Source organism: Chiroxiphia lanceolata, chromosome 1 (assembly GCF_009829145.1).
Source record: "Chiroxiphia lanceolata isolate bChiLan1 chromosome 1, bChiLan1.pri, whole genome shotgun sequence".
Lineage (NCBI taxonomy): Eukaryota > Metazoa > Chordata > Aves > Passeriformes > Pipridae > Chiroxiphia > Chiroxiphia lanceolata.
Window position 1 is genome coordinate 32,389,493 of NC_045637.1, and position 72,089 is coordinate 32,461,581.

A 72,089-nucleotide genomic window follows, 5' to 3' on the forward strand; every position below is an offset into this window, starting at 1 on the left:
TACAATGTACCTTCTGTATTCTTCAATGCTTTATATTTAGCACCATTCACAATAACTGGAGTTTTCCAAATCCTAAAGCCTTTATACCTGACATTGACTTTTCTGGATTCTGTTTTACCTTGCAAAGATGCAGAAATGGGAAACTGAGACCCAGTCCTCTTTTACCAGGTTAGAAAGAATTTCCCACTGAAATACAAATAATTTGAGCATACTGTCCTTTGATCTTGAGCTTTATTTCTGTCTTGCTTGTTGGTTGATAATCTAATGTAGAAATTGACTTCATCTTTGCAAGTGCTCATTTGGTTGTAGTATAGCAATCCAATATGATGGAGCATTTTACCATGATCAATTCAACCTTAGACATATAACTTATTGAAAGTTATTGAAAGTCTTCAAGCAAGAAAATGGATGCAAATATGAATGATGAATGACAGAAGAGAAATTCCCCATTGGTACTCTTTGGATGTCTCCCCTTCCAACTGGTGCAAGACAACAGGTTTGATTTCCTGTGATCTGCTATGGTTTCAGGACCAAATGTTTACATCACATTTTTTCCAGCAAGGAAGCTTATGTCAGTTGCTAGTTCTATTTCACACCATGTATCGATAATGAGAAAACTGCTGAAAAACTTTATGTACACATTGCAAGTAGAGCATTCTAGATAGCACCTAGGTAGATGGCTTCAACTTTGGTTCCATAGGAGGGTGAGTATTCAGAGAACCAGTACTACAATTCAGTGTATACAGTAAGACTCCAAGGAAGATATAAGGTAAATGCATACCACAAATAACCCTTCTCTGCACTCTGTCACCAATATAGGTATGCCCTTTGCGCACATTCCTTTTATAAAAACTCAAATTATCATAATACATTGTCTAAACAATTCATTCTGGTTCTGGAGAGCCATAATTCTTCTACAATCAACTCTATAATTAAGTGTGAAAAAGCAGTCTTAGAGATTAAGAATAAATACTTGTCCTTTTTGCATGGATAGAGATATCTATTGTCAAGTATTACTGTCTCCTGGGCAGGAATTTTGATTTTGTGAAATTTTAGTGCCTACTAGTTGGGTGGTCAGAATAGAGTAGGCACCAATGGAGAATGTGCCTCACAAAAAACAGTGGAAGAGTAGCAGTGACCTGACCTGAGCTGGCTTGTTGCCCAATAACTTCAGTGCAGCACACTACCTCTCCTGTCCTGAGTGATCCCCACACCTGATGGAGCCCAAAGTCATGGAGTAAAAAAAAAACTATCAATGGACATTTTATGGACACTTTACAGACATTTCACAATGATCCATCGACTAGGGGATGATATCTGTATATATATCAAAGGATGAGAAGGGGGAAGGTGATTAAATAAGGATGTATTGGATAGCTTGGGACCTAAACATCACGTAAATAGTATGGAATAAGGGATGGAGAATGTACTGGTTTTGGCTGGGATAGAGCTACACTTCTTCATAGTAGCTTCTACCAACTTACATTTTGGATTTGTGATGAAAACAGTATTGATAACACAGTGATGTTTTAGTTAGTGCTGAGCAGTTCTCACACAGTATCCAGGTTTTTCTGCCTCTCAGTCTGCTCCTCTGCAAGTAGGCTGGGGTTGCAGAGAAAGCTGGGGAGAAATGCAGCCAGGACAGCTGACCCCAAGTGACCAAAGGTATATTCCATATCATATGACATCACACTCAGCAATAAAAACTGGAGGAAGAAAGAGGAAAGGGGAGACATTCAGACTTTTGGCATTTGCCTTCCCAAGTCACTGTTACATATGATGTAGCCCTGCTTTCCTGGAGACGACTGAACACCTGCCTGCCCCTGGGAAGTGACACTCTGCTTGCATGTGCAGCTTTTGCTTTCCCTGTTAAACTGTCTTTACCTCAACCCTTGAGTTGTCTCACTTTTGCCCCTCCGAGTCTCTATTCCACTGGACAGGAGTGAGTGAGTGGCTGTGTTAGCTGCCTATTGGGGTTAAGCATGGCAAACACAAAACAAAAAATAAATTACAAAATTCAAAGAAAAATAAATGTTTATTTAGATTTACTTAATCTTTATTCAGGTTCTCATCGAAATTTAAATACACAAAGAACTCCCAGTGCTCAACAGCTGTGAATGTTGAGTTAATCATTCAGTTGCCAAAGTACGGATTCAAATACCTAATTTTCAACATTTCCTTTAGAAAATGTAAGATTCTGTATCTTGCTTTTAAGAGTTAAAACTGGTGTCAATGTCTTGCTCAAAAGCAAGGATCAGCTTCTCAGCTGATGCATTTCCATTAACTAGTGTGAACTCACCACTAAAACCTCTCAGGAGAATCAACTCCCCACAACTGCTCCCATCTCAAGTATTCACATCACTGTTTAAAGGCCCAATTTAGCCACCCCGGACCACTCAAAAATATTTGAACTAAATGCAGTAACTGCTATACTGTTAACTAATTCTAAAAATCTTGTCCATTAAATAAGAAACCTGATTATCATGACTACTAATTACATCACAAAGAGCTCTTACTTGGCGTTTGTCTCTAAAAGTTATCTGAAACAGGCACTAAACACAGTAATCAGTAAGTATGGTTCCTATTTCCCAGGCTGCAAGGAAACTTACCACTGAAAAATGGTTCTTAATTACGTGTTTCACAAGTGATACCCAACCCTACTATAACTAAATGAATGTATGTGACAATGTTATTGACTTTTCTTTCCAAAAGATCATGTTAAATGCTTATTGTACAGGCCCATGTCTGTGAAGGGCTATGGATCTGACAGCATTTTCAATGATTTTTTAGTAGCTGGCTTGTTAGAAACTGCAGAGCAATAGAACTGAACACAACTGGATGCCTATGCAATGTGTGCTTTCCAACCTTGGATCTGTATAGAGATAAAGCAACAAAGGGGGGAAAAGAAAAACTACTAGTATAGTGTTTAATCTGTCTCCAGGTTACTTCAGTGTCATTTCATAGTTCGTTTTATTTATTTACTGAAGTTTCATCAGTATTAGAGGGAATTGTTTTGTTTTATTTTGTTTTAAGGGCCAGAACATAAAGGACAAATAATTTTTTGAGCAACTTCACTAAAAAGAAAAACTTTACATTGAGGGAGGACTCAACAAGTATTGAAAAATAAAATCTCTCCTGCTAGCTGAACATGACATTGACAGTAACTTCTTCTCCTGAAGAACAGCCCAGTTGAATACTTAACATTTTTGCATTCCCATAAGTAATTGCATGTCCTGGTGTGGGTGTGGTCTCAGTCCATCACCATCCCTGGGGAGGTGCCTAATGCCTGGGGGTAGGGCTGTCCCTCTGTTTTCCAGTTGTCCTGCTCCTGACTGAGTTTCCAGGCCCTGCTTTGCTGCCTCAGGGAGGCCCTGCTGTCCCCAGTCCCCTGGGTCTAGGGCCATTCTGGGTCACAGGGCGGCAAAAAGCCTAAGTCCAGATGCTGATAAACTCCACCTGATCTGATAGAAGGGGCTGGTGAATACCAGTGACAGATGTGTGATCCACCACCAGTGCAGGACATCTTTTCTAATTGGAAGAGTTATGCTCGTATAAGAGAAGATATGTCTTCAAGTGGCACACCTGATGAACAATTCCTGTCCAAATTTCTTTAAAGGTATTGTTTTTAAAATTATTGAAGGTAATTTGAATTATGCCAAAACCAGGAATCTTATATCAGATAAGGGTGGGAGAATTATATTAGGATATTAGTAATTCAAATATACTAAGATAAATGTATTGTTGTAGCCCATAAAACTTTGTCCAGACAAGCTCCAATCAACTGGCTATTTTGATTTCAATAACTTTTTTTTTCAGTAGCAACTAGTAGTTTATACAGCAACTGTAGATTTATTTTTCCTCTATATAAAATTTAAGGTTTTTATAGAGTTTATTATAAAGGAAAGCATACTTCTCACTCCCCAAACATTATTAGTGACTCATCTTACTGTTTTGACAAATGATTTTGCCTACATTTAAATATGCCTATTTGCTTTTACCTCCCACATTAATAAGGCTGCTTCCGCTATGTATACAAATTTTATAGTTTAGATTTTATTTTCTCTGAGTCTGGCAACAACAAAATCAAAATTAAATTGGATTGCTTATACATTCAAATAAAAAGGAAACTCTGCCTGTGGGGATAGAAATAATCATATGCAATTTAAACTCTCCCTTCAGGAGCCTCCAAATATTGAGGGTGTTAAACAATAAGACACAGACAAAAGACTGTGTGAGTGATGATACTTTAGAAAAACCAAATGTTGGTATGCCAATAAAATCAGCAACGGAAGAGAAAATAAGCAAATTCTATTTCAAAAGTGATTTGTTTCTCAAGTGGAACAATTTTTGTCTCTAGGAGATGAACAATTATTGAAATATATACTTGCATGACAATGTTCACATAGCTACACACCAAAAGCAAACTCAAAGGGACTCCTGAAAGGGATACTTATATCTATTAGAAAGCTCCACAGCTATTTGTTGTTGCCTTTTTTTTTTTAAAAAAAAAAGCTAGTTTATTTTAAAATCCTAGATTGCAAACTTTCTGTCAGTTGTCTTATTGCTCAAAATGTGCACTATGGCTCTGCTCCATCTAGGATCCCACAAGACTTCTCTCATACCAATGTGAAATATAGGGGTGTTTCTTATACTTATTTCCATCATCAATAAGAAAAAGAATGTCAACCCCAAAAAAATCACAATTGTCTAGGAACCTAATTTACCCTATTCACTCCTGTGAAAATCAGCATTCTGTTGAAACACATCAGTGTAAGAAAAGAAACATTAGACCCTCAATGGGCAGATTGATCTTTAACTTCTGCTAGATTTTTATTCTTTATATATATACAAAAGAGCAGATCTTAGTTGTAATTTCTTGTCAGGACTTTTTAAATTAAATGATCTCTGAATTTTTAAAGTTCATATGACCCTAGGAAGTAAAATTTTAAGGTAACTGCCAGGTAACAGCAATCAAAGGATGGAATTTGTGAGAACTGCTAAATGAAAACAATCAGTTTTGAGTATTGCTTGTATGAATAGGATCAGCCTCATGAATGAAACTTAACTCCCAATCTGACACGTCACGAATATCTACGTCATTATGATTCATGACATACATCAGTAGGCTGCATCTACACACTACCCACCCACCTGTTCAGAACTGCATTGTCTTTTGGTAGTCTAAAAATCTAAGCTCAGGCTCCCTATAAACCCCACTTGTCTTTGCAGGGCATTTTGTAGAAATAGGCATCATGACAGAGGGCAGAAATATGAGAACAACTCCCTTCCTTTTCTCACACTATTTTGCATGGCTGATATTAGTCCTATGATAATAGCACAAAAATGGCTGGGATACATAGGGGAGGACTGACCAGCCAGAGTAAGTGAAGGTATCTTGAATTCTGCTTCCAGATTCCTGCTGAGTATTGCCCCAGGAAATACAAACCAGAGCTGTTTCAAAAGGGTTCCTTGCAGGCAAATAGTGTAGACAACTGGCAAATTTCATCACAAGCCTTGGCTGACCCAGCCACAAGCAATTCAGTGTAAATGTAGTGTTAGATTTTCTGTTTTATATTCCTACTATGTTGGAGACTTCAATCTCAGAGTCCATCATTCGACTCAAAACCCCTTTAAGAAAACTACTTTAACTAATTCATTCTCCCAAGTTCCTCCAGTCAAAAAGAGGGGGGAAAAAAGGCATAAAAAGAGATATATTTGATATTTTGCAGTCTTGATACTAATTTCCATTTCTCTTCCCAGTAGTCAGCAAAAAGGTAATTTTTTAACCACTCTTCAAATGCAGTAAGGGAAAGGTAATCAGAAAAAGAAAACATATTATCCTATTCCATATGTCCACTGAGGGACTTTATCATCAGCAAATCAATCCACAGGAAATTGAAATTATATAGTTTACTAAATTCTGGAAGGAAGAATCCCAGGAATTATTTAAAAGGATGTGATGGAATGCATTCGAGAGAAAACCAAGATCAAAGCAAACAAACAAACCCAAAACAACTCCAGCAAAATAAACAACAAAAGAAATCCAAATCAGTTTAATTAGCCTCTTTTTTAAAGGGCAAGGAGGCCATAGGAAGGAACATGAGACAATTTCCTGGAGAGGCAACCATCAGTGGAATCAGAAGAGTTCAGCGGGTTAATGTGGATGTATATTTTTGGTATTAAAGGCAATCTTTAATTTCATTATGGCAGTATTGTGAAAGTTTGAAGAATAAACGAAAAAAGAAATAAAACATTAGACAATGGGGAGGGAGGATTATGTTAATAGCAAAGTACAGGGATTTTTTCAAGATAAAAAAATACATGAGTCAAATTTTTGACCATGCCCCAAATACAGAGAAACTGGGTCATAAATTAGGTAAAAGTATCATAAACTTCATGTTTGCCTCTCAGACTTGAAAGGCTTGCTTTCACTTTGCTTTATGTCATGTATGGTATCCATACCTGCTTGGTGCAGCCTGTTTCGGTTCAGTTAGGGGTAGAAAAGGAAAGTTTCTAACTTTCAGAAGTCCAGAAATCAGATTTTTTCAGAAAATTTATCCCTAAATATACAGGTTATATACCAACAAACAGATATGAGTACCTACATGTATAGCTATTTCATAAAAACCCAATATTGTTACATCATTGAGGTTCACTTTGGACCCTTTGCATCATTGGATTTTTGTCCTGATTAATAAAAAACAAGAGGTGTCTATATTTTGACCCTTGAGTGTTCCTGAAGCAATGCTAACAGGGAGAGGTTTGAGTTCTGCTATGCCATACATAATCATAGGATGAAATCTATATTCCACCAAATAATAGCAGAGAATAAATCCATACAACTTACTAAAAGAAGTTCTTGTTCAGTCCCCATAAATATTCGCTAGATGCAGAGGAAAAAATCATAGCAGTCCCATGGGATTTCGGACATTTCTGGGGCTAGGCAAAACACAATCTAGAACTGACTCACCATGAATCACCTATGTCTATAAAAAAAGGTATCTATTAGTTTGCATGACACTGCTCTAAACAGCTGTCTTTTTACATTACCCATTACTTTTCCTGCGCTTAGGTTTAATTCTGGCTCTGTGTTCAGCTTGTATAAAGAGCTTGTGTGCTGGGGGCTCTGCAGGGATTGCCAAAAGAGCTTCTCCTTCTCAGTCAAAGGAAATTATTGACAGTAAAATTACTCTGTGTTGCAAGCTAGAATTTCTGTCCCATCCATGCAGCAAATACAATTCTCTCCTGATTTATTTCCTGAAATCTTCATGATGGAAGAGATATGCTCCATTGTATAACCAGGTATTTATGAAACGTTTATTTCAATAGCAGTAGATTTTTCTAAAATGCCATCAACTTCAAGAGAGTCTTGTTTGCTTCCTGCATTACCATTTTGTGTTCTTGACCAGGAAATGAGCTGGGGAACGGGAAATCATGCATGCTCTGTTGTATAAGTTTATGGAGGTGACAGACTATGAAACCAATTTAGATGTCCTTTTAAGAAGCTTTGCCAATGTTTATTATCTGTTTGGTTTTGAAGAATGTAGATTATATCATCAGCCTGTGTAAATTAGCAAATTTTCCTGAAGTCGAGATAGCTGGCCTGATCGACACCAGCTGAAAATCTGGCTTGAGCTTTTAAAAATCTCTGTGAAAAAATGTTGGTGTTATTTTTCTTGAGTAATATTGTTTGCCAAAGTGGAAAATGAAGCAAAAGCTTCAGGGTTAGAAAAGTTTCAGCTATGCATCTCAAAGGCAGCTGGGACAATGGGCCATTACAGGGAGTTGCTTCTTCCACATGACAGTAAATTAAACAGATCTTTTTTACAAAGCTGTGTCCTTTAAACCAATAAACCCTGTTAATTATGCCAAGACATTTATGCCCTGGCAGAAAGAGATCAAGGGAGCTGTCAGCTGTGTGAAGTACAAAGATTGTCTGAAAGCCAAAAAAATTGTAACTTATTTCCAAACTTGGCATGCCAAGTTTGAGACCAGTCCACACAAGAGAAGGAAGGGAATGCCAAGCTCAAGGCTTATCTTGGGTAGAAAGGGTTCTTGCAATGAGACCATTCCCCTGTCTGTTCCATTCCTTTGGCCATACACTGCTTGGAAGAAGATCTTCCTGTGTCTTAGTTACTATTGTTATTCAGAGAAGGGTATCAAGATTAATTGGCTTGCTGTGTAAAAAAGCTGGCATCCAGAGGGATATACCCAATTGGATCATAGCACAGCACCTCAAAAAGACATATGGGGATAAGATTGTTGAGAAAATGTGTGAAGTGGAGGGAAAGGAGCAAAGTCTGATATTATAAACACTTCTACTCAGGCTATGTGAAGTAAAATGAAAGCCACTAATTCTTATGTGATAGAGATGCAAATTATCTACTGCCAAGAGAAGTATTTTGAATAATAAGTACACCTCTTGGTTTGTGTTTTTTTCCTCTGAAATAATCTTGCATTGTTTTGAATGTTCTATAGTTCATGCCACTTCCTCAAATGTTTCTAATCCAGAGTGCTTCACTTCCTCTGTTCCATATAGAGTTGTTCCATAGAAATGAGATAAAGAACATTTTTCTTACATCAATTCATTCATCACACTCAAATCTCTCTCTTTAGTTTATGGATCTAATGTAGAAAAAGCACTTGCTTTTTGCAGAGTTTTATCTCATGGTATTTTTATGCTTCCCACTTTCTGAGTTGAGCCTTTAGCTGATGCAAATAGGCATGAACATCCTGAGACAATGTTTGAACATGTCTGCCAGTAACTACAAGACTGAGTAACAGCCATCTGAAACAGCAAAACTGGCCATCACTTTCAGCAGACTGTCCTATTCTGTAAAGGACATGTTCTGAGGTTATCTTGGGCTCCTGACAGTGGAAATTTGGGACACTGTTTCGAGCTAGTTGAAGGCCACAGACATACATTCAGCTTGAAGAGTCATATGACAAATGAAAGGAGTTTTCTTATGGAGAGTATGAAAATATGTATATATTAATATATATATTACAGAATTACAGAATATGCATATATATAAATATACATATATATATATATGTGTAACATCAAGAGTAGTGCTTGTCAGTGGTTGTAGACTGCCCCCACCTAAAGAATGAAAAGCATCAACTAATCCCTACTAATACTGGCATTAAATTTCCTGATCCTGCAGCCACTACTTGAGCAGATTAATTGCAGACTAGTAAAAAGCACTAGAGGCAAGGCATAAAGAGGATATTTTCTGTCAATAGATCAACACTGTCTCCCTTAAGATCCTCACAGATAAGCTCAGTGAATTATGGCCTTGATGAGCAGACAGTGAGGTAGATTAAAAACTGGAAGAATAGTGGCATCCAGAGAGTTATGATCAGTGGCACGAAGTCTACTTGGAGCCCAGTTACTAGCAGTGTTCTCCAGGCATCTGTATTGGGCCCAAGCCCGCTTAACATCCTCATTAATGACCTGGATGAAGGGAGAGAGCACACTCTCAGCAAGTTTGCTAATGACACACAACTGGGAAGAGTGGCTAAGGTGCCAGAAGGTCATGCTTTCATCCAGCCTCAACACACTGGAGAAATGGGCTGACAGGAAACCCATCAAGTTCAACAAGGTTGAGTGCAAAGTCCTGCAATTGAAGTGGAACAACTCTGTGCACCAATATATGCTGAAGGACACCCAGTTGGAAGAAAAGAACCTGGGGACCCTGGTGAATACCAAGTTGGACATGAACGAGTAACGTGGCCTTGTGGCAAAGATCATCAATGGTGTCCTGGGCTGCATCAGGAGGAGTGTTACCAGCAAGTGGAGGAAGGTGATCCTGCCTCTCTGCTCAGCCCTGGTGAGACCACTTGGAATGCTAAGTTCAGTTCTGGGCTCCTTAGTATAGAGAGACATAGACACACTAAAGAGAGTCCAACAAGAGGCCATAAAGGTGATTAAGGCACTGAAGCATCTCTCCTATAAGGAAAGGCTAAGAAAGCTGTGACTGTTCAGCCTGGAGAAGAGGAGGTTCAGAAGGATCTTTTCGATGTCTATAAATACCTGAAGGGAGGGAGCAAATAGGACAGGCTCTTTTCAGTGGTGCACAGTGCCAGGATCAGAGTCAATGGGCACACACTGAAACACAGGAGGTTCCCTCTGAATATCAGGAAACACATTTTTACTGTGAGGATGACTGAGCACTGGCACAGGTTGCCCAGAGAGGTTGTGGTGTCTCCATTCCTGGAGATTGTCAAAAACTGTCTAGACATGGTTCTGGGCCATCAGCTCTAGGTGTCCCTGCTTGTGCAGGGGGGGTTGAACCATACGAATCCAGGACTACCTTCCCACCTCACCTATTCTGTGATTCGGTGATCACACTACACTTGAATGTCCCAGTGAAATGGATTAGCTACCTTTTTCTAAAGGTCTTTTCATATTAAAGCACCTAGTATCAACATACAACATTATTCAGAACAGGCAAGGCTGGCTCTTTCACTAAGAATATTTGAAACACTGACATAGCTAAAATTTTATAATCATTTCATAAATTTTTAACAACTGTATTAATATAATTAGGAAAAGAAAAGTTACCCTTACTCCAGTTTTTTAGGAGCATCACAGATATTGGTGTGATTATTCTGTTAAATGACTTACACCAGTTTAACTGAAAAGATAACCCAAGATCTTATTTATCAAATTTGCAGCATTATATTTAGCAACAAACAACTAGATTGGTTCATAATACTGTTTGCTACATTTCCTAGTGCACAAAAACTGTCTATTGGTAGCATTATTACAGCACTGAAGATGCCCTTTTTATCATGCTTCCTTGTACATGCTCATGGTACAGTAGGACTCCCTCCCTTTCTCCTTCCTCTTTCTGTGATTTCCCATGAGCATTTCCAGTGACAGAGCCCTGCAAGGAGTCTGCCATCCCTCCAGCCCTGCTGTGCAGAACAGTATCACCACAGATATCCTCTCAAGATTTTCTTTTCCTTTGTAACTCCCACCTTTGACTAGGAAGGAAAAGAAGCATTTATGCTCTTGCTGAGACACAAAGCAGCTGGGTTAGGTGGGAGGAGAGACACTGCCTCTATTTCACAGTCACTTCTGTCACTAACCATGAATTATGAGAGTTAGATAGCAACTTCAACTGTGCAGATACTTTTTGTAACTCCAGGGTCAACCCCAGAAGTTTTACTGAATAACAAGTCTTTCAACCTACATACCAGTAGGTTGAAAGAAGCTATTTCCTTTACATTGGCTTTTGGGAGACACAGACTGCATTCCTCATGAGTAGATTACTTTCCTTGCACTGCGAGGATAACCCATGAATTATTACACCTTTTATAACTTTTTACCAATGCATATTTTCTGGCTTTTCACTCCTAACACACTGCTGTATTGCTGACCAATGAACTGATAGAGATACACAGTGAACTACAGATTGGAAGAACAAGTAAAGGGAAGAGCTTAGAGCTGAACAGACTACAGGAATATAAGTTCAGCTTTACGTTATTGTAAATAATTCAAAATAAAATTTTGACTTGGTACCTTTATATGTACAAATTTAAATATCTAGCTTTAGAAATTAAGAAAAATTTGATGATTGTTCAGTTTAGAAGACATTGAGATGTTCTTACTAACTCATCTAAGCAATTTGGGAAACTTACTATAGCAAAATTATAAAACGAAGCACCCTTCATCCTGTCTTCTGCTTAGTGAATTCTTTTCTGATTAATTTGACCTTCTGAATAGATTGGCCAGATTCTCAGAGCAGTTCTTAAAGGTACAAGTTCCACCATACTTCATTACAGAATGCTGAGAGCTGTAGTGCTGTATTATAAGCAGTTTCAAGGCATAAGGATGTATTTCTGAAATACAATGAGGAATGTTTCTTATTTCACCTTACAGCTGTCACTAAATAACTTCAGACACACATTTTCTAAAACTAATTGCATGTTTCTTCTCCAAGTCCTACAAAACAGGTAAATGTAACTCCAGTGGATATCCATTTAAGTGATTTGTTAGCAGAAAGACTAAAGCCTACTGGAAAACTGTTTACAGAGAGTTTGGATGCTTGTGAATGAACGTTAAAATTTGCATCAGATTTTTGTGTATCAGTATACCTTATCCCCCTGCCAGTCAAACTACAGAAAAATTCTCATTCTCAGCCCGACTGACCTCAGCATTTGCTTAGTTTTACAAACCAAGGAAAAACAATGAGCTTTGAAATGTTACTTAAAGGTTACATGTTTGGGATAGTAAACAGCTTAAAAGTATTGAGATCAATCTTTATTAAGATTTATTCTTTGTTTTGTAGCAGCATTTACCAGTTCTACTCATTAATCATGTGATACAGGCACGTAGGTTTATGTCCTAACACATCAAAGTGGCCTGCTTTCCTTAAGAGGCATTTCTCATATTCTCTGAGAACTCAGCTATTCTAGCTTTTACCTGCAAATTTGTCTCACCTTTCTTGTTAAATTCCTTTGTCTATGCTTTTGACTAATGTTAAATAAGAAGCTGGGCTGGAATCTCAGCCTTATGGGTAGTCATTAGTAGACTGCAGTTATTATAGGAGTGGTACTGAGTTACTGTTTAGGTGCTGTATTGATGCGAGATAAATAAGAGCTGAATGTCTTCTGAGAGATCATGGTAGAGATGGTTGTTTTCCTCAAGTACCTTTAGGTGTTTTGATTGGACTGTACTTCTCCAGGAATTATAATGAAAACTACAAATTGAATTGAAGCATTATCAGAAAAGAAGTCCTAAATCAAAGAACAGTATTTTTATTGTATAGTAGATGCAACTGTGCATCTCAGTCAAGGTGTGACTTTCTTATTTCTAGGACAGATCTTTACATATTACAAAACAATTGTCTTGTAATTTAATCTGCTTTAAAAGATGCTGGAGCAGAAGCATCCAATCTTTTTAACATCACTGCCAACCTCCAAAAAAATCACTGTTTCTGCACGATCTGCACATCATTGAACATGTTTGGTATAACATGCATAAACCCTCAATCAGTGGCAGAAGGGCACATTTGTATCAATAAGCCACCACATACATCTGTCTAGCTATTCTTTTTATTTAAAAATGTAAACTGATCTAATTTATCCCATAATTTTTACTGGTTAAAAGAGAGGAGCTCTGAGCGTTTCACAGAACTATTCCCTGGCTCAGTTTTATAGCTGTGCTGGAGTAGGACTATCACCTCCAGTATAGTAAGCACTAAATCAACTCATACAATACACTTCTTTGTGTGCTGAACTGAGCTAAATCCAAAATCTGAGACTAAGTCCTTTTGCATAAAATGATTGCTCTGTTTCTGTGCTTAGTGCAGGCTGCAGCCCCAAAGGTCTTGGGAGTTGTTCTGACACAATAAAAGAAATACTTATTCAGAAGACATGATCTTTCAGCAGGAAAAAAAAACCATCCACCACCAACAAGAAACAGATGGATTTCAATAGATAAATATGGAATGAAGATTGTACTGGCTGCAGGGAGATTTATTTAGCAACTGTTTCCAATTTATCTTTGGGACGTACAGTAACAGCAACTTATAAGAAGTCAGAGTCAGCTTGATATTTACATTGCATATAAACAAGCCTAAGTGAATAATTAAGCAACTGAAGTACTTGTTTTTCAAACTGTGTAGGTTAAGTTTGGAAGACTTACTACCTCCTAGCAATTTCTGTCTCTTGAGCATCCTAAAAATAATCAGCATTACTACGAAGTCCTATGAGTCTTTGAGCTTGCAAAATTAGCAAAACTAATGCAAGTTCTTATATGTATTCTAAGATGATATTCCAAATAAGGATATTGTCATATAAAATCATTAATTCAGAAATAACTGAAAACACATCAAATAAAGTTTTTTAAACATATTAAGCAGACTTCATATTAAATAAAGTTCAAGGAGATTATTCCTAATATTGTTATAATGCTTATGCTTTAAATGAAATTTGGAAAGCCCATGAGTTACTGCTATTGGCAACTGAAGTCTTTTGTGTCCCTATTAAAAGACATAGTGTTGTTTGGCCTGAGCATCTCAGTTCTTAACCAACAGCTTTGCTAGCCTTTGGACATTGTCAGTAAAGACAAAACCAGTATTGGATACAGCACTGTGGACAGATACTGAATTGAATAACTAGGGTAATTATTGCAGGAATCAATGCAGGTAGTAAGACATGGAGCATCATGACTGAATGTTACAGTTGCATGTTCTGTACTTTCCTCCTTCAGTCTCTCATATTTTCCTGTGCCTTATTATATCAAGTTGGTCTGACCGGGGGGCTTTGCTGGCTTCTGAATATTTAACACTTATTATTAGTATTTTTTCCAAAACAGTATGATGGTCTTAAGACGTAGGCATGTCTCCTAGCAAACAGGCTAAGAGGAACAAGAAATTTAACACAGATCATTGAACAGCTGATGGCAAACTTCAGGTATCACATTATCACCCTATGTTAACATGGAGTAGGAATCACATTTTATTGTATTTTCACTAGTCACAACAATGACTTCTCCTTTATTAACAATAAAAATATAAATAATGACCATACATAAAATACTATTTCCATCATTTTTTCCTGACAGCAAGACAGACTAAGGCTAAGGCTGATAGGATGGTTTCTTTTACCATATGCAAAATGTATGTTTTTATAAAATCATATGCAATTTTTTAAATACTAAAGTGTGCTGTCATTTGTATATCTAAAGCTCTGTAAGGTGCATGTTATACAATGAATGAAACAAAAATCTTCAGGCTTTTCATTCCTTGTGTAACTCCCTAGAGTTCCACAGATGCTATAAAAAGCCTTAAGTCATAGAAGTCTGACAGTACAGTATTTCATACAGTATTTATATACATTTCCAAACAGAATATTGCACTGTATGAATAATCTTTGTAACTTCCAAATATTTATGTTTCTAAATCTTACCCTTTGTATGACTACAGAAATTGCAGGAAATAAACCTTCTCTTGTGTATTCACAGGAAGCTGGGTTATCTGACTTTTAAGCCAAATTCAAAACTTACTTCAAAAGTAATTGCCACACAGAAGATACTGTTTATGTGAGTAACTTGGTTACATCTCTGCCATAAAGGGCCCTGCATTTTCCTGAACATATGTATCAATACACACAAAAAAAAGCTGATGTTACTTTCCCTTTTTCAAATCCACTGAGAATCTGCTGACTAACATTTACATAAAACTTGAAACTGACCATTTCTTCAGTTAAAAACCTGTAAACTTACAAACAGGTTATCCCAATCTGTGTTTCAGGCTTGGTTCCAAAAGTACTTTATGTATAATTTCTAGATCAGACTGTCCCCTATGGAGAAATCAGACACAAGGACGTCTGTGAACTCTTTAAAATTCCTCAGCATCCACAAAGTCTAGGAAATGCTTCCTAGTTTCCTTAGTTTATGTCCAGCTAGTACTATGAACTGTCTGTTGACATGAAGGTGGGTCCCAAGTTCCCTAAAACTAAAGTATCCTCACACAGCTATCAAAATAGTGAACAACTGCTAAAGGATTATCTGAGTTTGACCACTTTCTTCCACACTAAGACCTTAATTATGAAATTAGCTACTTCAGCTGGAAGAGATGCAGCATAGCAGGGGAATGCCTCAACTGGTCCTTACTGAAAAGCTCACCAGGCAAGTGATCTATGCTTGACAAACGTTTGACTCCTCTCCAAATAATTACAAGCAACTCCTTGGTATTTTAGCCCTTTCAAAATTATAACTGGCAAATAGCAATGTAATAGCTTTTTATTATGTATCAGTTGTATTAATTCTAGGTCTTTCCTGGGAGGCAAGCTAAATATTATGAATAACACTAATATTATTAATTAAGCTTTACTCTCGTATTGATTATCCCTTTCTTTTATTTCAAGTTGACAACATAATTTTGTAACTGCTCAATTAACCAAACAATTCTGCAGAATTTAAAAGTTGATCTTCTTCTCTGTTTTTTTCATTAGGCTAAAGAAGTTTTCTGATACTGCAAGTTACTCCTTTGGGCTTTCTATGAATCAGCTGTAACCATCCAGCATACAGTTGCTTCTGGTACAGACAAAATACCAGTCTGCAGCTACCACTCTACAACTGTCTGGAAATGTCTACTCATTGACTTATTACTTACAGTAAATGCAGAAGAAAATTTCTCAAAAAGCCAACAGTAGCTGGAATATTTGCATTAGGATAGTCATTGCATGTGGAAAAGCAACAAAACTCCAAAAAATTGTGCCACAGAAGATGTGAAGAGAAAGAGTTACTCACCTCCCTTTCTTCTTGTCACTGTATTGGTTAGTAGATCCGATCACAGTGTAACCATCCACATATGCTAGAAGTAGCCCCCCTTCTCCTCCCACCAGGCTCCGACTTTACTGTTATGGCCCCAAGGGTCCACCCCTGCTCCCTCGCACAGCAAATGTAGGGTGGACTTTACAGATAAGAGAGAAAATGAAGTAAAGATACATAGAACAAAAAAAGGGACAAGGAACAAATGGAAGAAAAAGGCAGAAATTTGCAGTGGCAACAGTGTTTCCACATAGGACTCCATTCACCCAAAGTGAAGAAGTTGTGGTTATGGCTAAAGGTGTGACTGTCTTGTTCTTTTCCTTACCGCAGGCTCTGCACTGCCCACAGGAAGGGATGATCCTGCTGCCTATTCTGCAGGGCAGGGAGCTACCTCACTGCCCAGGCTCTGCAGCACCCCACAGGCTGCCCATGGGGGTTCTGAGGCACTGCTGGGGATCACAGGCCACACAGGGAACACGGAGAGCTGCTGAATGGCAAGGCCAGGTTGCAAGGAAACGTACCACCTGTGTGGAAAGGGACACTATTTGCAGTCAAAACATTTTGTTTTTAATGTCTCCCTCAGTAGTTCTGTGTGTCCTCAACTTCAGAGGTGGCCTTACTGCATTTTATGTTCTGATAACCCCAACTCCAGGTACTGCAAGACTTTTCTGTGTTAAGTGCTTTTAAGAAAAGATGGTGCAAGTCTGTCTCAAGCTTTTGACTGACTTGGAGATCCAGCACAGTCAAAGTCTAATTGCACTTTGGTTTCTGTGGCAATGGATTTGCCATATGTAGGATGGAAGAAGTCCTGTCAGAGATGAATAGTGAAGAAAAAGAAGGAAAACCGCCTCAAATGTTACAGAAACAGAAGTTTTAATGTGGTTTAACAGGTTTCAAAATGGCTTTTGCTTTTTTGCAAAGTCATTGCCCCTTCTTCCCAACACCCCCTGTGAGGGACTTGTCTCCCATACAGGAGTGTCCTGGGAAGGTGTCCTGAGGTGTTTCTCATTGGCCTTTTGTTAACCCCTTCCTATTGGTTGTTGACCTTTACCTGATTGGTTTTTTCTATGTGACCCTGAACTCTGTGATGGGTCCCCTTTTGACCTCCTAAAAGCCTTATAAACCCCGGACCCCACAATAAACTTCCTCTTTCGTCCGTCCCTCCCTGGTGGTTTGTGTGAGCTCCTTACGGGGTCGCAGGGCCACGAGGCGGGGGGCAGGGGGGAGGGGCATTCACCCTCCAGGTTATGGGCTGGTACCCAAGAGCCTGGAGGTCTCCCCCGTCCCAGGTTTCAATCCTGAAAAATGGTTAATGCCAGTATTGCAAAATTTATATAAAAGCTTCTTTCAATGGCCACCACTTGCACAAAAAAAAGGGGTTATATATAAAAGACTCTTTGTCTCCCTCATCAATTTGACCCTTGTCAAAACTTGAAAAAATGAGCAGAAGATTTATCCACAAAACTTCTGATGCAATTAGCGGAAACTGCCTTTACATCTTTTAGAACCTCAGACTATGTCTGCTGCTTGGTCCTACACTTGCAGTGTTTAGGTCAGGAAAAAAAAAGCCACATTTTGGGTGGCTGTTTTTTCTCTTAATTCAGGACAAACAACTAAAAAATAAAAGCTGTCAAAGTTAGTCTTACAATGTAAATTATTTTTATTCAAAACAGATTAAAAAAAACTAACAAAGCTTGCCTAACTACATGAGGTAGTACATGTAGCAAAAGAGAAGGCAGAATATCGTATTCTGAAATATGAAGAGTATGAATAAGTTTACAAGTTGCAGGGAAATTCAAAAACAGAAACAAAATACACCAAAAATAAAGTTTAACAGCTTTTCAGTCTTAAAGCACCAATACACTTTTCATAGAAAGAAACATAGTAACACCACTACATGTTCTTTATATACCATAATATGGTAAAATTAATCCACCAAGCTGTTCACCATAAATGAATTTTTTTAAATGGTGAAGCAACAAATGACATAATTGTCACTGGGCTTCATACCACTATACTTCCTGGCCTGCAGGAATATTTGCCAGGTCACGGGAGCAAGGTTAGCCTTGTTACTATTTTCTTTAGTTTTTTGAACATTTACCCTCATATCAATGTATAGTATATTGACAACATGTAAAACTCAAGGCCTCAAGCTTGCAAATTTTATGTATGTGTACAAGTCTACATTTTTTTCTGAACCCAATTTAGGTAAATTGAAGGAGTGGACATGGCAAAGATATATATGTGGATGTGCAGAACTGCATTGCAGAACTGCAGGCTTATTCCTTAATTTCAGGTTACTACACTTCTCAATATAAAAAATTTTATCAGATCCTTCAATATTATATATGTTTGTCTCTCACTCAACCATCCCAAGACAGTGGAATATTTGTGAAAGATTGGGCCATAATGAATTGCTTATTTGAATTAAAGAGCTTAGCATCATCCAATAAATATTTTATCAACCTATTTAAGAAATAATAGAGATTAATGTCTCTTAGAAATATTTTTTTAGAGGAAAATATGCTAATATGACCCTGGGCTTCCCATATTTTATATCTTCCATTTTATTTCAAAATAGGTATTTGGACTTGTTATGATTAGTGTGAAATTGAGAACAATCTAGCTCTTCTATGCTTGCTTGGCTAACGCTACTGTAAATCATCAAAAAGTTATATATGTTTTTATTTTACTTTAAGGCATGATTTATTTTATCAGAATATTGGGATGGCTTCTTTTCTGTACATTGAAAATAAAAACTCAGGCCTCCCTATGATATAGTTTAAAGGTTACTGTTAGTGGCATATATAAAGCACCATACAATAATATATTCAGATGAGGAAAACAAAGAACATTTAGGAGCTTTGAATTAACTGTATAAGAGTAACTGCTAAGAAAATATAGCAATATTTAACACAGGATTCAAAGTAATGTTATATATCATTATAGATTTTCAAATGAATTTTTCTCCCATGTTTATTTTTACAGATTTTTTTTCATTAAGATATATATGTAATTTAAACTTTTTGGTGGAAAGCAGTATACATCTTCTGTACAATAATGTTACAGCTTTATACAAATTCTAGGAATTATAAGAAACGGCCTGTATTACTCTTTTCCAAGTGCTCTGGTTTCACTTGCCTGTTTTACATTTTACTTGCTAGATTCAAACAACAGCAAATACTCTGAATGCCTTGCTTCCTGGAGGATTCTGTAAACTGAAACATAAATACATCAATTATATTATTTTTAAGACTGCAACACTCCAGTGACAACGTTTTTGAATTGTTAATTGTTAATTCTAAGATCCTGCAGCAGTTCTTGTAACAACTCCTAACTTTAGCTATCCAAGATTTTTTAAAGCTGCTACAAATAAAAACTACCTAAATTTCAAAAAATAACATTAAAAAAAAACAAGTGTGATTTTTCAATCAATCCCTTTGTGATGAGGGATCCTGGTTTAAGGAATAAAGCTCTACTGAAGCAAAATACTAAAAATTTTTCAGAAGAAAGAGAAAGCCTGCATCTTATGCTCACTATTCTAACAACTACATTTGGAGAGAGCTTGCAGACCCAGGAGTTTCCTTATTTGTTAGTAGCTTATATGATGAAGAATAGATTTCTATAAAGAACTAATGTCTAACAAATCCAATGACAATGCTTTCTGAATGGATAAATATCTGGCTTCAAAGGAAATTAAACAAAAAATATCCAACTGCAATGAAATTTTGTTAGAATAAATATCTTTGTCTTATAAACTGAACTAGTACGTCATATTTAATGGTCCCACTGTTTTCTCTTTAGCAAGCCCTGTTTCAATGATCATGAATTTTAATGTTTGTAAATATTATTTATGATTCAGGATCACTGGTTCAATACCATGTAAATCACTAATGAACAGTTCATCAGGAACCAATGAACCTGCATCATCCATGTTAATTTTTAAAACCTCCCTAAGAAAGTAAAGGTAATTTTCTTATCAAATATTGTGTTAGTTGCAACAGAACCAGCAAAGCCAATAAGAGGTTTTATTTCGTACACAGTTTTTCAGAGTAATGTTTTATGAGCTTAGAGGAGGCAGGCAGCTCTGCCACCACAGCTTCTCCAAAGTCACCACAGCTGTTACACAAGCTCTGTAAATCACCAGTTTTGGCCTATTTGTTTGGTTTCTAGCACTGCCCTAGATACAAACAGACACAATGCAAGACTTTGTAAATCTCATGGAGGCAAAGGGTAAAGTGTAATCTTTGAAAACAGGCTCTGTACCTTTCTGAATATATTCCATTTTGAAAGGAAGCAACATACACCTTTCTTTTGTCTACTGGCATAACATCAACATAACCGCCCTGGTTGCGGACTACACCAGCGTGCAGTGCTGCTCTGCAGATACTGGATATCTACGAAAGAATGCGGGAAAGATTAGTTTTCATCCTTTTATTTTGTAATTGTTTAGAAGAAAACAAATAACAACATTTAAACCAAGTTTAGGAAACATAAAATAATTATGCATGACTAATTTTATTTAAATCAGTTTTCATAGGAATTAGGTCAATTTATAGGAATAAAGACACTGTCTCTTCGAGATCCTCTTCAGTATGATGCCCAAAATAATTTCTTTCAAGCTATTTCAGTTCAAAGATCAGGAACATGTTTGAATTCTTCAGTCTTTCAAAATGAAAGAACCTATCAGCCTTCAATTCAACAACAGAGGGGTAATTGTCTAGCTGATTCCTCCAAGACTTTTGATATGGTTTCCCACCCTCCTCATGGAGAACAGTGATATGGTCTAGCAATGGGTCTGTGCAGTGGTGGGGAACTGGCTGACAGGTGGCACCCAGAGTGGTGGCAAATAGTTTCTTTTCAATGTGGTAACCTGTCACAAGTGGGGGCCCTGGGGATTGATATTGGCCCAAACGCTGTCTAATATCTTCATAAGTGAAATCAAGTGAAATCAATGTGAAATCAAAAGTGAAATCAAGCCTACCTGATGAAGTTTGCCGATGATACCAAACTAAATGGGAAAGCGGACGCTTCAGAGAAGAAAGCAACCCTGCAGGAAGACTTGGATAGGTTTGAAGAGTGGGCTAACAAGAACCTTATGAAGTTCAACAAAGACAAGGTCTTGCACCTGGAGTGCATATACATAATCCAGGAGTGCAGCACATGCAGGGATCAACCCAGCTAGGGAGCAGCTCTGAGGAAAAGGATCTGGGGGTCCTGGTGAACCACAAGTTCAGTATGAGTAAACAGTGTGCCACTGCAGCAAAGAGAAACAAGAGAAACCCAACAGGGTGCTGGGTTGCATCAGCAAGGGCACCACCAGGAGAGAGAAAAAAATCATTATCCCACTCTACTCAGTGCTTGTCAGGCCACATCAGTTGTTGTTCCTGCTATAAAAGAGATGTGGAAAGGTTGGAAAGGGTCCAGAGAAGAGCCATAAAGACAACTAAAGGACTGGGGAGGCTGTCATATAAGGAAAGGCTGTGAGAACTGGGTTTGTTCAGCCTTGAGAAAAGAAGGCTTATGGGAGACCTCATCATTATGTTTTAGTATTTAAAGGGTGGCTCCCTTTTTACATAAGTCATATGGAAAAAATGAGGAGTGATGGGTACAAGCTACTCTTGTGGAGATTTCAATTGCACACAAAATGAAAATTTTTCGTAATGACAACAATCAACCTTTGGAATAATCTTCCCATGGAATTGGTGATTCCCCAGAATTCCCCAGAATTGGACACTTTTAAGACAAGATCCTAGGCCACTTTGTCTAAACCATGTTTTGTCAGGAAAGGTTGGAGCAGATGATCCTTGGGGTCTCTTCCAACCTGGTATTCTATGATTCAATGAAAATTCTCTGTGAAGTTACCAGCACTTATATCTGCTTGAAACCTACATTCTCTGGTCACACATTCCTCTCACGAACCTATGAAGCATAAATAATACCCACAGAAGGATTCCTCAGTGACAATCTTGATAACGTTAATTTAAATAATTGATTTAAACTTGCAGTCCTCTAATACTCTTTCAGCATTTTAAAAATTGCTAGAAGAATGAAACTTCTTAGATACTCCAGATGGTAGGCCCCAATCTTCAATACATAGCACAGCAAAGTGCAGGTCCAGATACAGTAAATCTCCACTTAGAGACAAGTTTTTTTGTGGAAAAAGTCTTCAATGCAATAGATCTCTCCACAAGCAACCTTAAAAAACTTAGCCAATATAAATATCAACAGCTGGTCAAACAAACCACTATTTAAACAAAACTTGTATTTCTTCCAGTTATAACTAGTGCAATGTAAATCTTTACCATAGCTATTTTGCAATCTCAATTGTATATAAAATCAGGAATTTAAAATAGCAATGATTTTCCTACTCTCATTCCAAGCCCGACTTGCCGGTTTCACTGTTATGTAGTTTGTCTTTTAATGTCACAATATTTAAAGGAGTAAAGATTTGACATTGTTTATGAAAATTATCTTTTGCAAAGATGCTTTAGGGTTTTTTTCCACACTGCTGGCTGTGAACATGCCATGAGGAATGCCAATTAAACTCCTTTGTACTTTTCCTCTTCCCAAGGTTTCAAGACTTTTGTTATATCCTGAACACCAATACATGCCTTACTGTTACGACTATAGCCACCCCTTATTTACTGATACTGTGGGAGTACAGATGAAGAGGCTAAAGGCTAAAAGAAAAGAAAAAACAGGGTATAAAATCCTGTGGGGCACTACTGATAAACCAGAGAACAAATCTTCTCAGAAATAGAGAGGAAAAGAAGTCACCATAAAATACAAAATGAGTTTAAGAATAAATGTCTGATCAGACCAAAGCCAGAAAAGGAAAGGTTTAACTAGATTGTCAATACTATAAAAATGATTTTGTAAATGTACCTTTTTGCATTAGTGACATCCATTAATGTTATTTGCTTTTTTTTTTTTTACTATCTTTGCAAAATCCTGTTCCTTTATTCAATGCAAGAGGCCTAAGCAGTATGGGAAATAAATAGTCATGTGCATATATGCATGCATCCACATACATATTTATGAATTTGCATGAACTTCACAAAAACCCCATCTATTTTGTGGAATCAACCAAGTAGATCACGGACTACAATTTCAAATACATTTGCTATGACAAGTGGGCGAATGAATTCTCTCTATCTGTGAAGAAATCTCTCTGTGAATACAGGAAAAACTGTAAAAGAGGGCACACTTATTAAACAGGTTATTCTCTAGAAATACTTCACCTGAAGCTAGTTCAGTAATATATTGTAATGCATATAACACCCAACTGTATTAGTGAAATATCAATAAAAAAGTGTCTAGTTTTAAAATAAATGTTAGCAAAAAAAGAACATTGTAGAAAACCGTATAATACTGATATCATCAATGGGAACACCTGTACAAATACATCCTTCTACATTTGAGCTAGATGCCCCAGTACCCTTCTGTAGGAAATGGAGAAGAATAGACATCTCTATTTGGCAATTCATCTCATAGTAAGGTAGACATTCCAAAAAAGTCAAATGACCTCTGCCCTGCAGATGTCTATTTATCTCCTTTACCACTATACTGTATGTACTAGAAACTACTATAAACATAATCTAAAATAGCACCTTCAGTGTAAATATCTACCCTGACAGCATTTGAAGTTGATAAGAAGACTTCCATCTCTGGTTTCTTACCTGTATTTATGTCCATTTTTTCCTAAAAGCACTATGGCTGCACACATTTCTATACAATGGAGATGAATAATGAAATAGTACATCTAAAATAAATTTTAAAGTATAACTCTATAATACTAATTAAAGTCACCTGGGGCTTCTCCAGACAAAGAAAATATATATTCTGGGATGTTCTCCTGTCTAAGTTAAACAAAAGCATGTCTTCTTTCTCCTACAACAAAGTCTTTTCTAACTCACTGGGAAACTGGCTGTAGCCTTTGATTGCAACCACAGAACTGAAAGAAAATCATCTTCCACAAAATGGACTTGCATTGAATCTGTTTTCACTGCCTCCCTTACACACATTAAGGATCCAGTGCACATATCCTTCTTAAATTAGAAGTACTACTCATATCTGTGGACCCTGCTTACGGACAAGAGTTTTCAGGACAAGATACTCAGATAATTTAATGGACATTATTTAGTTTCAAAATAATGATGACCAAAACTCGCATATTATTTTCACACATTTAAAAGTACTGGAAAGTAGTGAAATCTGGCCCAGCTGGTTGCCATATTATTCCTTATGACAGCTATAAGATAGTTTAAAACATAATTGCAGCGACTACATTTTCAGTTAAAACCGGCAAAACTGTGACCTGCTTTCTCTGCCACTACATCCCGGCTTCTCCATAGAGAGATGACAAAGGAGAGGCATAAAACAGAACTCTCTTTTCATTCTTTCTACCCACTTGAGAACTCAACATGTTGTAGGGAAAAAAACTTGATTAGGACACAGAATGACAAAAAAATGTTAAAATATGACAATGTGAGATACTTTACACAAACACATTGAAAATCTGCTGCAAATATTTTGCTATCCACGCAAAAAAGAAATATCCAAAATAATGAAACTGTGGACTTTTATTTTAAGAGTAATTTTTTTTGTTAGTATTATCTGACAGAAGTTATGGGTGCATCAGGATCTAAAGTGCAGGGGTTTAAATGAGTATACACTGCTAATATTGAACAAATCAGTGGGAATTTTCATAAAAAACTGAAAATTTGGGTCCAGAGACTACTGAAGTCTATAATGGGTTTTCAAATAACTTTCCATATCTTCAGCAGCTGAGTACTGCTAACTTAAATGGGAGTCTCTGAAAAAGAACTTTGAAAAGACTGTGTGAAAAATAAGCATATGCAGGAAAACTGTATCTATGCTCTATCTTGTTATCTTTACCTTATAACTTTTCATAGGATTTTATATTTCATTATATAACATAATGTAAATCCCTATACTTACATCAGAATAAATTCGTGTACCAATGACACGAGCGTAGTGTGGATTTGCCTGCATACAGTTGTGAGGACAATACACCCTGAAAGATCAAAAACAAACCACACACAGTCAGGAATGAGTATCAGAGGATTACTATATCATGTTCATTGTCAGCATTATTGATTATAAATCAAGTTCATAATGCATACATATGGGTCTATACTGCTCTTAAAATGCTGTCAGTTTTTGAGGCTTTGACCATACAGGTGAAAAGCATTGCTGATGTAAGTTGAGGTCATAATGAAGTGCTTAAAATTATACTTTAACAAGTCTGGTCTTCTTCCCTTTTGATAAGCGGATGGTGTTCTTGTCCAACATATGTAAGGCTAGTAGAAAAGCCAGTGAGAAGAGAGACTGTTCACTCTTCTATAATTTATCTGATTCTACAGCATCCTTTACAAACTGTACAGTCAAATACCTTCACAGTATAGGCAGATCTGAGTGAGGACCTGCTTTGATGCTGATGACCTGGTGATGTAAGCCAATCTAGCAACTTATAATGAAGGTGAGCACTGGCATCCATAGCTAAAATGAAAAACTTCGTAAAGTAATGAGATTCCTACCTGATTCTAGGAGATCAGAAGGCTACCAAAACAAAGACCGTCTTTATTAACTGCATTTTGTTGACCTTTAAGGAAGACTTTCACAGTGATTCATGGCTGCTACAATTTCAAAATGCACATGAAAGTCATATGGGAAGCTAACTGTAGTACAGAAGGTGTCGAGTATCTTATCTGTTAATTGTGATATGCTACAAGCAAGAACTGACAGTTAACTCAATGTCTACTCTGAACTATTTAATTTAAAAAATGGGTCATGCCCTAAATACTTTGGCCCCTACACAGGGCAGCCCCGGGCAAGTGTTCTTCTCTAGGATGCTATCCAGGCTCCATGGATATTTGGCACATCACATCACCTAGGTACACTAGAGTCTTACCAGATGGGTAATTAAAGCAGTTAAGAAAGCTACTTTTGTTAGAAGGAAGCAAGATCTCAAAGGAGGGCTGTTGAAGAGCTGATGATTTATGATTAGGGTACAAAAGGGAAAAGTAAGCTTGTGTAATCAGTGCCATAGATGATTACTGCTTGTAATTCCTGAGACTATATTTTCAGAATTAAGAGCATGCACAGAATCTTGAATGAATCACTGCTGTTGTGAAGTTCCTTAAGTTGATGCACCAGAATTAAACTATTTTTAACCTTATTTTTATTTTTGAATTTTCCTTAAGACAGACCCTATTTTTCTCTTAATGAAGCTAGTTTTAGTTTTTAATAATGAATAAAAAAAGAAAAATATACAAGTATGAGATTGTATCTATCCATTCCTGTGTTCCACTCCTTAGCTTAGTTCTCCACATCTTCCAGCTAGAGAGCCAGGAGCCATAGCCAAACATCAAACAAGTCCATGGACCCAAGTGCTACATGAAGGGATGTTTTTCTAGCAGTTCTGGCTTTGTACTTGCTTCCTGTATTGGCTGTAGGATTGCTATGAAAGTAATCCTGTGGATATCTCCAGCTTAGTTTGTGGTAAATCATGCTACAGTGTATTTACCTTTGACTCATCTATGGTTTTAAGAACTGTTACCAAATTCGTTCATCAAAATATTGCGGCACAGCTTCTTTCGAAGAGTTAAAACACAATCTTCAAAGAAATGGTACAAATATTTAAAGTTGTTTACTGACCTGCAGACCACACCTTAATTTAACCATATATATTCAACTTTTTTTTTCAATCCAGTTCCTACAGAACTCCCAAACAAATTGGTAAGTTCTGCAATAAATATCTGTATTGCATCCTTCTATCGTATCTGTTTTACAGGTAAATAAATTGAAATAAAGTGTACTTTGCCCAAGGTGCATAGAAATAATACTGGATAATGAAGAATTATTCACAGTCTTTAGCCGAATGATTTCACTAAGATTAGCACCAGGATCCTCATGGGCAAAAGAAAAAAAGATTCTCCCATTGAAAAAACCTGCAGATCATCTTTACCTACCTGGCTTTCTACTGAGACCAAAGACTTAAATATCAGTTAAACATTTCTGACTTCATTTTCACAGCTACTCTTGACATCTTTGATCAATGACAACTTAGGATAATTAGGAACTGACAGAAATATTGGCAGTACTTTAAACTAACAAAATTTTAATAATTTTACCTTGGACAGTGTGAGGCTGGTTTTTGAAATGGACAGAGTTGTTCCACTGTTGTTTCACAGGTAATAGCCTGAACTGAAGAAAGTAAGATGGAAACAAATAAATACGTGCTATTTAGAAAAATCATAAAGTAGTACTGAGTTTATAAGAAATTAATACTAACCTGTAACTTTAGAGACAGTGAAGGAATTAGCTGACTGGTATTTTCTGAAGAAGAAATAATAGAAATTGTCAGTAAATAATATATTTCAGTGATTTCTTTTAGCTAGAAGTATTTTTATTAGAGAATACAGAAATTAAGACAAGACACTGTCCCAAATCAGTTTTTAATCACTGCAACCCCCCACCCAGTTGTGAATCTATTTATTGCAATTGACACATTTATTTTGTACTCCCACTGAATCCATCTGAAAAAAAAAAAGAATGCTTGTTAAACTCTTTCAGTAGTTTAATTTGCTAAGAGAGTAGTCTGCTAGGAACAAACCATGCAATATATTTGTCCCTCAAAATGTAGCATGTGGTTGCTCAGAAGCATTCATCTACCAGAAGAGATCATTCACTTTCTGCTCAAGATTCATTCCTATAAACAACTCCAACTCTGAAAAAGAGTTTCTCCTCACAGACTTTCTGAAACATTTAATTAAATATTATTTTTGGATCTTGTGTCATCTGTTATTAACAGTATCACTGAAAACCCAGTATAAAATGTAACAGTCATTTTTTCTCAGTAATTATATGGTACCCAGATGCATTCGTTTCCTGTTGTTATAAAGAGTCAGGTATATAGATCATGTTGCTTCATTTCAAATTGATGAGCATTTCTATTTTACGCCTCTTATATTCTGTTTTCCTCCTCTTTTACTCATTGGATACATCTTTGATTCTGATATTTTTCATCTGTAACACAGAAACTGATGATGCTTTTGGCACCCATAAAGCTATTTATTATTAAAAAAAAAAAACAATAAGGAAATGATTCCCTATTCCCCTTTGCAACAAATTGCTCCTGGGGACTCCATTGTTTGCCTGCATTGGTTTATTTAGTTGTATGGCCCATCAATTTCACATTGTTTTCACTGAGGTAGTTCATACTTCTGTTGCCCTAGCATTGCCAACACTGATGGGGGTATAGTTCACTGTACTCTTTTGTTGATTATTTGTTGTTGAGATATTGAGAACAGCATCCTATACTAAGAAAATCCAACAGCTGAAAAAACACAGTTATTAGCAATCCTGATTAGAAATCAGAGGAGCTGAAGATTAGGAAGTTTGCTGTATGCTGTATTCCCTATTCTGGTTTGCAATACACAATAGAAGTGAGATGCACTTTAGGTCATCTATTCATTGAATGGATATGTAGTTTATGCAAGGCTCCATCTAGAGACACTGGTAAGAGTCAGGTAGCTGCAAGATATCCCCTGTCTTATCGATGGGCCTTTTGAAGGTTTGAAACTTTGGTAAATAATCTTTATTTATCCCATAGCCAACAAAACCAAGTGTTAATACCTTGCTCTGAGTTCTGATTCTCAAAGGACAGGTGCTAAATACACTCGGGTAGGTTGGACACTCATACAGTTTTGTCTCATATGGTGCAGAAACACAGAGATTTCAACTGATGGAAAATCAATTGCTTCTAGTTTAAAAGATTGATTTACAGTTTATCTACTCTTACACTTGCTCCTAATATGTTAGGATTGGTATAATCCAAAGTTACTTGTCTCATTGTCTCAAAGCAAGTAAAAAAAGAAATATTTGTCTGTATCTTCATTTTTAGGTGGGTAACTGAAACCACAGTCAGGTCATCAGATGATCCAAAGAAACAGATTGATATCAATGCCTTAAGTGCTACCCAGGTAGACCAAATTATAGGTCATTGAATTTAGTCTACTATTGGCTTCTCATAGGATTGACTACCATTGGCTTCTCATAGGACAGTGAAAGCTTCTAGCAGCTTCTAACAGAAGCCACGCTATAGCTTCCCCCGCTACTAAACCCCAGCTACAGGTTAAACCCATGACACAGGTAAGTGTTCTTCTCTATGCCACATTAGACTTATCCGTTGAAAAGAGAAATTATCACAGGTGCACAGCACACAGTGTACGCACAGTCTCTGATGATCACCTATCTCCTTACCCTTGGGTTTACACCTGAGCCAAATACATCACTCAGCAAAATTCTATTTCCTTTCAGTTCAATGTCACTCCTACATTAACTGTTCCACACATACTACTAGTACATATACACTAATTATAGACAAAAATAAGGACAGAAATGTACAGCTCTGAAGAATACATTACTATATATATTGAAGTGTAATTTGCAAATATTAATAGTATCTTAGATTCAAATGTGCTAATACTGATGTTTTCCTATCATTGGATAATCACATAAGAAACAGCAAGTATTCTCCCCTTCTGTGCACTGCTTTTCTGGATTTTCCCAGAAAATTTCTCAGAAATTGTGGAACTGTGATGAAATCGTCAAATATATAGGAAGAAGTGTATTTTCTACTTGGTTCATATTCTTCATATGTACACTACAAGAGGGTCACTTACAGAAAAAACCCTGTAAGATTATTGCTTTGTTAACTGTCATAGATTGCTCTGTCCGTGGTCCAACTTTGGAAATAATACTAGCTTTGTTCAAAACATGTAAAACAATCTGCCTTCTTTCACATCATAATTGTGTCACTTTTCTGTTCAGCATTAAACACTGGCTAAAGTTTCAGAATGGATACAATAACTCCATATCCATGTGCCTTTCTACAGCATTTTCATATTCTTTATAACAAAAAGTATGAGAAAAATATTTTACTGTGATATATCTTGTAGGAACTACAAATAAACATGTGAAAACCTTTCCATATATTTTAAGAAAACTTACCCAATTGACTGAACGCCATTTCTATAAGACTTGATAAAGTAGTTTTTCCTCCCTTGCCTAGTGACATCAACCCAACCACCTTCATTGTCTAGGATGCCATAATGTATGGCAGCTTTACAAATACTGGATTGCTGAAAAACAGAGCAAGAAAAGCAGTTTCATGTCAGACAACAATAAGATTTCAATTACAATGTGTCATTAAAACCTTGGTAGAGAGTCTATTAGGTTTGGCATGGTCTATGTAGGTATTATTTAATACAAATAAAACACCACTTTGCCTTACTCAGAGATAAACTGTTCTTATTTACATTATACTTGTTCACAGTAGTTGTTATTTCTTATATTGTTTTCCAGACCTACAGAGTAAATGCTATACTTTCAGCTAGGATTAAGGTTTCACAAGTAGGCCTACCTTATTGAAACAATTTATACGAGTGTACCAACAAATTGCTGTACTTTTCCTTTAATTGCACCTTCACATATTTACATTCAAATAAGTGGACATAAAAATTCTACTTCTGTGTATGTGTAAGTATGAAGCATATTTGGACAGTACATGCAGAATAGCAGATGTAAATTTAGGTCATCTGATGCTATCTTAAACATTTGGTGCTAGCTTTTATTTTGGTGAATGTTGATATACTCAAAATGCATTCTTAATATGGTTTTAACTAGTATTCCAACAGAAAAGACATTTCATTAAACACTCTACTTGTACAAAATCTAATTTAAAAATATTTATTTACCATTTCATAATGTACACTTCCAATAACTTTGGCTTTGCTATCCAAACAGCCAGCAGGACATTCATACCTAAGAGAATAAAATACAACTTGGTCTTAAATCCTGGGATTGCAAAAAGGGAAAATATTCCAGCTCATGTATAAATACAGCCTTTCAGAATAATCTCAAAAGCACAATCATAAAATTTACCATACCTATTGCAAGTTGTTCCTTTGCACTGATCTCTTAGCCTTACTTCACATGAGACAATCTGAGCTAAAACAAGTAAAAAGCAAATTCACTGCAGTGAATTTCATACCATACAATTTAATTTTGTTGACCACTTGCAAATCAGGTAAATTCCTTACACATTTGCTGCGTGCTTATTACTTCATTTTTCTCACTGTCATCAGTGCCTGTGGAGGCCGAAGGTGAATGAGTTCTTGGCCGGCTTTGCACTGTTGCATCCTGGGCTTTGGATCGTTGACGTTCAATCTCGTTGGTTTCCTCTTCTGGTTCATGGGGAGAATAAGGTCTTTCTGAATCCTCTGTTTCAGAAAATGGGTAAAAAAAATAATCTCTCAGAAAAAAAAAATCAGTGTGGAATGTAAATCCCTCACTGTGTTTCAGTAAAATGACTTTGTTCTCATAAAATGGTGGACAAGTGAAAGCAAGAAAGACTTCTCACTATTTCATAAGATGAAGAACGCAAGATTAATAAAAACATCTCAAGTATGTTTGTGATACTGACCAAAGATTTTCTTTTCTAGCACATGCAGCACAATTTAAGTATGAAAATGCTCCTGTTTTAGTACCTTTATGCCATCAGAAAACCAAAAGAACAAAGATGATCTCTGTTATACATGAGTTTTACCAAATTCACAGATTATATGCAATTAAAGAAGCTTATTTCATTATAAAATACACCTGAAAATGAGGCCCTTCTATTCATACACAATGAAAATAATTTTGAAATACTTATAACTGAATCTACATTTCTTACTTAGACAAGAACTATAAGGAAGGTATTTGGGCACATTTATGCACTTTCATATGGTCCATATGAGATCTCAGAAGTTATTAAGAAAAATTGCTAAATTACTCATACACAGAGTAAAGCAAAAAGAAGTAGCAGCTTCATAATATGTTGTGTTTCAATGCTATAAAATATGAATAGCATTTCAAAAATTTTAAGAACTTAATAATCATCCTAGCCTACATTTTAATTTCTAATGTCTGCTGGTTTTGTTCTTGATTTTTCATATAGCACATGACTATGTCATTGAGATAATGTTTCCCTATAAACAAATGACTGCATAGACTTCCACTGTAATTACAGAAAGGCATAAATAGCACACAGTGACAGTCTCCATCCCTGGGCACTAAAAGCCCTGAATCAGCACTTATCAGCAGGAGTTCAGTACAATCCACTCTGATGAGGCTCAGTCTCACATACCATAACTACATGATCTCATTCATCACAGTAAAGAAGGGTCCTACTAGGTCTTTCAGTACGTGCATAATATATACTATTCCACTATGTTAAGGCATAATGAGGAAAGAAATCAAAAAGGAAAGGTTACATTTCTATTCCCATTTATAGTTGTAATGCTGAAATAGTACTTACCTCTGTAACAAAGATTTTCTCTACAACCTCCTCCAAAACTAGGGGGACATGCAGAACAAGGGCGACCAGGTTTATAAGGAGCATGACCCCACCAATTACCCCTTTACACAAAAAGAAAAAAAAATAGCAAAGAATACCTTAATAAATAAATGTATTAACATTAAACAGCATTTAGTATGTCAACAAATAAATAATGAAAACCAGCAGATACACAGACTGTAACTTTGTTCTGATATTCCCAAGTAACAAGCAATAGGATGAGAGGAAATAATCTCAAGTTACTCTAGGGGAGGTTTATATTGGATATTAGGAAACATTTCTTCACTGAAAGGGCTGTCAAGGACTGGTACAGGCTGCCCAGGGAAGTGGTCGAATCAGCATCCGTGGAGGTATTCAAAAGACATGTAGATGTGGCATTTAGGGACATCATTTAGACATGAACTTGGCAGTTTTAGGTTAACAGTTGGAGTCAGTGACCTTAAAGGTCTTTTCCAATCCAAATGATTCTATGGTTCTATACCGAACACATAGGACGTAGTTGAAAAGTCCACGAAGAAAAAAGCTGAAGAACTGATGTAAATTGCTGTAAGATCTTTTCAGACTGGCATAGCACTGTAAGACTAAGTTCCTCCATTACATGAGAACAGGCTACACTCTCCTAGATGGAATATCCTATAAAAGTTGATCTTAACCATGGGCTTCCTGTAATACATTCCTTAAAGTCACAGTGGGGAGATACAAATATCACACCACAACAAAGATCTCTGATGCTGTATACTAAAACATGGACTAGAAAACTGAAGGACTAGAAAAACCACAAGAGTATTTGGGCAGCCAAAGCCTGCCTTGGGAACAAAGTAACAGTACAAAAGATAGAAAATCCAGACTGATCTCCTTTCAGATTATTTAAAGTATCTTGCCCCACCAAGATATTTCTGGGTATCAATCTACTTACTTAGGAGAATAATTGCATACAAGATAGACTGCTTTTGGCCAAATCTGTCCCCAGATGTTCATGTTATGACACAAATTAATTGCACAACCAATTCTGCTACTTGTAGCCCAAACAACCTATGGAAAATGAAAGAGAAAAACGTGAAACCAAAGCTGATAAAATCATAACTATCTCCAAACTTCAATATATAAAACTCAAATAACAGAAGTGATATAGTCCCCTCTGTTATAAATGGGTTGAAGTGACCTAATTACAACTGTCAAAAGGCCATTTGGTTATACCCTTAATAGAAAGAAAAGCTTTACCTTGATACAAAAAATGTGGTTCTCATTTTATACACATAAATGGTCTAAGCGTATATTTGAAACTGTAGCAAAACATTTACAAAACATGATCTGAAGAACTGGTTCTTGGAATTACAATTTATAGATGATTGTGAGTTAGCAGTTATGTTCCTGTGCCCTAGAGGTCTCAGTACAACCTAAAGACCCAGAGGGGTTTGGATTGGTTGGACTGAGAGAACAGATATCTTTCAGCAGTAAAAGAAAGTAAGATAAAGGATAAAACTTAAAAAAACCCCAAAACTCATACACCAAATAGACCCAAGTAATGGATTTTAAATGAATATGACCCAAGTAATGGATTTTAAATGAATATGCTTTCATGTCATTTCCGTCAAAGGTGGCTGCGCTCCTTATTCACCTTTCATTGCAGATTTCAAAATAATCAGAGTGACAAAGGCTGGAATCTTCAAATTAGACAAATATGACAGGTGTTGAAATTGTATTAATTCAAGGTAAGCCAAATCTGTAGATACAACAGGATACCACAAAAACTATATATGTATTGATCTCACATGTAATGGTAAGTGTAATTTTATTTAGAGAAATGGTAAATAAGAATATGGAGGTAATTCTGTTTTAAAATTAGATACAATTGTAAATTATGCTACTAAAGAGAAAATAAATGTTTAAAAATTAATCATTTTTAAGTTTTCAAATATTGTATCACAAATTTTATGTGGACTGTAGTATAATCTGAAAATCATATATTTCCCATTCACTGAAAACATGACTGGCTCCCCTCTGCCAAAATTCAGGCTAGATACGCAAATTTCAGAAGTAAGCAATAAATTAGTTTTATGCAATTTTAAAAACGTGCTGAAATTAAAGTAATATCTTAAAACCTATTCCTTGATCTGAGGAACTCACCTAAGAAAATATTTCTTTTTTTTAAAAATGAGCTGTTTCTTCAGCTTATTACAGAAAGGACTATCAGCATACCAGCACAGAGGCCGGATTATGTGAAGTGCAGTGAGCAGCAACACCCAGTGCTACACTGGTGTTCGTGAGCTTTTTCCTTACTCCTGATAAGGAAGTGATTTTTAAGAGGATGAAGTCTAAAGATTTGTATGGCAATCCTACTCCGTTACTAATACCCAGTGCTTTTAACTATGGAGTCTAAACAAGCCCTTTTAGGGCTTTTGTGCTATGGCATATACTGAAAGTTTAGTATGCTCTAAGTATCATACAGCAACATAACTGGAGGTCTCAATCACTCTTTTCCACAGCTGATAAAAAACAAACACACCTACATACCTGTGTGTAATGTGTACAAACAGGACCAGAGCATCTGTATGGACAATATGGATTGCATTCATGAGGATAGGGATACGTGAAATCTCTCACTTCATCATACCATGCTTGGACATGAAATGTTGGAGGTCTGTACCTATGAAAGCCAGTAGCAGCGTATTAGATCATTCAAAAGTTGTAGCTTTTATCATTTTTCCTTTAAGTAATAATCGAATTTTGTTAAATTTTAAAAAACTTCATATATTGCATAAAACAGTATCTTAAACTACCTTCCCCAATGTGCCCCCAAATTCTGTCCAATTGATGGAAGAAGGTTTGCTGGTCCATGCTCCCACAGACAGGTTTCAGCCCATGACTCTGCAGATCTCTCCAGTTCTGTGTCCCATGTCTGAAATTTGAAAGAAAAGAAAGGGAAATCTTCTTAGAAATCCTTGGTATCTATCTCATTCTATAAAAAATAAAAAAAGAAGACTGTCCATTTTTGAAGTTTCTTTTACTGAGGCAGAAGACTGAAGAAAAAGTGAGACTTGAAAATTGCATGCTCCATTTGTGTTACGTAAGAAAGAAAAATGTTTTCACCATGAGAAAAAAAAAATTTTAATCCCATTGCAGCATTCCCTTTAGAAACCATGTGCAACCATGCTGCAGTGAATAAAGCGCAAATACGAAACTGAAAGGCTTAGTTCATCTTTCCAAGCTAAATTAAGTGCTTTTTCTATCTTGAGATTTCTTTTTACTTATGGGCACTTTTCTTAGCCAAAAGGGTATTATCCAACATGCTTTCAAACAAAGCTTTATTTCCTCTAAACCAATAGTTCATGTGAAATGAATGCGATTTTCTCCTCCTCTTCTATAACGAGCTTTTGTTGAAATAATGCACAATTCAAACACAAATTATGAAAACTAGAGTAAGGTTGTCATTCATTGATTTTATCACTAGGTTGGCAAAAAAGGAGACATTCATGATGCATGCTTAGGACAAGTCAAAAAAAAAGATCATGAATTACTGTGTTTATCCTTATTTTTAATTCTTTAAGAGACATGGAAGAATAGGTTTGTAGCTGAAAGGCAAATCAAAAAAATCATACCATACTCTGTATGCATAGTTTTTACTGCACTAATCTGGGGTTTGCTCAAAGTGATCCATCCCTCTTGCACAAAGTATCCATAATGCTGCTTGACTTTTTGAATCTCCTGAGACCTGCAGAAACCGTTTCCAGATACCTGTCTCTCTGATACCAATGCTCAGGTTAGGAAACTATAGTATTTCCTGGGGAAAGAACCTCAAGTATTTCATCATAAATTCAGATTAAGTTTCATAGATTGAGATTATGCTATCTAAATAACAATAATTCAATATTTCCAGATCCAAATTCCCATGCAGCCACTGGAGATCATTTCTACAAATTTTTGGCACAGATGAAAGGTAGAAAACTCCTTAACACAGCCAAAGATTACACAAATATAACAGACAAATTACACATACTAAAATTTATTTTTCTATTGATTTTGACATGCAGGTTTCATGTTATTAATCAGATTACCCATTAAAACCAAATATGTCCTTGGTTATATAAGACCATCATTATATCACTCAATTTAATCGTAGAATATCTGTTCTTGCTTCTCTTCTTCAGAAGTCTCCAATGTATTGCATTCCATTCTGTCTTATTATTATCATACAATCACACAGAATCACAGAATATGTCGAGTTGGAAGAGATCCACAAGGATCACTGAGTTCAAGTCCCAGCCCTACACAGGACCATCCCCAAGAGTCACACCAGGTGCCCCAGAGTATCATCCAAATGGTTCTTGAACTCTGTCAGGCCTGGTGCTGTGACCACTTCCCTGTTCCAGCACCCAACCACCCTCTGGCTGAAGAACGTTTTTCTAATATCCAACCTAAACCTCCCCTGACACAACTTCAGGCCATTCCCTCAGATCCAGTCACTGGTCACCACAGAGAAGAGATCAGTGCCTGCCCCTCCTCTTCCCCTCACAAGGAAGTCGCAGACTGCAATGAGGTCTCCCTTCAGTCTCCTCTTCTCCAGGCTGAACTGACCAAGTGACCTCAGCCGCTCCTCATACATCTTCCCCTTGAGACCCTTCCCCATCTTCGTTGCCCTCCTTTGGACACTCTCCAATAGCTCGGTATGTTTCTTATATTGCAGTGACCAAAACTGCACTCAGTATTCAAGGTGAGGCCACAAAAGCACAGAGCAGAGCAGGACAATCACCTCCCTCAACTAGCTGGCAATCATCAGCAAGTAAGAAACTTACAGGGTACATTTTGACTTCCAAAATGCAATATTTATTTTGACAGAATTACTCAAACAGTATAATAACAACAGAATAAATCTTTTAATCCACCTTTGGATACAAAGCCCACTAATTTTAGAAAACAGTAAGAATTTTCTATTCACCCTTCTGGGCCAGTACTTTGATATCATAAACTCCAGCATTCTTTAATCTTCATAAGGAAACATTCTAATCTTAAATCACAAAATTTTATATGACAGTTTGCATAAATCTTTTCCTCTTCCCTTTTGTTGTCACACTATCATAAATAGTTCTTCTCCCTTCTGCACCCATTGTAAAAAAACACGAAGGTTAACATACTTCCTCCACATACATATTTTGTTCTTATAGATTGTAGTACCGTTGCTTCATCATTCTATCATGAAATTACAAGATCATAAAATTTTAAAACAAAAGCCACTACAGTTTGGTTTTGTCATATATATTGTATGACATTAAGTCAGTTCAAAATCTCATAATATGTAGATTCAGCTCTGAGCATGAACAAGTCATAAAGTTAACATATTTCCCAAATAATTGCTGTTAAGAATGGTTTTACCAACTAGACTCTGAAATGCAACTTTAGAGTAAATTAGACTTATGATGGATGCGGTGGGTCTGGCTGAGCCAGAATTTATTTCCCCATAGTAGCCCTCACAGTGCCATGCTCTGGATTGGTAGCTAGAGGAGTGTTGATAACACACCCATGTTTTGGCTACTGCTGAGCACAGCACTGTAACATTCCTTCTTCAATCGAGGGCGAGATCCTGGGAGGAGTAGGCCAGCTGACCCACACTGACCAAGGGGATATTCCATACCACAGGACATCAACCCAGATATAAAACCTGAGGAAAGGAGCAGGACTGGAGGCACTCACTGTCTCTGATGGCTGCCTGCTGACAACCGCTGTGCGTGCTGGAGCCCTGCTTCTCAGAGAAGTGGCCAACCATCGCCGCTTATGGGAAGTAGAGATTAACTGCTGGCTTCTGCTTTATGCGTGTATACGCTGCTTTTGCTTTCTTTTTTGCATAGACTGTCTTATCGCAACCCACGATTTGTGTTGTTTTCTTTTCCCACCTTACTCTCTACCCTGTCCGGCTGGGAAGGGGAGGGATAGAGCAGCTGGGTGGGCACCTGGCACTCAGCCAAGGTCACCCCACCACAGTCCTTTTTGGAGCCCAGTCGTGGGGCACAAGAAGCTTATAGCTTTACTTTGCTAGTTTCGGGAACATACTAATATAAACAATGGCTCTGCACCCTGCTTTTGTACTAATGGCCTTTCTATGCTGAGGGAGTTGTCTTCTGGGGAACTATTTGAGACTGACGGAGGAATACAACCTTCCCCCCCTTCCTGACTTTGATATAAATGGCTTTATAATGAAGTCACCCATGCTCCTTGCTAATCCTTATGTGAGCTGTTTAGTAATGTTAATGCTACTAACCAATACTGTCAGAACATTATGGAGTTTGTGGAATGTAGTGTTATCTTGGTGTAGGAGAAAACAAACTTTAGGTGGTAATATATTGGGATGTGCCCTGAGGGGCCGAGTTCCTGGGTGGCAGGGAGTGTGGAAGGATTCCTAGGGTGTTTGACACCTCCCATTACCTGGGACTTCACACCTGATGGGTATTCAACCCTAGCAAACTGACACATCACCTCATGGAAGGGTGCCTTGCCTACCCCAATCAAAACCAACAGCTTCTTGCCCTGTACTGGAGTCTGGCCTGTGCTTATCAAGCCACAGATCAATACTCTCAGAAGACTGCAGTGGAGGCAGGGACCCAAACCGTAATGAAGGACACTCTGGTTGAGACAAGGACTCGGACTGTAACACCTACAGGCTTTTTGGTGGCCTGTACGGGGAAGTCATGAGGATTTTGAGATAAGGATAGTAACTGGGAGAGGTAACGAGCAAAACATGTATTGAATACTGTTAGAGAATGAAATGATTGTGGGGAATTTTTGCTGAAATTGTGGTAAAGGTACAAGGGGTGGATTTTGTGTAAATTGTTCACTTAAGTTTGGTGTTTGGTGATGTTATTTTGATTTTTGGCAGGGAGTTTTCATTATATTCTGTTTTGGTAGGTTGTTATTTCTTTTGTTTATGTAAGGGAAGGTTGTGTGATGAATGTGAAATTTAAAATTCTTAAATATGTGACTCACAGAGGTGAGGAGTGGAATGTAGTGGGTTTCTGTTGCTGGGTTTTGGTAGCAGGGGGGCTACAGGGGTGGCTTCTGTTAGAAGCTGCTAGAAGCTTCCTCTGTCCCGTGGAGCCAATGCCAGCTGGCTCCAGGATTGGGCCAAGCCAATTAGAAGTAACAGTAATGCCTCTATGATAACATATTTAAGAAAAGAAGATTGTTGCGTAGAAGAAATTCCAGCCAGGGAAGAGTGGAGTGAGAACATGGGAATAACAACAGAGACACTAAGGTCACTGCAGAAGGAGGAGCAGGAGGTGCTCCAGGTGCCGGAGCTGAGGCCCCTGCACCCTGTGGTGCAGACAATGGTGGAGCAGCTGTGCCCCTGCAGCCCATGGAGGACCATCCGGGTGCAGAGACCCACCTGCAGCCCATGGAGGAGCCCATGCTGGAGCAGGTGGATGCATGAAGGAGGCTGTGACCCTGTGGGAGGCCCAGGATGGAGCAGGGTCCTGCCAGAGACCTGTGGCTCATGGAGATAGAAGCCCACGATGGAGCAGGCTTTTCCAGGGTAGGACTTGTGGCCCCTGTGGAGTACCCATGTCAGTACAACTCATTCATGAAGGACTGCACTCCATGGAGGAGTGACCCACGGGACAGCAGTTTGGGAAGAGCTGCTGCCCGAGGGATGGACTCACGCTGGAGAGGTCCATCAAGGACTGTCTCCCATGGGAGGGACCCCACGGGAGCAGGGGAAGGACTCCTCTCCCTGAGCAGTGGCAGAAACAACAACTGACTGCAACCCCCATTCCCTGTCCCCCTGCACCGCTGGGGGAGGAGAGAGAACAACGAAGGAAGGGGGGAGGAAAGATGTTTTTAAGACTGTTTTATTTCTCACTCTTTGGCTCTTATCCTGTTAGTAATAAATATAGGTATTATCCCCATTTTGAGTCTTGCTTTGCCCATGAAGGTAATCAATCACTGACCTCTCCAAGCTCTTATCTCTAGTCATGAATCCTTAGCTGGTTTTTTTTTCTCTCTCCTCTGTCTAGTTGCAGAGGGAGGGTGAGAGAGTGGCTTTAGTGGGTACCTGGTATCTGGCTGGGGTCAACCCACCACAGTAGATCAAAATTTGGGCACCTGCTCAATTTTAGAACTTCGCACTTCAAAGGCTAGCTACAATTTCTTATAGCTCTGATGAGCTTCAAAGGCCACTACATATTCTCTTGTAAAGCATCTTCTCACATTTTCGACTCTTAAAACAGAAGCCATGGTTAGAGGCTCTACTGTTCCATTTTTTCACCACATAAGTTTAAAAATATTTTATGCAGCTATTTTAACTGAAATAATGATTTTTTTTTTTAAGATTAGAGCTAGCCAATCAATTTTAGCTGCTTGAATCAATTCTTCAAGCTACTGAAGTCGTTATCTTTAACAAAATTTTCTTTTAAAGAGTGATGATAGCTACGCATGACAGAGTTATCCAGAACTCTGCAAGAATAGCTTTTTGATGAAAAACTTAAATTCACCGTTAATCCTCTTGACAGATGAACACCCACGCTCCAAGTGCTGTTGAAATTGGATATGGTCTTTAAAGAAAGTTCCGTCTTCTTTAACTGTTTCTCTGCCTTCATCCACAGTATAAAATACTGTCTTTACTCCCTTTACCCTGCTTACCTAGCCAGAGATAAGCAGACTTTCAAGTTTCTAGGCCATAATCTTAGCTGCAGCAAAGAAATATTCACGCCTGAGCAGACAGTCTCAGGCTCTTCACAGAAAGCATAGTGCAGGAGACAATATCAGCAATGAGGAGTTTGAGGTGTTTGGATATTTCTGTCCATTGCACAGTCATTCCCGACTCCAGAAAAGGTTGGTGTATGAGCCAAAGAACCAACTCCACTTTCTTCATGAATGGGGTTATACATGCAAGATTATTTCAGGTAGGAATTGGCACGCTTAATTCAGGGAAAGATGTCATAGCTTAAGGTTCATCATGATGCAATCACCCTAATTCTTCTTAGGTTATAGAGTTTAAATTTGTCCTACAATTTATGGTGAGGTGAGTCTCATCATAACGCACTTTCCTTGAAACAGCCTCATTTATGATTACCAAGATATAGCTTAATTTCTTTCTCATTTTAATCATTTCAGAATTGTTTTGAGATGTGATGGAGTAAATATCAAAAGCATTGCATATTCAGACATAAAAAATCTGTCAAGTGTAAACTGCACATAGGAAACATCTCTTCAAGTGCAGTATTCATTTTCTCAAAGCCACTACTTCCTGAAGTGTCTGTCACAGAAGTTAGAACTAAAATAAAACCTCTGCAAAGTACATCAAATTTATGAAACATTCTGTAACAATGTCCCAGTTCAAAAGAACTTTCTAGACAGAGATTCAAGTCACTTTCGTGATTACCAAAGCCTTTAAAGAAAAAGTGGGAATAAAATACCGCTAACCACCTACAGCCACAGAAAACAAAAAAGGTAGAAGAGTTTAGATGCCACAGTTACTTGGGTCTCCAGGCCCTACCAAGACAGAAGACACAACATAAATTGACGTAGAAATGAAAAAGTTTCTCAATCTCCAGGATCACTCTAATGATTTTTAATATCCTTGATATTCAAGGATCACTTCCTTCAGGCTCAAGACCAATGCATCCCAACGAGCAAGAAATCAGGCAAAGGGGAAAGAGCCCTGCATTCATGAACAAAGAACTCCTGTCAATACTCAAGCATAGCCAGGAAATACACAGGAGATGGAAGCAGGGTCAGGCCACTTGGAATGAATTTAGAGATGTTGTCAGAGTAAGCAGAAATGAGACAAGGAAGGCCAAGGCCTGTCTGCAATTAAATCTGGCCAAGGATGTGAAGGACAACAAGAAGGGCTTCTTCAAATACATCAGTAGCAAAAGGAAAACAAAGGATAATGTAGGCCTATTAATAAATGGAGGGGGACCCTGGTAACAGAGTATGCAGAGAAGGCAGAGTTACTGAATGCTGCCTTTGCATTGGACTTCACTGACAAGACCAGCCCTCAGGAATTTCTGATCCAGGAATGCTGGAAGGAAGACTTTCCCTTGGTTAAGCAGGATTGAGTTAGAGAACACCTAGGCAAACTTGACATCCAGAACTCAATGTGCTCTGATGGGATGCATCCACAAGTGCTGAGAGACCTGGCACACACCATAGTGAGGCTGCTCACAATCATCTTTGAGAGGTCATGGAGACCAGGAGAGGTGCCTGAGGACTGGAAGAAAGCAAATGTCACCTCAAGTCTTCAGAAAGTGCAAGGAGGATCCAAGGAACTACAGAATGGTCAGCCTCACCTCAATAGCTGGAAAGGCAATGGAGTGCTCCATTCTCAAAGCCATCTCTATCCACATGGATGACAAGGAGGTGATTAGGAGTAGTCAGCATGGATTCACTAAAGGTAAATCCCGCTTGACCAACTTGATTGCCTTCTGTGATGAAACAACTACCTGGATGGCTGAGGGCACAGCCCTGGATATTGTCTACCTTGATTTCAGCAAGGCTTTTAACACTGTCTCTTACAATATCCTCGTATGCAAACCCAAGAAGTGTGGGTTGGATGAGTGGACAGTGAAGTGAATTGAGAACTCGCTGAACAGCAGATCCCAGACAGTTGTAATCAGTGGCACAGGGTCTAGTTGGAGTTCTGTCATTAGTGGTGTCCTCCAAAGGATTAATAATGGGCCCAGTATTGTTTAACTTATTTATCAGTGGGGATGATCCTGCTTGAGCAGGGAGATTGAACCAAATGACACTCTGTGGTCTCTTCCAACTTTACCAGTTTTCTGATGCTGTAACTGATATCCTAATCCCTGAAGCAATTACTTGAAAAACTTTATCTTAAATTTATATCTGACTAGTCCAGTGATGCAAAAATTGTACACGGGTGTTAATAACGTTATGAACATGCACGAAATTTCTGAAAACAAATTAAAAACTTGTACAAGAAATGTGTCAGCCTGAAATCTCATATCACAGCTAATATAGAGAAGAATAGCTTAAAGGTATTTTTCAAGGTCACTTCTACAGTTACACGTAGTTGGAACTTAAACAATTTGAAAGATTTTCTACTTCTTTGTTAACGTGCCCTAATCATTGCTTCAGGGATGGGATCAAGAACAGGAAGAAGCTGCTTTATATTAGTGATGCCACCTTGAATTTTGTCCTTCTCTTTCAGTAATTAAAACAGGAGATCCAAATTTCCCCCCCCTAAATTTATTATTCTAATTGAAGTTATATGAAGAAAAACTGCGTATCTTAATTCTAAGGATTAAGAGACTTTTTTTTTAAGGCTTTTCATACCAATCCTGTCAGATGAGCACTAAATGTAATGCATTTACATTTTCATTTTGTGCTTGCTCACATAGCAGGCTAAAAGAAACAAACATGTAAAATAATCTGCACAAGTATTTAAAACATATCTCTTTACTGGAATAAAAGTGTTATTCTTGTGTTTTTAATAGCATTCCCTTGTTTCACTTACATGATGGCTTTTGGCTTCAAACAATGAAAGCATCTCCATATACAAAGAAAGATTAAACACCTATGTTTTCATGTGTCATTTCATAAAATTCAAAAGGTTTTTGTTCTCCCAGTGTTTCCTTCCTCCTTAAAGCAGGGAAGAAAAGAGATAAATGGAGGAAAGCAAATGTATAAAGAAAGGTTTACAAAAAAACATGTAAAAATCTTCATTCAGAGCAAGTTACACAATGAAGAACTTTAAACAAATATAAAAATTAATTAGTGAACTTTAAAATGTCAAAATGCTTGGCACTTTAAAAGAAGCTAGAATAAAAATGGAAGAATATGAAGAGTCACTGCAACACAGCTATTTTACATCCTACCAAAAGTAAGCATTTCTCATACTTTAATCACAATGTTAATAGTGATATTCAAATCTGGCTACTATATACTGAGCTGACCTAATTCCAAAGCTTTAAGCTTAATTCAGAAGGTTCTTCCACAATACTCAGCAGCAGTTGGAACTTCACAAATTTACACCACAGGCAATTCTAAAACAACTCTTTGAAACAAATAGTAAAGTTTAAAAGAAATCTCTGCATAGCTATAGGCAAGGATCCTTCTGTTTGATAAAGGATGAATTAAATCTTCAAACACTGTTACTTAAAAATACAGAAAGTTGCTTGTTTTCACAAAAAGGGTTACTATGATCTTTTGAAATGTAGGTGTGTACATGACCAGATTTCAATGTCTTTGCACTATCAGATTTCTTTGGTAAATACAGGGTAGTAATGGGAGCACAAGAAGATGGAACTGCAACTAGGCAGCTGATTCCCAGGTCTGACAAGCATTTTCACTGGCAGTTGTTTGGCACTACATGCAAGGTAATTTCAACCTGTTTATCAAGAAAAAGTGCTCCTCACATTGCTGGAAAACTACACGAGGTCTACCTTTTATATAAGGAATCATCATCTGGGTTGGCTTTCTACACTGAAATAGGCAGACACTGAAAATATCACAAACTGTTCAGCAACATAAACCTACTTGAAGCTATTCCTAAAAGGAGTTGCTAGTATGTCTTAAATTGAAAAATGTTCTTCCACTTTCCAAATCTCGTTTTTACTTTCAAGAGAAGACCACTCACTGATGTCAATTATAAAGACCAAAAGATGTTACCTAGCAATGGGAAGACACACTGCTATTGCAGAAACAGGAAGGAACTACAGAGGGTTTTTTTCCTCTTGTTCATCAGTGATCATGATGTCAAAGCGGTTGTAGCTACCAAGCTATGTACCTCTCTTTCCCTCCCTCTCATGTAGAGCAAGATCACAACAGCACAAAACTTAAGAAATTCATGTTGTACTTCTCTGCTTTGAAGAAAAAAGAGGGCAAGACAGTTGCAAATCAATACAAGAAAAGTCGAAGAAAATGGTATATGCTGTATCATTTTGTGCTCCTCAATCTATCCGGGCCATAGTTTCTTTCATGGTACTACTGAATACTGAGTTATCATGACAAATATAGCTTTCTGGCTCATAAACTAAATTTTCCCTGAGTAAAACTTTCAAGATGGCCTTTGCTTCAGTGCTTTCTAGCCATCTGCATACATAAATAATTGTTCACCAAAGCTACAGGAAATAACAAGTGATGACCCATTGAAATGTGAAATTTCAGTCTATGAAAACTTGATCCCATTATCTTACCTCTTTAAAGATCCAAAGAGACTTATCTTTCTCTGTAGAAAGTTACTGACATAACCACCTCCCTTTTACACTTGTCTACTCCTGTGTGACAATATGGTCTACATTAACTTTTAATGTATCATTGTTGTGATGGTATAATTCATTCACACACAAAACAACCCAGTTCAAGGCTCACTACTGCTCTGACTTCATCATCTACTCTGAAGAGCCTACCACCGACAAGATTGCGTGGTCCATATCTCAGACGCTTCTGCTATCCAAAACATTATACCTACACAATAAACTCCTATTTATTTCAAACTTATATTTGATCCACTATATAGAGCAGGAACTAAACTTACCAGCCCCTCTAAGTATCTATTTTACAGTAAGAGAAGAAAACTTTCAGCTCTGCATACTTTAGCCTTACAGTCTCACAAGGGTTGTATACTTTTTCAGTGTCTTCCTGTTCCAGCTTTGGAAAACAACTTTTGTATCATCTGAGTATCATGATTATTAATGCCATTTCTGCTGAATTTCTTAGAATTCACACAGATCTACTATCTAAAATATTATTTTTCGTGACACCAGCATTCAGAAAATGAACCTGATCATTTAGGCTGGGTTGCAACATCACCATGACTGAATTCAAAGTGGATTAGTTTTGCAGGTTTTCTTTTTAAAAATTTGGATCAGCAATGTGCTTTTGAAATTAAAATCCTGATCACTCCAAATTAATGTGTACAACAGAGCACTCCTGGAGTACAAACCGGATTCTTTCCAAATAAAATGCCAGTAGTTGTGCTCCAGGAGTGCACTTTGCAGCTGTTCATGGGTATTCAGTCCACACAGAAAGAACTAGCTCAAAATAAGCCCCCCTGAAATGCAGAGACCAAGAATGTCAGGCTCTCAGCATCAATTCTTTTACTCTACAGATGTGTTCCAATTGCACCACAACACTTGCCAACACAACCATTACTTTCATCAGACTCCTGTTAAAACCTAGTGCACAATCAAAGACACTCACGCAGATATGCCACTATCAGCGTTTCACAAATGTTCTAATACACCAGACTGGCCGAAGCTAAAACTCAGGTGGCAGGTTAAACTGAACCATAGAAGCAGTTACTGCCTCCAGCTGCCAACTCTACCTCTACCCTAGGAGGTTACGTTTTGCAGCAGTGATATGATGTTACATACAATATGGATCTTCTGACTGCTTCTAGTTTACAACAGATGACATTAAAATAAGCCACAACTACTGCTAGTTTAACTTCACAGACTGGACAAAAAACTGGGGTATTTAAACTGTAAACACGGGGTTCAAGTAGCACGTAGACTGAAACCAATGTTCTGCTTGCTTATGGAGGAACTGATGTTTTGTTAAGGTTACCAAAGCTTAAACTAAAATTCATCAAGAGCCAAATCAATTACATGGGGTGGGATTAACCTCCCCTGAATTTAAACAGTCTTAAATCAGATACCTACATCTGAGACAATCATCCAAATTATCTTTGCAGTTACACAGACCAATAAGCACCTATAGAGGGAGATAATTTTAGCTACCCACCTTTAACCGAGATAAACTGTGTGTTGACAATTCTCATTTTTCTCAAATGCAGACATTTACAGCACAGACATCAAAACCTTGTTGAGATGAATCCCACCATTTGTGTTGTGCAAGGGTTAAATCAAAAGTGTATTCTCACCCAAGCTGCACCAGCATAGGAGTCCACTAATTACACCAAATGGTGTTGCAACAGAACTGCAAAGTCCAGGAGCTCAAAAACCATTTTCCATTAAAAATAATACTAATAAAAAACCCCCAGTGATAACGCTTTAATTGGAGAGAGATGTTCATATATGTTGGAAGGCAGAAATAATCATATGGAATTAGACTACATTGAAATTAAAGAAGTGCTAAAATTTAAGCTCAGTAAAGATGGAAAAGTAAGTACAGTGGGCACCACTGAAAGTAAACATTTACCATGGCATAGGATAAATACCTCATTGCTGTATACATTCTAAATATAGGGAAAGAGTAGGAAAGTAAATACCACAGTACAGTATGGGTATTTATTTACTTTTTAAAAGAATCCACTGTATTCTTTAAGACTAATGACACTGAGAAGGAAAAAAAGGAAAGATGAAACATGGAATCAGAAATGCCATGAGCAAATATGCCAGAAATACAGTTAAGAACTAGAAATCACCTGCATGGCATCAACACAGAATGACAGAGGTACAGTTGAAAATTACTTCAGGAGACTGATCCTGACTGTAGTCTATCTAGACTCTTCCACTGAGCCAAATATACGTGTATTATCCACATTTTTATAAATTAAAATTAGTAACAGTATTTTCAGAATAATATTTACTGTAATTTTCTTCTGGAGTTTTATCACTGTAAAAGTAAAGAGGATTTCCTTGGTATGCAACGTAAATCTCCTGCCCTACAATGCTAGCTGATGTTTTTTGCCAAGAAAGAGGAAATCACTCTCTGTCCTCTAACAACCTTTATTTATTTCCAAGATTAATGAAATTCAGCTGCTTCATTCCTTCAATCATTTCATAAAGACATATTCTGTCTTTATAATCAATCTCATTAATCTCTTTCATTCTCTCTAGAATGGCTACACCATTCTTAAAAAATTACCAGAAACAGACATTGCATTTCAGGCAAGGTCTCATCAGTTTCACACACAGAAGTCTCCTTTCAAAGATTGCTCCCTCATATTATTTTTAAATTCAGTGCAACCCCTGTATCTTCTTATTGTAGTTTCATCTCTACATTTTATCCCTTGTATGTTACCTGTTTGATTTCTTCCTTATTCCATATCTTGCAGTTAAACTTCACCATGTTGATTCCAGGTCATGACTTCTATTTTTCAGGTTCTAATTTTGATCATGTTCCCTGAAACAACACCATGCTGTGCCCATATTATATATATTACGTATGCAGATATATTGCAGTTTTCATGTGTATTCTTTGCTCAGACAAGTCAAAACCCAAGTGCTTAACCAAAAACTGAATGGGCTCCAACAGCATCAACACTTTCAATCTTCCGCCTATTTAATAGGGAGCTTCTGGTCAATTTCTGTCACAAAAATGTCAGGGGAAGAGAGTGTCAAGAACTTTCCAGAGTCAAAACACGACATTTAATTACTAATTATTACTAATTCCTTCTGATACACTATTCTGGTTAATTAGTGGGTCATTAAAAAAGTAAAATAGATTGGTTTAACATGATCTCTTCTTAATAAACAGACATTGGCAGTTTTCATCTGCTGGTCTTTCAGTCATGCTTAGGTGAGGCATTTTCATCAGTACAAAGCTGCTGAAGGAAGTTCATGGAAACTAATGATAATGAACACATCTGAAAAGTAAGTAACTTGCATTCAACTGAGTCCTTTAAGGACAAAAAGAGAATAGCTAAAATTGCCCAACTTTTCTCTGCCAATAAAGTTAGACATCCATTTTCTGCTGCAGAACTACTACCTATGTAGAAAAGAAATGGTAAAGGAACCTACATGCTACCATGTGGCAGACTGGAGTTTATAAAGCTTTAAACCGGGCAGAGATCCCTGAATAGACCTTGAGGTTTCAGCTACTCTTTTGGAAAAGAGTAAAAAGCAGGAAAACTGTGGCTTTTGCCTGGAAACAGGAAAGCAGTATAAGGCCAAAAATATTGTTCCCAAACACTGAAAAAATTGCACCAATATTTAGAAATATGTCCCTATTACAGCTTCATGTGTTTGAGCTTTTTGTGTTCAAAAAGTAAAACCAGGAATAGGAACCAGCAGACATGACTAATCACATTTAATTCTGTGTGTACTCTAAGCATGTTAAAAAAACCTCGCTGGAATATTCAACTTTCCAAGGTGTTCTGAAACAGTGCATTTACTTTGCTACTTCTTAAAAGCAATGCATTAAGACTTTCTATTAGAACATGACTAAAAATCATCCATTCACTTCTATATTCTAATAGGAATGGAAGAGAATCAACAGCACAAAAGCTGATCTTGATTTCTCTAGTTTATCCATTGTCAAATTATGAATTACACACATTCATTACAAGTAGTATTTATAAATATTTATAGCTAATCACAAACTGACCAGAGAACAAGTCCTTACCTCAAATCCTGGTAGTGATTACCAGGATAAACTCGCTGTAACTGATTGCTTTCATACAGCAGTTTAGAGATGCTACAGAATTTCCTGGGCTTTGAACAGGAATTAGCTGCGGTATCTCAAATATGTGTCACAGTAAATGCTTTTAAAAGATGACCACTGTGATTTGACATTAGTGAATTGAACTTGCTGCCAGAGAGCATCCATTGATCATATGTGACTTGGCACTACTGTCAGAAATATGTTCAAATAAAATCTAAAAAAAGACAGTTGAAAATGTATTAAAGGAATGCCTGATCATTTGAAAATCCAACAGGGAATTCAGGACAAATATATTGTAATATCTATCAGGCAGCCAAATTCTGGATTTAACAACCTCATTTTAAGAAACTTTTCTTGTTTCATAATAAAGTGAAATTTGTCCTTCTCTATAAGGCTGGAGAATAGTCTTCTTAATGAATCACACTTTTTTCTATGATAGTCATTCTACTTATGCCAAAACTAAGGTTGATGATTATATTTACAGATAACAGCATAAATTCATATATAGCATTTCAATAAAGTGAGAAGTTAAGGAAGATTCCAAGGCAGATATCATGAAGATGACAGACTACACGGAGATACTTTTATAAATCTCATTGATGATATCTGTGTTCAGTTTACATTTTGTATTTAAGCTTTGATTCTGCTGTTACCGATTAATATTCCATGAGCTTTTTTGATATGGGGGTTGAAGAAATTCTCTGACAGCAAAAATAAAAGATGAACAGTGTCTGTCCTGTGTTGCTAATTATTTTATTTTGGGAAGGCTTCCTTAAACTTTGAGACAGTGAGCCTTTCTGCTACTTTCCACTTTCAGTTTCTTTACTTGGAGTTGCCTAGTTGTTGTTGGCATTACATCAATAAAAGTCATACCATGGACTTATCCACTTCTTTTCTTGGCCACTTCACACTGCACAATCCTTTGCTAAAACTGCCAGAGAGAATAAGAGGATAAGTCAACGTCACTGTGTTCTTTGATGCAGTGTCAGTAGCCTTTGAGCAGAGGCAAAGGAGCTGAAGCACTTCCACCAATCTTTGAAGTGGAGCAGAAAAGTGGAAAACTAGAGGGAAAGCAGGCAGGTTCACACTGAATAGAGCTGCTCTGTTCTTGGCACCCAACGTGCTCTTCAGCCACTTAAGGAATTCCACAAACCAAAGTCCTCTGCTCAAGAAGGAACAGGAATTGTTTTTAACCAAGCATCCCTGAAGAGTTTTGGTAAGATGGATAAGATACACTAAATGGAGACATCAAACATTTTGTCAGAAAGGTCTAGGAAATTTAACAGGGCACTTCAGAACATAAAAATTCACCAAAACTTGTACATCCACTAAAAGGCCTTCCTTTACATTTCCTAACGCTGTTTCAATTTTCCTAAGAACAATGGATATGACAAAAAAATCTCAGCTGGGAGCTGATAGAGACAAATATAGAGAAACTGCTACTTCCAGACTTAAAACAAATCATAGAATCTAAAAGCATCGCAAAATAGCAAAAAAAATTATTTTACTCCCTACTGAGTCACTACAATGCAATAAATAACATTTTACTATCATCCATTCAAAAGCTCTATCCATTAGTGGGTTCAAATGATCCAAAGTTTAATGGTTTCTATTTCAATATAGCAGGAATTTGCCTGCAGAAATATTACAAAAAATCTAAATGAGAAATATTTACGGTCTCAAATTACTTAATTTTCTTCTTCTGAAGTGTTCCTGAACTTACTGAAATGGAGTGGCAAATCTTTAAGGCTTCCAAAATATAAGGTCCCATAGAAGTCACAAGGCAGTCATGGTTTTGAAAGGAATTATATTCAACACATCACTATCAAGGTTTTGAAACTAACACCTTCAGAGATATTACACCAACAAAAAGTAAGAATAAATATATACTTTTCCACTTTGTGAACCAAATAAACATTCTAATCTGAATTTTTTTAAAAGTACCCATAGAAGACTATATTTTCTTCACAAGGTTTCCAAAATAAAACTTTATAGAAGCAAGACATGGGTTTTGCAATGTATTTATCTGAAGAATCTTCCCAGAACACTAGAAATAATTAAATAAGCAGAGGATAGTATCCCTAGAAGATACTGATGTTCTCCAATTACAGTAATTACAAAATGCAGTGTGTGGCTCTGTGCCAAGAAATAGCAGGTTGAAATGTTCTGCTATCTGTCAAGCTGGGAACCCAAACACTTTTAAGTACAGCAAATTCCACAGGCATGAAATGAGGATCTTGCATGAGCTATTTGACTTACTCCTTTGTTTGGAAAAACACACATGAAATCAAGGAATGAATACGAAAAAAATGGTTTAAAATAGAATACATTCTAAACTCATTAATCAAAGTTACTTTTTAAGTTTTATCCTTGGTGGATCCTTTTATTTTGCAAAGTATAACTGTTTGGAATACAAAGGAATTAACAACTTTCACTATCCAAATAATGACTATTTTTAAAGTGTTGATTGCAATGATCATGAAAAACAGATCTAAGTTTTCATTAATAGGTTCACTTTTATTAAGGTGCAATGTTACCAATTAAATTATTGGGGGGGGGGAAGAGGTTTTCCAATTTCAATCCATGATAAACAAAGAATGCTTACAAAATCAGAAAAAAATCAAGAGTTTAGGAAAATGTAGGTTATGGTGCCTAAAACATTTTTTTCAAATATTACTAAGACTTTACAATCTACTAAGAATTTATTAATATGCAATAAATCCCTTTCTACCTGAACTGAATAACAGAGAATAAGGGAACCCTTCCACATCAATCCACAACAAACCATTGACAAGTATATGACAAAGCACAATGGTTCCCATTTTTGCCTTAAAGGACAGGTCTTTGCCAAGGGAGGCTGGGCAGGCACAGGCAGCTCCAACACAGGAGAGGAACAAGGAGGGACACCTGAGCAGCCACAGAACATCAGAGCCAAAGCAGCTCCCTGATCTGGTCAGACTGAACGCTGCCAGCAGCAGCCAGCTGCAGTTTTCAGTACTAGCTCAAGTATCTCTTCCATACAGATGTGCTCCAAGTGCATACATGGCGTGAAGGCCACGCTGGTGTCAATGGCCCAGGGTGGGAAATGTTGAAAGCATAACAATTCACACAGCACTCTGCTATGTACTCTTTGGGTGCTTTAGAAAGGCAGCAGGGAAACATCATCCCTCTTTGCTCTCTTTCCAGCGCTGTTATATCCATATGCATAGCAAAATGAATATGTTCCTTACTCCTTTCTTTACTAGGAAACAATACAGACAAACAAATATACAGCACACGTCTGCCATGCATTTTCATAACAAACTGTTCATCATAACCTCAAGAAATATTTTTTTTTCTATTTAAGTCATAATGTTGACAACCCAAAAACTCTCTCAGCATTCAAGGAAGAGGTCTAGGAAAAAATGATCTAACATGCAGTCATAAGGCCACTGCAGAGGAGTTAACAGAACTTGCTGCATTACTGTTCCCTACAGATGAGCTTAAGCAGGATCTCTCACCAGAATTCTTCTGTACAGAGAAAGAAAAAGAAGATGAGGTAGAGGACACATAAGAGACTTAAACATTAGCTGAAAATGAAAATATTGACAGTATCAAATTGCCAGGAGCAGACAATATCCTTGAAGAATCTGGAAAAACTTGATCATGAAACTTCTTAATTACTGTGTGGTACACTCTCTCTCTTAAAATGGCCTCATTACCACAGTAACAAAAAACAGCACATGGGTGTTAGTATTTTAGAAAGCTTCTAGCAGATCCTGAGAAACTGCAGACCAAAAAACTGACTTCTGTTGGGACAATTTCATAGGATAAGTTAAAAAACAATATTGAAATACATAGATAATATGAATTCTTCCCAAATATATTAGACTTTGAAAGTGTCAAAAACATGTTGAAAAGGGTTAAAATGCAGTTAAATTTTCAAGAGTTCCTAAGCTATTTAAAAATTAATAAACAAATCAAATTAAGCTATCGTGGGATAAAGAAAAAAGTGGTAAATGACAGTAAAAAGATTTAAGAATACAAAATAACTTTTCAAATTCCCTTCAAGATGTGTCCATTGTCCTCTGCTGTATACCTTGATCACAACAGCCCCAGAAAAGGGAATGCAAGATAGTACTCACTACTTAAGATAGCTAAAAACAAGATAGGAAAAATACAAGATAAAGATGGGAAATTCATTAATACTAAGTGATTGGAAGCAAAATGATAGATAGCATTCAATGTGAACACATATGAAATAATAAGGACACAGCTGGAGGTTACAGCCAACTATATATACACTGTAGTGTAGTAAATGACCTCATAGCACATTAGAAAGGTCTTAAAGTCATTGTGAACAGCTCTATGAAAAATGTTGGCTTTAATTCAGCCAGTCAAAAAGTAAGAGTGTTAGAAATTATTAGGAAGTGAAGAAAATAAATACAACTACATCAATTTGCAGTATACCATAACTGTCAACAGTTTGGTTTGTTTCCTTTGAAATAAAAGGAAAACAGGAGAACCATATCAGACAGAGAAGGAAAACAAAATGGAACTGCTTTTCAGGTAGAACAGTTTTCGAGTAAGGGAAGCACAATTCTTCAAAAGAAAGCTATGTGATCACTGAGAAAATTATTTCTCACAATAAAGTAAAATAAGGCATAAAATAAAAGAAAGCTGTACAGAATATCTGTAATTCAACCTTTTAATTTTTTTTTTTTTAATAGAGAGACCTCATCTCAAAGATAAGGCTGGACTTTGCAAGTTAAGTCATATAACTGATTGTCCTACCCTAAGTGTGATTCTCCATCCCTCCCATTTCTTAGCTACAGCAACTTTTATAGCACTGAACTCATTTGATTCAGCCATGTATGGAACCAGCTTCATGACTCAGACTGGGAAAAAAAAGTAAATTTTAAAATATAAAATCTTGATTCTTTAAGTACTTGGGTCACTCTCATTATCAACTCTGGTACATTCTATTGGCAGGAGCAGGACAGAACCATTTCAGCCAGAGCCACCTGTTAGGTTACCTTAGATGTTACAGACTAACAGTGCAATGAGAGCATACAGCCCCCACATTCCTTCTCCCAGCTCCACTCAGAGAGTGGAGATCCTAAACTTCTCAACTATACGACAGACTAATAGAGACACAGTTGTACAAGTGAGGCACCTGGACCTTGACCACCTCCATTCAGATTTGGTGAGCCATAAAACTTCATTTCCCCAAGCAGAACTAGCTGTATTTATAAGGAGAACTTTTACTAGTACAGAGGGACAGGACTGTGCCCATAGCAGGAGATTTTTTTGCCAGCATGTCTATACTAATAAAGCACACCAAAAGTAGACAAAAGTGTTTCATTTGTACTTATCTAGTTTGCTAAACATCAGGCAAACATTTAGGGTATTATTATTACTGTTCTGGAGGACTGAAATTCACCTTTGGTAAGACATTGAAAGGAAAATCACAAACTGTATAATAAAAATATATGTGCAAACAATCAGAAACCCTTCTGTTCTGAAGGATTTTACTCCTTCTGTTCAAGAAGCAGGTGGCTCCCACTGTCCTCTCTCAGTTCCCAAGACTGACTCTCTCCTGCTTCCTCCAGATACAATCTCCCTCCCCACTCATTCACAGGTTAAGCCTTTTTAAATAGCCTCTTAGCAAATTTCTGTCCTCTTAACCTCCCTCCACAAACTTCTGATCCCAAATTTTCTCTGCACAGACAGTCCCAGTTCTTCCCCTAACCATGTCTATTCATCAAGTGCTCCTTTCCTCCATAACTCTGATTTCTCAGCCTTCTGGACCAGACTCTTAGCCTCTCTCCATGCCCTTCCCATGAGTTCCTCTGACCTGACCCTTCACACAGACCCTCCGCATTCACATATCCCAAACCCTTGCCCATCCCAACCCCTTATTCCCTTGGATATTATGCCAAAATTGAATCCCACCCTCTTGAAAGCTGCTGTCCTGTTCAGAATAACATCCTCAACATCAAAATTGGGTAATCACTTTTTCATGCTACTTGTACTCTGGCTCAGGGGTCATTGGAAAGCACAGAAAAAACAACAACAAAACCACAAAAACTTGTTCCAGATGTAGACCTAACAGAGTCTAAGCCAAAGTGTGTGCAGTGCAGGAGGAATCTTCGAAGTATAGAGCTGTCAAAAGGCTTACTTCAGTGATGACTAAATCCAAATTCTTCTTTTCAAGATATATAAGACAGGCAAATGTAGAATGGCATTAGGAATGGAAAAAGGCACATAACTGAAAATCATAGCTATGCTTTCACATAATCTTGAGAAAAAGGTTTTGCAGTCTTTTAACATGGGAAAACAATAGTCTCCCCTATTCTTATTTTACAAAAAGGCTTAACAGCTTTTTCTTGAGTTACTGGGAACAAAATGTAAACCTCTATTATAACAAGGTCTGAAAAAGTCACAACAGGAAATGAAGTTTAAGGATATGTGCAGACTGGGAAAGATATCTACATCTTGAAGTGTGTTAATACAAACCTCTGTCACAGAAAGTATCATGAAACCTGTGTAATATTTGATATAAACAACCCAACCTATAGCAATGCTATTTCTCTGGTGCTTGAATAGATAAACAAATAATACACCACAAGGAAACAGGAAAAAGATGCTGATGCGAGTAAAATTGCCCATTCTTGTCAAAACTCTGGACTTCTTAAAAGCTCTCATGACCTGATTTGATCTACTTAGCAAGGAGAGCTAAAGTTAGCCTTGAACTATGGAATAAAATCAAAGTTCAGAAACATGAGAGACTTAATGCTAATAATAATAATCCAAATATAGAGGCTTCCTAAAGAAAAAAATACAAACAGAAATTATGTATTGCATTATTAATCTGTTAAACACAGAAACATGCAGGACTCCAGTAACACATGCCAATTTAAATAGAAGACTTTCTTGTTATAAGACTCTCATTTAGCTCAGAAATTCCATCTGACCTAGAAGCATGGGAAAGAATATATGTTATTTTGAAACTTCATAGTTCAGTACTCTTCTCAGATGGTAACTTAGGTCACAGTCACAATCAACTATTTTGAGTACCACAGTTTTGGAAATTGGCCCCTAACACTGAGGAACTGCTACTTAAATTTAAGTGAGCTATGAGAGATTAAATGCATGAATATCAATAGAACGTGATACTTGATCCACAAACATGCATTTTTATCTCACATTTCATCTCTGTACAAAAAGAAAAGTGACATATGCTTTAAATGAGAAAACAAGCAAACTAAGACTGAAATTATGCTGTTTCATAAAGTGATAGTAACTATACTAAGAACATTTCTTTCTGCATGTCACTATCAGTTTTTCCTTACCATATATTCCATATTGGAAGCTGGTGGATACACCTGACCCCGTAACTTATTATGAAGATCCAAGATACTTTGCATATCACTGTCTGTGATAGCCCTTTTCCCTCTCTGCTTGGCGATCCACCACTCACCATCTTCATCCATGTACTTTTCCAAAAGTTCCTCTAAGAGCGTGGCATTGGGAAGAATCATTGCAGAAACTGTTTGAGCTATGAATAGCAAGATAGTTACTCTGAGCCATTCCTGTACTACATACTTCATGATGAATGATCTCAAAAATGGTCAGGAGTTAGCTCCAAGACAAAGTCTTTCTTCCACGTCTGTTGGCTGTAAATACATAAGAGACAGTAATGTAATTTGTAGACTGATGGACTGGCCTGTATGAACTTACACAGAAAAAAACCCCTGTAGTTTGTACAGGGTTTGTCACTGTTATTTTAGGGGGAGAAAGCAGGATGCTACTTTTTTTTACTCTATTAAGTACACACTCTTGATTCAGAAAGATAGGTTATCTTCAACCTTATGAACCTCATTCTGTTCAAGTGGTTTTATATAATACACTGGTGTGCCCATTTCAGTGCCTGAATGCAAAAAGCATGCTTTTCATATCTACTTCGAAGGAGCCAGACATCAGTGAAGATTAGACTGCAGATAAGGTCTCTCAAAATTGGAATTTAAGAACAAAAGAAGTTTAAGGCTTGCATTCATCACCAAAGTGTAAACTTGAAATCCACAATAAAGTTGTTATAAAATAGCCCCTCTTGGTGCATTTCGAAATATGACTTTGATTAAAGCTTTTGTTCTATGATTTCAAAAAAATACCTGATGAAACTAAAGGTATTCAACTCGGACAAGAAAATGGGGGAAGATGGGGTTATTCTATTCCCTAAACAAAGGAAAGCACTGGAAACAATCAGAAAAAGTAGCACCACCTCCAAGAATACAGTATCCCAACACCGCCTACGAGGTAACTGAACGCTTTAGGTAGGAAAGCCGCGGTCATTCCTACACCCTGGGCGAGCACGCGCGAATCCCGCCACACAGGATCCAGCCGCTGGGAGGGGAACAAAAAGAGGCGGACGGGCAGGACCGGGCTATCCCCAGCGCGCCGCCACCGCCCGCACCCGGCGGCACCGGCCACGCTCTCCTGGGACCGGAGCGCCCCACGGCCCCGGGGTCTGCCTGCCGCCGCCCCCCGCCCTCCCGCCGCCGCGGGGAGGATGCTGCGGGGAGGATGCTGCCCCCCGCCAGTGCCCTTACCCCTCCGGCGACGGCTGCCTGCTCTCCCCGCAGCCAGCTTCGCTCCGCCGCCCGCCTCCTCGCCACGCCCGCGTCGAGCCGGGGCCGGGGGGCGCGGGCACGGCCTCGCCCCGCTCGCTGAGGCGGGAGCGGCGCGGCGGTCAAGGACGTGTCCGGCAGCGGAGCCGCGGCGGGGGGCTGCCGCTGCGCTCAGCCGCCGCCTCCCCCGCTGGCCTCTGGGTCGTCACCACCGCCGCTCCGAAGAGCTCCGCGCCTCTCCTCGCAGCTCCCGCCCCGCCGGGCATTTATCGCGGGCGGCGGTGACGTGGGGCGGACACCCCTCCCCGGCACCCGCGGGGCGGGACGCGCCGCGCTCCGGGCAGCGCGCCCGCCCCGGCCCCCGCACCCGCGCCCCGGCATCCGCACAGCGCGTCCTCACCCCCGGGGCGGCGGAACCAGCACCAGCTCCCGGAGAGATCGATGCCTCGAGTCCCGCGGGCTGCAAGGGCTGGCTGGGACCGCAGCCTCAGCCAGAAGCTGGCCTCGGTCCTGCAAAAGCTATTGCCCAGAAAAGGTTGAGGGGGGCCCCGTCCGCGGCCGCCTCCATCCTTGGCAGCTGGCGAGAGGATGCTAAGCTGGCCTGCTCCTGCTGAAACACAGCAAAGAGAAAAAGCTGTGAGCTCCGCAAAAGTCCAGAACATGTGGATATGGCTGGAGGTATCAGGACAGGAATTTTATTGTGGATTCAGACCAGCCACATGAGACTTCTCTTTACAAAGGAGAATTCAAAACCTTGTAACCACTCATTTCTTTGCCAGGCAAGAATAGGCATCAGATATATACTTTTCATTGTATCAAAGTCTTCTAGCCTGAAATTTTTATGCAAGCTAATCAGGACAACATTTCATTTACTTAGTATAATTTGTTACATTGAGCTAACTTCAGAATTGACCAGCTTCCAGTCTTCACAGGACTGCTGTAGCAGCTTGCAAAGGTTCTCTGTATTTTCATTTTCAAAAACTGAGACGCTGAGGTTAAAATTCATCAGAATCCAGCTGGCTTCAGGCCGGCTCTATAAATGCTTCCAAATTTCATGGGCCCAAGAGAAACAATGCCATGCAAAGTAACACACTGCTTCTTCTTATACTCTCTCAGTTTTGGTTATAACTTCCCTAAATACTTTGGAACTAAGTGCAGGATGCTATAGGTACTTATGCTCTGTGATATGCAAAAAGTGTTATGCTCTGTAATCGATCTTTATGACTTTTTTCCCTGTGTTGCTGGGAAGTGGGCTTCTGCACCCAAGTACTGGGCACTCAACTTTTTTTTATAGCAAAACTGTGTGAGGTAAAATGCCACTCTGCAGCTGGATACACAGACTAGATGCAAGTTTTTTCCATGTTTATGTGCTAAGATGACTTAACACCTATCATTTCGGGTACAGAAGAATGAGCCATACTAACATCCTGTCCATGCAAAAGAGTTTGAAGAAACAGGAAGGAAACAAAACATTAGGACTTCCTGGAGTCTACACGTCAGATCTGGATTTTTTTAATGCTCATTACTTTTGTCTAGCTACATCTTGCTTCTATCTTCTCCAGACCTCTGGAGGCCAAGACCTAGACTCTGTAGCATTGAGGTGAATCATCATCAATCATCATGGCTAGGCTTCGTGAACGAAGATTTGGGGAGGGCTCTACCCCCATTTGCTACAAGCGCACTGGTGGCAAGCATTGAGGTACAGCTTAACATTATCACCTAGTGTCATACCAAGCCATTTATTCTGTGTAGAGGCACAAGTGCTATTTCATTATAAAGCAACAGAAAAGATTTACTGTTAGAGCCATTAATGGTTACAGACAAGAAACTGAAAAATTCTAAAGGAGTGAAGATATTTATGGGGTTCCCATCAACTGGAAATTGTAGTAGCTGCCCTTTTCCATCAGCACTGGACATCTGCTGGGCTTCAAACAGAATACAGATAAAATATCACTTTCCGTCTTTCTTTTTGAGTATTCATCATACCTTTTGAAAGCACTTGATCATATTTGGTCTTTGTCAAATTGAAGACCTTAATATATGATAATGCAAGTTTTAGATTCAATAAAATAAATGCTAATGCAAAAAGAGATAGGCCTCATTGAAATTGATTTTTTGTTATCAATTAATTTGTCAGCAAACTTTTTACACTCTGTGACTGCGCCCTTTGCATTTGGTTTATGGCTGTATGATTTGTGACCACATAAAAGTGTTACGACTTTGACAAATGGTGTTTTGACATGTCCACTCTCAAATCAGGCCCCCACCTGCCTATCTGTACTAACAGTGTAGCAAATTGCTTCAGAATCCCACAAAAATGGCCAAGCAGGAGACTTTTCAGGAGCAAGTCTCTAAGGTGGGAGATCAGTTTTCAAATTTAATCTCTTCCTGATCTGGAGCAGGTTCCTGAGTTCTCCTTTGCTGAAATCTAATATGCCCACCATGTTGCTGAGTGGTCTGAATTGATTTTACTTTTGTTGACTATTGTTTAATCTGTTTGGGTTTTTTTCAATTAAATATATGCAGAGCTAGAGAAGGTAAATATATCCATCTGAACGTTGGTGACTAAAATGGATGAGCTCTGCTCAAAGCCTTGCATTAAGCTTTTGCCCAAACTGTCCCTGCAGTTTTTTAATTTTCTGGTCAGATTTTAAAAAACTGACACAAAAGGCTTCTGGAAAGAACAACAAATGAAATAAGGAAATGATGGGTGTTGGTATTTCTGCTATTCTGGGTGTGAGTAGAGTAATGTGCAAGATTATTCCAGTGTTGCAAGATCTTTCAATAGATGGATTCCTTCAGCTGAAAATGTCTTGGTCACGTCCATTGTTGAGGATCTTGTGAACTGCGTTATTCTTGTGGAGCACTGCTATATTGGCAATTTAGAGACAGAACTCAAAAACAAAAAATGTGCAGCATAAAATGCGCAGCATATCTTTCCTGTGGCTAGATTTACCAGAGTAAAAAGATGCATTAAGACCCTATACCATCTATCAGAAGTTGTACAAGTCCCTGGACACATTGCATGTACCAGGTAGCATTTCCATGCATTTTCTTTTATCAACAAGTATCGCTGTACATTCTCTAGTACAGTTTGTGCAACATGATGTTAATTCAAATGTTGGTCATCTTTAGACATTGTAGCATCATTTTCTATCCACTGCTTTTGGTATTATACAGACAGAATTCACAAAGATCATATTTTTCTATCAGTCCCTCAGAAAAAATACTTAAAAGAACAGCACTTAATAGATACTGGAGTGCTGTGTAGCACTCCACAGCTCTTGGCCTTCAAGAAAAGGAGCCATACCTAATATCATGTATTATCCATTGCTACAACAAAGAGCAAGATTGGCAGAATTGTTTTTCTGCACCATCCTCACCATCTATTTCACAAAAGTGAGTAAAAAATAATCACAAAGGTCTTTAAAAGTAAATAGTCAAATAGAAATTGTATATATACATAAAATCTATTAAATAAACATTCATTAAAATTTTACTTTTATGTTACTAGTTTAAAACATTTCATTTTAAATTTTAATACAATGACTGCATCAGAACAGAACTATTATTTATATAGTTGTATTACTTTGAAAAAGGCACTCTTGTGTATTTAGAGTGATTGGAAGTAATTATTTCTATTGAGGGGAGCTTCTGCTCTGCTTCTAATTGAGATTAAGAACTTTTGTTTTTTTAATTTAATTTTGTCCAAGAGCAACAGTGTACAGAAGTTATCAGCAATTAACGTTCTGCAACTGGTATGAAGTCCAAGAAAGATTTTAACCAATGGAGAAATGTCAGAGCTGCAGGTCAATGGTGAACTGGGGTAAAGGGAAGACAGATTATCATTAAAAAGAAAAATGTCATTATTTAAATTACTTTGAAGATACATTTTAAAAGAAAGATACAGGAAAGTGTTCTGATTTCTGAACTGTAGTTTATTATTAAACTGGTTAATTTGCTCTGCTTGCCTCTTAAGTGTATAAAGATCAAAACATATTTTGTTTACCAAACAAAAAGCTCCTGAAATGAAGAACGATTGGACTCTCAGAAATAGTCTCTGACATTAAATATTAGCACACAGGATCATTTCAGTATGGCTGTTCCTAAAATATCACAAAAGACAAATACATACTCTGTTTTCTTTACACAGTACCACAAGAGATAATCAGCATCTGAAGGGGTAGGTTTCTATTTCCATCCCTCTCTAAAAGGATTTGAGCCTAATTGCCCATGATTAATTTCCCCAACCTGTACATTACAGTGAGTCAGAACAACATTCTCTCTGTCACTTCTATTTCACAAAATAATCAAGTATGCTTTGAGCCAGGAAGATGTGTAGTAACACTTTTGTAACTCAGTGATGAGGGCACTTCTGGCAAAATGAAATCACATTGAAAAACGATATTTACGTTTAATGTATTTGAAATAAAGTACTAATTGGGACAGGTGTATGGTACCATATTTATTCTTGTTGATTTAGTCTCCTGTTTATTCTTGCTCTCAAGCTCACAACATCTGCTTTTTTTTGGTTTGGAGGGATAGGGGACTTATGAACATGCTAGTTTGTTCTGCCTAAACAGATAGACAGCTCCAACAAATTCAACCCTTAAGAGCAGAAACGCTTTGTTCTAAGTCCTTTTGCTGCTGATTGATTTGGATACGACTGAGAGCTTTGTTGGTGGTTATTGTCTCCATCTATTTGTCCCATAAAATTAACTGAATTAAATGTCGCTCTTTTACACAACATTGCTGCAGAAACAGGACTGGAGCATTTTCCTCAAAACCAACTTTTACTCTAAGAGAGGCAGATTTTGTCATGATAAGTTTGGGAAAAAAACCCTAATACTAAATTTCATTATTTTTTCCCTGTGTTTTTATATGAAATGTGGATGACAATTTAGTTATATATACATATGTATGACTTGAGCTGCATGTGTGAGGAAACAAACTGAAGTTTGAATCCCTTCCTGCCAGTTAGAACAGGGCATTTAACATTGCTGTGGGATAACAGCTTAGCAGTTTAATTTTAATGGTCCAGTCCTGTCCAGTTTGACTCTGTGAGAGTCATTAATTCTCTGGAAGAGAAATTACTTGTTTTAGGCATATCAGCCTTTATAAAGTGAAGTAGAAATATCAGTAAGTTTTCAATATCACTGTAAAAGTAGCATCTTTATCAATGTACGAATTACAGCAAGGAATCAAATTAAAAATTAGAAAAATATTTGAAAATGAGAATTTATGGAGAAGTATGTCTTCGGTCCAAGATTTTTGCAGTGAAAACACTAAGGGTTTGTGGTTTTTAAATTGGTTGGGTTTGGGTTTTTTGTCCCCCCAAGGAGTATTCTTTCTCCCCAGGCACTCTGATTGCTTGGCTGAGTTGGCTGACACAGAAACAGTATCACAGAGATGCTATGAAGTGTAGGCAGTTAGAAGCACTATTTTTTTCTGTCTAAATGTCACCAAAGGAAATCTTTAAATAGTAAGAATAAATGAAGGACATATGGAGTCCCGTACTGTGTCAGACCAACAGTCCATCTAGCCCACTGCCCTGTGTCCAACGCTAGCCAGAGGAGGCTGCACAGGGAGCATAGGTGAGCCAGTGTCTTTCTGCTGTCTGTTTCTCTGGCAGACTGAGGTGCAGCCCAGCAGAGGCCAGTCAGGGCTGAAGGACAAGCCCTGACCCACTACGTGTGTTCATGGCACAGCAGCATCTTCACAGCAGCAAAAAAATGGAAATCCCTACTGCCTTCCTGGAGGTTGAGGGGGGAATCAAGTTGAGTGTTTGCATCTCAACTTCTGCAAACACTGTTGCTATTGCCAGGAATGATATCTCCTGCTACACTAGACTCCTCAGTGTATCCCCCTTTGAAAGGGAAGTGATAGAGGAAAGTCCTTCCTATTGGCTTCTGTCCTGTTCCCCTTCTTGTTTCACCTTTTCCCTTTGTTCCTCCGAAGTTATCCTCTAGATAAATTTTGTTTGTCTGTTTGTTTGTTTGTTTGTTTGTTTGGGGAGGAGGGAGGGGGTGATGTTTAGAGCAAATTTTTACCCTCACTGATCATGTTGTCTTGCCCCAACCTGAGACTCACACAGACATTGAGGAGAGGATGGGGGTCTCAACTGTGGTGATAAATCTCTAAGATGCAGAAGAAGATGGTCTTCTTTGTATTGGGAAATAACACCCAGACAGCAGTGAAGAAGGAAATTTCAGTGTATAGTATCAGGATCCCCTTTGGGTTTCTATGGTAATAAGTAGTCTTCACCCTTTTTCTGCCTTCTCCCTCCTCTGTGCTGCCTTTGCCAACATGCTCTTCTTTTGTTGGCAAAACATCATCCTAATGTCAGTGGCAGCACACAGTGTGATGGAGAGGAATGGAAATGTTGTCACCCTTTATGAAGGAGAACTATGTCCCTATCCAGTGAACTGTTCTGCAAGAGCAACTTGGTGCGATTCCTGGCGGCTGTGGGAGTACCTCAGGAAGGGCAGCAGCAAGGAAGAGCTCAAGTCCAAACAGGACATAGCATTGACTACACCATTGACTCACTTCAGCTGAAGGTCACCCTTCCTTGTAACACTATCCAAAGAGCCCACTCAGGTGCAAAATCAACCACCAACATCCTTCCCATTACACCCAGTAAAGCAGATGGAGATGACAAAGCCATACAGGGTCCTTGAACAACAAACTAGAGGAAACTATGTGCCAGTCATGGAAGAGGCTCGTTTCCAGGGGTTACATCATCTCCATTCTTCTCCTGCCTTCTGACCCTTTTTCTATATATATATTGCCACATGACTGTTAATATCCAATTACTGAGAGATGCTTCTGTCTGAATCCAGATGCACTAGCCAGTTATCTTGAGGAGAGGGACAAAACCAGAAAGTTTAAATTATGGGCCTAGCACATTTCTCACTAGGGTGGGAAGAGTCCGGAAACCCCTGAGAAGGTGGGCCTGTGACTATAGTCCAGGAGGTAGAGCTGAAGCAGAGGCATGGAGCACTGCAGGGAGCAACTCAGCTCTTGTTCTTGCTCTTGTGGAGCCCTTGGCTGGGGAAGCCAAGGGGAAGCCTTGTGCTGTATCATCAGCACATCTGCTCATTGAGGGACTGACCCAGCAAGTACTAGGCATTTCTCTTGCCTGACAGGGAGAGATGTGGCCTCTTTCAGGAGGCTTTCAGCATGACCTGTACCGCTTAAGCTGTTCACAGCTGTGGCACATTCAGTTTGTAAGTATCAGTCCCATAGGTTTCACCCATCTTGAGGGCCTCATCTCTACTCCCTCTTTGAAAGAGTTTGGGTACATAGGAGGAGCAATAACTAGTGACTGTACAAAGATAGAGAAATCCTTACTGGGTGGGAAAAATGATACAGGCATCTCTGCTGAGCTACTTGGGTCGCTGAACAAACTAGGGAGTCCCACTTACAGTGAAGATACTGTGGGTATCTAGAAACCACCAACTTTGGATTCCAAATATTATACTACCACTAAATTCCAGGCTGACCTTTACTGTATGACTGCATGTGAATTATGCATTTTGTTTACTGGAAGGAAGGCAAAGACATATTGGTATCAGATTTGTTGTCCTATTAGTGTTTGCCTGCTTTATCTTTCACAGTAGCAGGAAGGCAGATGCTGACAACTGTAACTTCATGTGAAATTTTGGATTTCAGCTGCACTATCTCTGAAAAAAGCAGTAGCTGAGAACCACTGTGAGTTACATAGCACTGATCACCCCACTGTCCTACCCCCAGAGTTGGAAATGCTGCAAGGTATAAATGTTTACCTTTCCTGATTACAGAAATACTTGGGTCTGTTTTGTTCATTATGTACATATTTATAAAATTATAGAATCATCAGTTGGAGAAGACCCTTAAGATCATTGAGTCCAACTGTTAACCTAGCACTGCCATGTCCACTACTAAACCATGTACTTAAGTGTCATTTGTTTGGTTTTTAAATCAAAACATATGAAAAAGGACCTATGAAACTGCTCCTACATAGGCTGCTTTTCTTTACTCACAGTTCCTGCAGCTGATAATAGTGAGAGGAATTCAGATATCTTGACAGCCTGGAGTAATCTATCTCTAAGAAACACATTTTTACCGTGGGACAGGCTCTGCCATATTTGTGCCCCTACTTGGATTCAGGTTCTGCTTCCCACATCGTCCCAGTTCTTAAAAGCTGTATGCTGTTGGGAGGTTGGGAGGTGGAGGAGAACAACAGGCCTACAGAACAACAGGCCTACTTACTTGGGTCAAACTTCTTATGACTGGAAGAGAACATCAAACTAGGCTGACAGTGACACCAAGAGAGCTTCTTCATCTGAGAAACATGTTCAGGTGCCAATACAGAATCATCTGCGTCAGCACCTGTAACATCTCACACCATCCATGCCACCCCAGTAAGTGGCTCCTTGGTAACAACTTTTCTCTTAGAGATGTCATACATCCAGCATTTCTGCCTAGGTACAAATGTTCATTATCAGATCATACAGTGAAAAACAGAACGGTTTACAAATCTCAGCCCTTGCTTGATCTGAATCACCTGTCTTTTTAATGTGGAAAAAATCAGATAAAGGCATCATAATTTCACTGGTCATAGGTAGCATTGCCCTAGAGAAAGTATTGGTGCTTTTAAGGATTGGTGCTTTTAAGGGACTTTGGTGGCAGAAGCCCCCGATGGCACCAAAAGTCAAAGGAACAAAGGAAGTACTGAAGATCATGTCTGGGCTACATCTGGTGTATCTAGAGCAAAGCATAGTTTTAGATAACACAGCATAACTTCTTAAACAGTTAACCCATTTCTATTTTTTTTCCTTTTGTTTTTATTCCTGAACAAATCTGAACCAGAACAGGTATATAGATCAGACAGGAAAATTGTATTATTTAGCTATTATTGCAAGTCTGAGTTGGTGCTGGAGGTCCTTTAGTATCTCATGATAACTCATGATATCTCAAGGCCTGCCTAAAGGCTGGATGAAATTATCTTTATCCACATTCTAGTAGTACAACTGGAACATTCTGAAACATCACTGCTCAAGGATCAGTAAGAATATTTAATTCTGAATTTCTGTTGGCATGAACAAGTATGCTAATTCTTCTATTATAGGTTGTTAGTAATTCTTTTTTCTCCTATATAAAGCACTCATACCCTGCTGTGCAAAACAGGGTCTTTATAAATTACACTATGGGCAGTTATGGTCAACTTATTAAGAATTAATTTATGTAATTCTACATATTACCTCAGTTTTCAATATCAACTCCTTCTAGATGGCAAAAATCAATCCAGTGTTTAAAACAAAGATCTTAATATTATTAATTTTTGTTATTATTGTATTTCCAGTAAATTTTCAGATATCTGTAATTAAATATATGATTCCAGAAGCACATGAAAGGAAGGAATGGTTTAAAAATTGATTCATAAAGGAAGTTTTAATTAGAATTACAAAGGACAATGAAAGCAATGAACTTTGTCAGTTGGAATATGGCTCTTTCATAAGTAGATCTTTGAAGAAGGTGGTTATTAGCATATTTCTATATTTTGCCCAGGAGCACTTCAGCCAGACTTATTCAAGTTTCATTAATATTTTAAAATTTGTGGCAAAAATGTAACTTTAATTATAGGGTTGGATTATTTGAAAATTAAAATACTGCCTTTAGCTGTACTAAAAGAGCACTCAGAAGAGACCTTGTGAGAATCTTATTTCTCCTTAAATCCCACAAGATGAAATCGATTTCTATTTTAATTAATAGCTTATTTGCCAGTCATTTACAATTCAGTGCGTAGCCTTGACCTCTAAATACTCATTCCTCATGCTGGGTAAATTATTTTCTAGTATCAGGAAAAGGTCTTGCTACAGTATCTTTTTGGTGGCAATGTTGGCTTTGGGAATCAATCCACATGGCACATTTGGTTGTATCAAGCTGATATGGGTATAATCATGGAAGACTAAGACCATCGCAAGGATACTGTGATGTGGATGGGCTGCCACCCTCACCAGCAGCAGCAGCTTCCAGCCCTGTGCCTGCAGTGCAGGTGGTGCAGGAAGAACTGTTCTTCCCTCATTTCTTCTTTAAACTGAACACTGATAATAATCAGAGGAATTCAGATATCAATGTCAAATGTCAATTGAATGGAATCAGTTAGTTCTTCTCTTTACTTCTTTCTCTCCCAGTCCCACACTTCTCCTCTCCCTCCACACTGCTGCATCCTTCCACCTACAAGCAACCAGACTCTGTACTCTCTCATAGCAAGACCCAGCCCTTTACTTTCTGCCTCTTTGACTTTGTTACTGCATTTACTTACCTGCCTCATATAAGAACCTCTGACTATTCCTGAGGAGCAATGTCTTTACAATTCCCTAACTTCCTACCTCACCTCTCAGAATAATTGTGCAAGTTTCTAAATAGATGTATCATTTATTTACAGCGCTTTTTTGCCTGTGAAGCAAGGCTATGCATTAAAAAAATCCTACGTTTGACAGCAGTATGGGCCTGGGCATACAGGTGGCTGAAAAATATAAAGGGATGTTTATTAGAGAACCACTTTTTCCTAGGAATCTCCCATTTCATTAGTCCTCTGTACTCTGCTGTTCTGCATCCAGTAATCCAAACTCCCTCTTTCGTCCGACCCGCTGTTAAAACAGAATGCCACTGCCAAGGACTGGGGAATATGCTGCATCTGCAGCTGCTGCAGTGGATGGCAAACCCACACAGCTACAGCTACAGCTACAGCTACAGCTACAGCTGCAGGAGGGTATGTGAGGATTTGAGTTGCTGCTTTGAAGGAATAGAAACTTTAAAGGAGTGCAGGTTATAGACATCAAAATATCAACCTGTTTATGTTATAAAACATAATTAGTTGCTTACAGAATGTGGGGCCCCAGAAAAGGAAGTTCCAGCAGCCAGTATAGTATACGCTTTGCAAAGAAGCTTTCAGATTTGCAAAGTCTATTGGCGCTTTCCAAAACGATGTCGCCAACATCAGCCGGGTAGGTGCCACTGCAAACACCACCAGGGTAAACACTGAAAGGTCAGCTCCCCTTTTGTGCCAGTTGTGTGTGCCTGTTCTTCAGCCTGTTCACTCTAAACAGACCGATATCTGTATGTGTGCAAATATTAAAACATACATTCTTACACTAGTGCCAGTGTCTGTTTTTCTTAAAGAAGCAGTATTCATATGTGCAAACAAGACAGTTACAGAGGGTATGGACTGCAATATTTACATACCAGAGTTCCTTCTTGCCTTGAAAAAAGGGGAAAAGGGACAGGTCTTTCCTGATGTGGAGGAGAGCTTTGGGATCTTGGCATCTTTGCAGTAGTACCTGACCAATCAGAGGAAAAACTTTTTTAGCCATTTAGTCTTCTGCAACTGGTCCTCCTGAGGATGCTATAAAATTCAGTGCAACCAAGAGGAAGCAACATAACAACTTTTATTTAAAGTTTGTTTCCTTTGGAAAAGAAATTTGATGTGGCTTCATTTTAATTAGTTTGTACAATTTGAGAGAGGAGGTGTGAAATGTTCAAACTGCAGTAGGACTACTGGAATCATAGTTTGGATCTTGCAGTAGATGGGGATTTAGAAGGCTTCTTCACATCATCCTTTTGGCACATATCAAAGAGGAGCCAAGGTGTCTGTGGCTGGCATGGTATGATTGTGCAACTGAGATGTATAACTGGTAAGGTCAGGGAGCTGGACATTTGTGTTACACGGGAAGAATATCCCTGTCCGCTGCTATTATCACTAATGAATTAGATCTGCAACTTCCCCATGTGCGAATTCATGGCTAATGAGGGGAGAGTTTGATTCTTTCATTTCCTCTGTTCAAATCATATTGATTCACTAATGGAGGGAAAAATAGACTTATCCCTCAAATGTTGACAGTCTGTATGTCCATTGCAGTTAGCAAATCAAAATACTGCTATACTTATGTTCTTTGCTATTGCTTGTCAGTCTTGTAATGAAACAGCACAAAATTTCTGGTTCAACAAGGGGAAGTGCTGGATTCTGCACCTGGGAAGGGGCAACCCCAAATGTTCATACGGACTGGGGAATGAGATGCTGGAAAGCAGTGCCATGGAAAGGGACCTGGGCATCCTGGTTGATGGCAGGTTGAATACGAGTCAGCAGTGCCCTGGCAGCCAGGAGGGCCAATTTTGTCCTGGGTGGCATCAGGCAAAGCATCGCCAGCCAGTTGAAGGTGATGACTGTCCCACTCTGCTCTGCACTGGGCCTCATCTTGAATATTGTGTGCAGTTTTGGTCATCACAATATAAGAAAGGTATTAAGCTATTAGAGAGTGTCCAAAGGAATGCCACAGGGATGATGAAGGGCCTTGAGGGGAAACCATATGAGTGGCTGAAGTCACTTGGTCTGTGATACACCTCTTTGAGGGGAGACCTCATCACAATTTACAACTTCCTTGTGAGGGGGAGACAAAGGGCAGGCGCTGATCTCTTCTCTGTGATGACCAGTGACAGGACATGAGGGAATGGAGGTTTAGGTTGGGTATTAAAAAAAAGATTCTTTACCCAGAGGCTGATTGGGTGCTGGAACAGGCTCCCCAGGGAAGTGATCCCAGCACAAAGCCTGACAGAGTTCAAGAAGTGTTTGGATGATACTCTCAGGTACATGGTGGGGATGGTCCCATGCAGGGCTAAGAGATGGACTCGATGATCCTTGTAGGTCCCTTCCAACTCAGCATATTCTGTGATTCTGTGATTCTTTTATTAGGAAAGTAAAGTTTTAATATTTGAGGGGGTGTAATATATTCTGTAATAAGTGTACAGCAGTTTGTTTGGGGTTTGTGCTTTTTTAAGTCTGACTGTAACAAAGTGAAAAAATAGTAAAATGGTAATATATTGCCACTTACATGCAAAGTTGTCAGGGTGCATATTAGGGATTTTTTACTAAAAGGTGCTTATGCCTGCGGTAAATACTTCTAAGAAAATTTTCAGAAGTTGAAAGGTTTTTTTGAAGATTGTGAAATCTGATCCTAGTGGTTTCTGTGAAAACTTGCGGAGGATATTTTTAACGTATTGTGGCCTTTTTCTCCTAAATTTTTCATATCACATGAATTTACAATGGAATTACTAGCATACTACATACTCAAAATAATGCTGTCATAATAAAAAGCCACACAGCATTAATGTGGTGACCCACCTGACACTGGGCACATTTTAACTTTGCATGTTTTCTCCTCTCTTCCAGGTTTCCCTTCACTGTCACATCCTGATATCAGGACCACCCACTCATTGACATATGATAAAGTTTTGAAAAATGACCTGCCAGCAAGACTTACATCTATACTTAACTAATCATGATAAAAATAACTGAAATTTCTAAGGTTCCCAAAACACACATTAGAAAAAATATTCTGTGGGAGCTATGTAATGCATTATTTCCAGATGTATAATAAACTGCATTCTTCTTTAAAAAATGCTAGGAAAGCAGTTTCTCCCA

General features: G+C 38.1%; 1 protein-coding gene across 3 annotated transcripts; it reads right to left on the reverse strand.

The window, feature by feature from the left end:
• Positions 1-17,930: 17,930 nt before the first annotated feature.
• CRISPLD1 (cysteine rich secretory protein LCCL domain containing 1) lies at positions 17,931-58,757 on the reverse strand. 3 transcript variants are annotated; one of them, XM_032710700.1, is made up of 15 exons: positions 58,610-58,757; positions 57,353-57,676; positions 35,498-35,616; positions 35,232-35,364; positions 33,634-33,749; positions 32,679-32,779; positions 31,420-31,599; positions 31,267-31,327; positions 31,075-31,141; positions 30,329-30,459; positions 27,609-27,652; positions 27,448-27,520; positions 25,253-25,328; positions 20,555-20,685; positions 17,931-19,506 (listed from the first exon to the last, which is right to left on the reverse strand). In XM_032710700.1, exons 2-15 carry the CDS (start codon positions 57,608-57,610, stop codon positions 19,455-19,457), a joined length of 1,542 nt encoding a protein of 513 aa, XP_032566591.1. In that variant the 5' UTR covers positions 57,611-57,676; positions 58,610-58,757; the 3' UTR covers positions 17,931-19,454. The 3 variants fall into 3 exon arrangements, with proteins under 3 accessions (XP_032566591.1, XP_032566600.1, XP_032566582.1); XM_032710709.1 differs by lacking the exon at positions 58,610-58,757 and having other exon boundaries at positions 57,481-57,587; XM_032710691.1 differs by lacking the exon at positions 17,931-19,506 and having other exon boundaries at positions 20,458-20,685.
• Positions 58,758-72,089: the final 13,332 nt, after the last annotated feature.

Bases quoted from the DNA above. Each gene is read 5' to 3' on its own strand.
- CRISPLD1 (XM_032710691.1), bottom strand. From the start codon at position 57,610: ATGAAGTATGTAGTACAGGAATGGCTCAGAGTAACTATCTTGCTATTC. The intron at 31,142-31,266 runs GTATGGTAAATT...TTATTCTCTTAG, and splicing joins AAAGGAACAACTTGCAATAG to GTATGAATGTCCTGCTGGCT. The intron at 25,329-27,447 runs GTAAAATTATTA...TTGATCTTTCAG, and splicing joins CCAGCCTCACACTGTCCAAG to GGTGTATTGTCCTCACAACT.